Here is a 72089-nt window from a genome sequence, read left to right as displayed (position 1 = left end):
CGGACATGTATTCTGCTATCTAAAGCGGAATTTTGCCAGATGCAAAGTTTGTCTCCCAGGTGGCTCCACCCACCCCTTGGGAACCACCATCATGGCCTTTGGGTCCTGGCAGAGCCCATGGGAGAGTCCGTGCATGGGCAAGTAATTTACCATGCATCTATAAAGACATATAAGTTTTCAGACTTCCCTGGTTGCAGTCTTTGCACGTGTGCAGATAGCCAGGCGGACCTTGTACGTGCCCAAATGTGCCACTGGGTTCTCTCGGTAGCTGACCCCTGCTGCACATCTGTGCATGCAGGGGGGGTGGGGAACAATTCTCGGCTAATGAGAATTACCAAAGTGCTTCTTTGCAGCACAAATAACACTGATTTAAAAAAAAATACCTCCATTTGTAGAAGAGGGAGGGGGGAGGAGACAGCACAGCCCAACATGCCTCTAAAGCCAGCCATTGATGGTTTGAATCTCGGCCGGTTCAGCAGGAACCGACCGAGATCCGAACCATGTATGGGCAGGCTAAATGTACCCAAGTTGATTGATTAATCAACTTGGGTACAACCAGCCTGCTACATTTTACATGCTATTATTGCTAGCAGCTGTTATAGCCGCTAGGAATAATCATTGTGTTCTCTCGATGGGGACGGCTTCCCCACCCCCCCCCCCCATTGGGAGAACGCAACAGCTCCACAGAATGGACCCCCCCACCGACACTGACTGTGCTGATGAGGGAATCAGGTGATTTTCTATGGCCGGCCCAAGGGTGAAGATCCACTTTAACTGCTCACCACCCACCCACCGCAGATATACTGCGGCAGCCTGATTCAGCTGTGCGAACTTCCGTACCTGTACGGCGGTTCCCGGAAGCGCTCCTAGGGGCACACGTGTGCCGCCAGAGGCGCATGCCCGTCCCCATTAGGAAGCGGGGAGGCCAATCCACGGGACCGGCAGCAGCGAGTGCAGCTAGGCACCCGCGATCGCTCCTCCCTGAGAGAGAACAACGGTCTGCTGTTGTAAACAAAGCAGACCGTTGTTCTCTCTGGAATGAACACAGAGAGCCTGTGATCCTCCTATTTAGGATCACAGGTCTCTGTGTTGATTCCAGAAGTACCTCCCCCATACAGTTAGAAAACATTCTCCTAGGCTCACACTTAACCTTTTGATCACCACTGGGTTAACCCCTTCCCTGCCAATGTCATTATTACAGTAACAGTGCATATTTTTGGCACTGATTACTGTAGTAATGTCACTGGTCCCCCCAAAAGTGTAAAAAATGGCAGTTAGGGGTTGCAGTCCCGCTATAAATCGCAGATCGCCGCCATTACTATTAAAAAAATAAATACATAAATAAAAATGACATAAATTTTTCCCCTAGTTTGTAAGCATGCTAACTTTTGCGCAAACCATTAAAATACGCATATTTCGATTTTTTTTACCAAACATACAGTACGTAGCAGAATACAAATTGGCCTAAAAGGATGAAAACATTTGATTTTGAAATTTTTTGGGGGGAATTTTATATAGCAGAAAGTGAAAAATATATATATATATTTTCAGAATTGTCACTCTTTTTTTGTTTATAGCGCAAAAAAATAAAAATCGCACAGGTGATCAATTACCACCAAAAGAAAGCTCTATTTGTGGGAACAAAAGGACATCAATTTTATTAGGCTACAGCGTCGCACAGCCGCGCAATTGTCAGTTAAAGTAATGCAGTGCCGAATCGCAAAAAATTGCCCGGTCATTAGGGGGCAAATCCTTCCTGTCCAGAAGTGGTTAACAGATTAATTACACATAGCACAAACAATAGTGTAACTGGTGATACTATAATACAGACTGTACGTTCGCCCTTGTACAACGTTTTGCTGCTTTCTAAAATGTGTAAAACAATCTTTACTATCCCACAGGTTTTCATGCTGTCTGTAAATTTCCTGTAGGCTGCAAACCCTACTGTGACCGTATGTAGAGAAGTGATTACTACTGAGCCAGTAGCTAACAATCAGCTCTCTATCCTATATTTCTACATGTACCCCTACAGTGGTCAGTGTTGGGTGATTCATCCCATGATATTTAAATTGATGTCATGCTCCCTGATGCTTACTGTAATTATTTCTCAATGAACTCCAATCATCAGAATGAGAGGCCACCAAATCTATGGAAAATGAATAAACGAAAGCCATGGTAACCAGTAAAACAGGAACTATGGTAACTAGTAAAACAGAAGTCATGATGATGATATGACATACTATAACCATGCTGCAAAGTTCAAAATAGTTTTTTTTTTTTTAAAGTCCTAAAATAATATCATCTAAAAATAGATAAATCTATAGTAAATAAAATACAACAATCAAAAAAAAAAAAAAAGGAAAAAATAAGCAATGTTATAAGTTGCCGCTATATATAAAAGACATGCAGATAGAAAAGACACAAATTAAAGTAGAACTATAGGCAAAACCTTTTATTTTCAATTTGAATCGAGCAAGCGAGGGTTATAACTTCTGTCAAATTTTTTTTTTTTTTTCCATCTGTGTCCATTGCCAGGATTTTTCTTAATTTCCTGTCCCATAGATAAAAAGGAAGTGAGGGGAAATCCCTGCAAACTAAAGGAATTTTTTGGGGACCCCTAGGTCTCCAGAATTAGTGTCCCCATTGGAAGATTTCCCTGCTATTACTTTTCTGGGGACAACCTAAAATTTGGGATTTTCTTTTACTTTCAATTTTAATTATAATGGTAAACAGGACAAATAGAGAGGGTGGATCTCCTAATGGGGACACAAGCAGCAATAACAACTTACAGATGTTCTAATCCCTCTCCACTCTATCCAAAACAAAAACAAAAAAAGTTTTGCCTTTAGCTATACTTCAACCACTTGTCGACCGCCCCAGGCAGATTTACTGCAGCAGGGCCGCTCGGCTGCGCATAATCACAATCACGTAGATCTAAGTAATTATGTACACATGTCTCGGCAGCGCGCGTGCGCCGCCGGAGCCGTGCTCCCGCTGTGATTAGACACAGCGGGAGCCAGATTGTGGGAGGGGTGGGCTCGATTGTCGCCGGCCTCCCGCGATCTTCACAGAAACTGACAGGAGAGCCGCCTGCCTATGTAAACAAAGCAGGCGGCTCTTCTGTCAGAGAGGCACAATGAGATTGTGTGTCTCAGCTAAACTGAAACACCAATTTCTCTTTGCCTGTCACAGAGCCCCCCCAGTTAGTAAGCACAATTAGGCATACATTTAACCCTTTGATCGCCCCCAGTATTAACTCCTTCCCTGCCAGTGTAATTTATACAGTAACAGTGCATATTATTTATCACTGATTACTGTAATAATGTCACTGGTCCCCAAAAAGTGTCAAAAATGTCAGTTAGGTGTTCGATCTGTCCGCCGCAATGTCTCAGTCCCGATAAAAATCGCTGATCACTGACATTACTAATAAAAACAAAAAATAAAAAGTCCAAAAATCTATTCCGTTGTTTGTAATTGCACAAACCAATTAAAATACGCTTTTGGGGATTTTTTTTTACCAAATATATGTAGCAGAATACAAACTGGCCTAAACTGATAAAAAAAAAATAGATTTTTTAACTTTTTTCATTGGAAATGTTTTATAGCAGAAATGAAAAAATATTCAGTTTTTTTCAAAATTGTCGCTCTTTTTTTGTTTATAGCGCAAAATCTAAAAACCGCAGAGGTGATCAAATACCACCAAAAGAACGCTCTATGATCCATTCCCCTTCTGTCTAGTGGATTGGATGGCAGCTGGGTGTAAATCGACAGGCGGTCTGTTTACATCTGACCACCCACAGAGGAGAGCTGGCTGTTTCTGTGTCCACTCTGCATAAGCGGAGGGAACACGGACCGTTCATCCGCCTGCTCAGCTAGGGTCAGCAGACAGAAGGGGGCCTTAAAGTGCCACTAACTACCAATGATTGTGGGATTTTTTTTGGGGGGGAAGGGGGGAGGGGGGAAGTAAAGTGCCATTGACCGCCAATAACTGTGGTGTTTTTTTTAATTGAGGGGGGTGTTAGAGTGCCACCGACCACCAGTGTTTGTGAGATTGGAGTGCTGGGGTTAATATGTAACTGACCAGTGATTGCGAAATTCCTTTTTTTTAAGGGTATTTTGTAGAGTTGAAGTGCCACTGACCACCAATGATTGTGGCATTGTTTCCGAAGAGTGGGGGGGGGGGGGGGAGTGTAACTAACGCACAGAGATTGTGGGATTATTTTTGGTGTGCGCCACTCGCAACGGAGCCGGTTCACACAGGTCTGGGACGGCCGTGGCTCGCATTCCAAAAGGCTCCTGTGCATCTTTGGGTCCGGTTCAAGTGCAAATTCAGGCAAGAATTTGGACCCAATTTGCATCTGAACTGGTGAACAGGGCCACACCGGACCCAATGCTGGGAATCACGGCCGCACATATTTGAACCCGTCCTAAAATTGAATTAACCACCAATGATTGTGGGATTCTTTTTGGTGAGGGTGGGCTTAAAATACCAATAATTGTGGGGTTTGTTTTATAAGGGTGCCAGTAATAAGGGATTGAAGTGCCACCAGCCACCAATGACTGTGGGCCTAATTTTGGGGGTGAGTTTCAAGCTGGGTTCACATATGTGCGAATTCAATGGGGGCTTCCCCGCATCCAATTTACATGACATGCGAGTGTGCGCCGCTCACAATGGAGTCGGTTCACACAGGTCCGAGATGGCTGCGGCTCGCATTCCAAAAGGCTCCTGTGTGTCTTTGGGTCCGGTTCAAGTGCAAATTCAGGTAAAAATTTGGACCTGTTTTGCATCTGAACTGGTGAACAGGGCCGCACCAGTCTCCATACTGTGAACCGCGGCCGCACATATGTGAACCCGGCCTAAAATTTAGTTAACCACCAATGATTGTGGGATCGTTTTTTAAGGGTGGGTGGGGAGGCACAAAATGCCACTAACCACTAATGATCATAGGATTATTTTTAAAGGTTGGGTTCAGCTGAACTCGCACGATTTGTAACCGGCATTTTCAGTCCGACTTCAGGGGCGATTTCAAAGATATCTGTGCGAGTTCATGCACAGATGTCTATTGAAATCGCCCCCCAAGTCGCCAAAAGTAGTGCAGAAACTAATTTTAGGAATCATTGCGGTGCCGCAAAAGCAGGCGTCACACCAATTTGGTCAGTGCCATTGCTGGCAATTAACTCCACTTTGACATGTCAAATCGGACCAATGTGAATGTGGACTGATTGTGGGATTGTTTCTTTAAACAGGTGTATGTGTGTAACATTCCACTGACCACCAATGATTGTGGGATTGTTTTTTTTTTTTTTTTTTTTTATATAAAGCTAAAGAAATAAATGTAAGCAAACGCACATTTTTGTTTATCAATGCTGTTTATTAAGATTTTTCAAAAAACAAGCAATAAAATACAATTAACATTGCATGGTGGCAACATATAAATTCTAAGCCACTTCTCCCACATAAAACAATATATAAAAAAACATAGCCAAACGGTTAGCAAAAGGTTACTACTGACATATTATTGCAATATAATGAAACCAGGAGCGAAGATACTCGCAAATTGCTAATTTTTACGATTAACGCCATACCTAACCGTCATCCCATTGGGGAATTCTGATAATCTGGCAAAAACATGAGGAATTGTGCCACGGGATAGATTCAAGACAAGTATCCTGGCTCTCCTAGTATATGCTTCAACATATATAACGGCCTAAATGAGGGAGAGTATTCCCATATTTCAAATCGAAAAATCTAGCGTCCACCTAAAACTAGCATGGACGTTCTGCAAAATGGAGAATAAACAGAAAGGAATGTAGCGGGGTTAAACATGCCTAAAGACACTGTTTGATATGTGGGAAGGAACTAGGCTCCCTCTAGTGGTAGCTGCATGGAATTTCCCGGGCTGTGACTTCCTTTTCACAAGATGAAGAAACTACATCTCCCAGGCTGCTTTGCAAGATCCAGGAACTAGGCTCCCTCTAGTGGTAGCTGCATGGAATTTCCCGGGCTGTGACTTCCTTTTCACAAGATGAAGAAACTACATCTCCCAGGCTGCTTTGCAAGATCCAGGGTGCACGGCTGCACCGCACGGCACTATGGGGGAGGTTATTTAAAGGAAGAGAGAAGCGCGCGAAGGGGGGGGGCCTTTCTGCGCTGGACTCTGAGGAACCAGCGAGCGAGAGTGAAGGACTGACACTGGATATTGGGCCAGAGCCTTTTAGCCTGGAGGGACGACGTGGAACCGTCCCATCTCAAGCACGAGGCACATTCCTGGAGGTCATACTGCTGTTTGCCGAGACCGGAAGTCATCCGCCAGAAGGACCCCGCGCGGCTGGCATATAGCCAAAGGACTGAGACCGCAGTGGAAGCGCGCGAAGGAGAAACTTCTGTTGGTGAGAGGGCACATGCCCAATAACTGACTTTATCTGCTGAAGAGACAGTTTTATCTACAGATAGCGGTAGCGCAGCAGGAGGTGATAAAACCCCGGGGTTTATCACCATACTCTCTCAGGAGACTCATAGACAAACAATAAGGTCTGTAAAGGAGTCGCCAGAGGCTTATCTCTCTCGCAGAAGTTATTGCTCAGTTACGCAGACACCCTGCGGTGACAACTAACAGCTCGTTGTTTTTTCTTTCTTGATCTTTATTCCTAATCTGGATTACAAATGAGCTCTATTCAATAACCTTGCTAGCGAAGATCAACAAGAAAGAAGAGAACTCTGGGGGAGGGACTCAGATAGGCCCACCTACCTGGTACTGTGTCTAGCCTTAATGCAGGAGGAGTGTGGGGGTATTCTTTTACCTTTTTAAAGCTGTTTTAAATAACCTTTTATGGACTTGTATTGTATTGTATTGTATCTCCCCTATTCAATTTGATACATAGTAAACTAAGTTTGGTTAATTACAATCTTGTGCGTTGTTCCATTGTGTCACCCAGAAGGACTACTATTCAAGAAGGTAACAAGGTATTGTTGCATAGTGAAGTATTGTATTCCAACCTGTGTATCTATTTGATAGTCCAGTCCTATTCTGGGTCAGTTGTGCCTGAGGAGGGATCGAGCCAATTTGATTGGGTTGTTAGGCAGGGTGTAGACCCAAGAATATAATCAGCAGCTCCTGCGGGGGTGGTGCTACACGTGGGGGCTCGTCCGGGATTTCTACAGTCCTGCAATACAACCCTCTCAGCCATAGAATTCCCTCCCACGCAGAAATGGATCCTGTCGCTGCTGCTGAGTGGTGCAAGGAAGAGAATGTCATAGTGGAAAATGGCCTGGTGGTTGAAATCAAGGGAGAAGCCTGGACTGAAGAAAAGCTCCTCCCTGTTTTGAGGGCACTATCCACAGACAGGAAATTTTGGGTGATTGACATGAAAACTGACACCACTGTCCCACACACGTATGCACTGTGTGAGTGGAGGAAGGGGGTCCCTGATTATTTCAACGGAAACAGTGTAAAAACTACTGACCAAACAGAACTTTTCCTGATACATCCAGGAGTTCCTATTGCGGGTCCCTCATCCACCACCCCTGGGGTATCCAGCCAAGAAAAAGGTGTCCAAGAAGGGCATCCTGAGTCATCACCTTTGTCGACTTTTAGCTCAGAACTGTGTGCTGTTCTTGGGGAGATTGTGGCAAAATGTAGTAGGGACTCCTCGAGCTATTTGATGACTGGATATAGGAAGCTCCGGACATTCTCTGGGAAACAGCCTGTGCCTTCAGCAGAAGATGGGTTCGAAGAGTGGTTAGATACCGCCACTCAGGCTTTGGAGGAATGGGAGGTACCAGAACAGCACAAGAAGCAGAGAATCACAGAGAGTTTAAGGGGACCTGCATTAGAGGCTGTACGTAATCTAAAGCTTAGCAAGAAGAACTGCACTGCACAGGATTATTTGGACATTCTGCAAGATGTGTTTGGTCGGACGGAGAATGCGGCTGAACTTCTCTACCAGTTGGACCACTGTTATCAAGAAGAGGGGGAGAAGTTGTCCGAATTCATTAAACGTCTGGATAGGATTATCCACCAGATTCTGTTAAAGAAAGGAATAGACCACCGGAAAATAGATGAGACTCGTGCACGACAGGTTCTGAAAGGGGCTCAACCTTTAGATCCCATTGCCATACTGTTACGAACTCGTCGAGATGGCGGCATTCTAGAATACCCCGATCTGATTCGAATGGTCAGAGAGGAAGAGGTTATGTTGGACAACAAGAAGAAAAGTCGGCAGTTTGACTCAACTGCCCGGGTTGGAGTGATAAGTGTGGAAGAGGGTGACTCTCAAGTTGAACTCCTAAAGACCCAAGTGTCTCAGTTGATAGAAATGGTGTCCATCCTGACTGGTCAGGTATCCACTCTACCCAAGGGGAGTATATCGGAGAGGCCAGATGAACCTGTTAGTCTCAGCACAGATCCAGAGCCACGGCCTGCAAGATTGTTAACTTGTTTCAACTGTGGTGGAGTTGGGCATGTTAGAAGGGTATGTCCCAGCTCAGGAAATGCTGCCGCGAAACCTCGCGAGCCAGCGGGAAACTTCAGAGGACACCGGTGAAGGAGTCAACCGGGTGTCCGCCAGTCTTAAGGGACTCCAGAAGTGGTGCAGGATCAGGGAAACTGAGTCAGGGGGTCAGACCCAAATATAATACCCCCAGTTCTAGACTCCGGGTTACTGAGGGAAGGAAAGTCAATGCACACCGGGTTCAGCGGGGGCCCAGATCAAGGAAGAAAAAGGAGAAGAGGGCCAGGGTACAGAGAACTGAATCAGACAACCAGGCTACATCAAGAGAATTCCCAACTAACTTGGTCGGGCCCTCCCCAGTGGTCTCGGTTCAGGTGGAAGGAATTTACACAAGAGCCCTCCTTGACACAGGGGCCCAGGTGACTCTTTTGTATAGAGACTTCTATGATAAATATCTTACCCATCTACCTTTGCAGAAGTTGGAAGATCTGGAGATATGGGGTATTGGGACCCAAAGTTTTCCCTATGACGGGTATCTGCCAATCAAGTTGACCTTTGATCCATCAGTGGCTGGTGAAGCGGAAACCTTCGACACCTTAGCGGTGGTCTGTCCTCGTCCACCAGGGGCCAACAAAAGCTCTCTCATCGTAGGAACAAACACTGACCTGGTAAGGCGCCTTCTGATACAACTGGTCCAGGGACAAGATGCTCAGGCGCCAAGGATCCATCCCATGCTACGGCAGGCCTACCAACGATTAGTGTTGGAGCAAGAGACCCCCGCAGAAGGAGTTGGACGACTCTGGAAGCTGGATAGAGCAGAAAAGGTCTTACAGCCAGGAGAGGTGGCCTGTTTTAAGGCTTCTGTTAAACTCACATGGCAACAGCCGGGTCCCTTCATTATCTTTGAATCAGGTCAAAAGGAGAGACAGAGAGGGATAGAAGTGATCCCTGAGGTGATCCCTTTGAAGGTGTTACAGGAAAACCGTGGAAGGGTTTTAGTGAGTGTCAGAAACACCTCTATTACACCAGTGAAGGTACCGGCCAGAGTGCTCCTGGGCCAAGTCAACCCGGCTACCCCAGTTGCCCCCATTGATTTCAAAGAAAAGGAACAGGGTGAAGCGGTTATAGAGGAGCTTTGCTCTGGAAACGCTGCCCTCCCGCCGGAATGGGTGAAGAGGGCCAAGGCACAACTTGCTCGATGTAGGGAAATATTCTCTAAGGACGAGTTTGACGTGGGATGTGCCAGGAGCGCCACTCATAAGATCCGCCTGAGTGAGGACAAGCCTTTCAGGGAGAGAGTCCGGCGAGTCCCCTTAGGTGACTTAGAAGATCTACGTCAACAGCTGGCAGAGCTCAAAAAGATCGGGATTATCCGAGAATCCAGGAGCCCGTATGCTTCCCCGATAGTGGTAGTCCGGAAGAAAAATGGATCTTTGAGGCTTTGTATCGACTACCGAACGCTGAACAGAAGAACCATCCCAGACCAGTATACCACTCCTCGAATCGAAGATGCCCTACAGAGTCTGTCAGGGGCGAAGTGGTTCAGTGTGATGGACTTAAAGAGTGGGTATTATCAGATCCCCATGCACCCTGAAGATCGGGAGAAAACAGCCTTCATCACCCCTGTGGGGTTCTTTGAGTTCAATCGCATGCCTCAGGGGTTGTCCGGGGCCCCTGCTACCTTCCAAAGGCTGATGGAGAGGACCGTTGGAGATATGAATTTGATAGAGGTACTGGTATACTTGGATGATGTTATCGTGTTTGGCAGAACTTTAGAAGAACATGAGGAGAGGTTGGAAAAGGTCTTGAAGAGGCTACATGAAGAAGGTCTGAAACTTTCCCCTGAGAAGTGCCAATTCTATCAGTCCTCGGTCCATTACCTGGGCCATATCGTGTCTGAAGAAGGGGTGGCCACTGACCCGGACAAGCTGGATGCTGTTGCTTCCTGGCCGAGACCCACAAATGTGACCGAACTCCGGTCATTCTTGGGCTTTTGCTCCTATTACAGGAGGTTTGTGGAGGGGTTCGCCCAGATTGCCCGACCCCTAAATGAGCTCCTGAAGAATGAAGAAGATGATGTCCCTGAGTTGGTAAAGCCGGCGAAGTCCACCATAGGCCCCCGGAAGGCTAAGGAATCCATCCAGGATCAGTGGACCCCGGAATGCGAAGGGGCCTTTGTCCAGCTGAAGGAAACCCTAACCACTGCCCCTGTGTTGGCCTATGCGGACCCCACAAAACCATATGAACTGCATGTTGATGCCAGCCGAGATGGGTTGGGGGGGGTACTTTATCAGGAGCATGAGGGTCATCTGCGACCTGTTGCCTATGTGAGCAGAAGCCTACTGCCTGCTGAAAGGAATTATCCTACTCACAAACTTGAATTCTTGGCCTTGAAGTGGGCAGTGGTTGACAAATTGAAAGACTACCTGTACGGAGCTGAATTCATTGTCAAGACAGATAATAATCCCCTCACCTATCTGTTGACTACGGCCAAGCTGGATGCAACAGGACATCGATGGTTGGCTGCCCTCTCTAGCTTCAATTTTAGCCTGAAGTATCGGCCAGGAATCGGAAATAGGGATGCAGATGCCCTATCCAGAAGGTTGCATGTTCCACAGGAACCTGCGGAAGAATGGACTCATTTGGCTCCAGAAGGGGTGCGTGCCCTATATCAGGGAACTGAATTTCGATCCCGAGGAGGGTCAAGAGCAGAAGAGATTGGGGTTTCGGCTATCGGAGTACCCAAATGCTACTGCCAGGTGACCCAAGTTGAAGGGGAGGGTTTGCCCCGGCTGTCCAAAAGGGACTTGCGGAAGGAGCAGTTGGAAGACCCTTTGGGAAAACTTCTCTTGGAAGCCCTGGAGATCCAGAGCCCTGAGTTGCTTCTAACTGACTCCCCTCAGGGGGCCCGTCTGTTGCATAGAGAGTGGACCCGGTTACAGATCAGAGAAGGAGTGGCCTACCGGAGAGGTCCATCTGAAGATCTGGAGGAGAAGTGGCAACTGTTCTTACCAGCTAAGTACAGAGAGGGAGTTCTGGCCGCTCTTCATGATAATCATGGCCATCTGGGGCCCGAAAGAACCTTTCAGCTTGTCAGGGACAGGTTCTACTGGCCTTGTATGAGGGCCGAAGTTGAAGGATACTGTCATTCTTGTGTCCGGTGTATACAGAGGAAGACTCTGCCACGTCAAGCAGCCCCAATGGGCCATCTACAAAGTCAGGGACCCATGGAGCTGGTGTGCATTGATTTCCTTTGCTTAGAGCCTGATCTGAGTGGCCAGGGGAATGTCCTTGTGGTAACAGACCATTTTACCAGATATGCTCAAGCATTCCCAACAAGGGATCAGAAGGCCTCAACGGTAGCCAAAGTTCTTGTAGAGAAGTTCTTTGTACATTATGGGTTACCACAACGCCTCCATTCTGATCAGGGAAGGGACTTTGAAAGCAGACTGATCAAGAGACTGTTAGATATGTTAGGCATTCAAAAGACTAGAACCACTCCCTACCATCCACAGGGGGATGCCCAGCCTGAACGATTTAACAGGACTCTTTTGGATATGTTGGGGACTTTGAGCTCAGAGAAGAAACAGCATTGGGGCAAGCACGTAGCTGCCATTGTGCATGCCTACAACAGCACTGTCAGTGATGCTACTGGATATTCCCCTTATCGGCTGATGTTTGGAAGGGAGGCTCGGTTGCCAGTGGATTTGGCCTTTGGCATTTCGCCTGATCATACCTCTTCAGCATCGCATAGAGGATATGTGGACCGACTGCGGAAGAGTCTGAAAGCGGCCTATGACAAGGCTCAGGCCACATCTGATCAACGTGGACTGCGGAATAAAAAAAATTTCGACCTAAAAGTTCGGATCCATGACCTGCAACCAGGGGACAGGGTTTTGTTGAGAAACTTGGGTGTCCCGGGAAAACACAAGTTGGCAGACCGCTGGAAGTCCCAACCTTATGTTATCTGCAAGCAACTGCCAAACCTTCCTGTGTACCAAATTCGGCCTGAAGGAAGTGTGGGTCCATTGAAGGCTTGGCATCGGAACCATTTGCTGCCTCTCTCTGAAGCGGTTCGTATGCCCCCTGTGGAAGACTTGTCAGAGGCCCCTTCGACTTCTCGCCGGTCCAGACCAGTTACCAGACCTCAGACGACGCTCCCAGATGAGGGAGAGGGAAGTTCTCCATCTGAAGATTTGGAAGATGAAGAGGAGGTACCCGACTGGTTGTGGTCATCTCAGTTGCCAGAACCCACACCTGCCTCCCTGTCTTCATCTGACTTGGCTGATAGAGGAGCCCTTCGGGCAGAAGCCCCTGAATTCATACCCTTTCATATGCTTCCAGAAGAAGCAGCTGAGGATGAAGGTTCTGAGGAGGAGGTTGCACCCTTCTCTGAAGAAGAACTGACCTCTCTTGAACCATCAGGTTCCTCTGTGTTGGAACATGAGGAGGGGGACATTGAAGAATCCTCAGAAGTGCCTGATCCTAGCACCTCTGAGAGCATGCCTCCACGGGAACAGAGGGAAAGGAGAGTCATTCACCCACCTAAGAGACTGACCTATGATCAATTGGGTGAATGTTCGGAAGAAGCTGTTTTTACCTCCAAAAGATCTCCTGACCAGCCTAGTTCCTCCACTGTAGATTTGGTGGGGGACAACCCTAGCTCACCCCCAGGCACAACTGTGCAAGCCACCCAAGTTTTGGGGGGTCTGTGAGAGATCATGAGAACAAAGTATTGAAGTAGAAAACGTTTGCATTTAAGTTTGTACATAAGGATATTGGGTTTGGCCATTATAATAAGCACAGTTTTTGATGTTCACAATTTGGTTTACTTTGTGAGTTAATGTTTGCGCACATTTTGTTGCTCTGACCTCACTATATGTTTTTTTCTCTTTCTCACCTTTTGATGTTTTTTTTTCAACACAAACTTTAAGATGTAAGTGTTTAAGAAATTGCAAAGGCACATGTGCTTTTTAAAGGAGCACTATATAAAAGCACTAGAAATCAGCACTATATTAACACTGTAGAAATCACTTATTTGTTTATTAATTGCACTTTATCGTTTTACTGTTGCACTGCTATTAGAATACAAAATTGGATGTATTCAGATTGACTTATTTCAGCAAAATGTTAATGTTTTTGTTGTATAATGCCAACCTATGCACTAGGGTACATACTGTTGACCTCTTTGGGGACCAAAGTTTCTCAAGTGGGGGGAGTGTGTAGCGGGGTTAAACATGCCTAAAGACACTGTTTGATATGTGGGAAGGAACTAGGCTCCCTCTAGTGGTAGCTGCATGGAATTTCCCGGGCTGTGACTTCCTTTTCACAAGATGAAGAAACTACATCTCCCAGGCTGCTTTGCAAGATCCAGGAACTAGGCTCCCTCTAGTGGTAGCTGCATGGAATTTCCCGGGCTGTGACTTCCTTTTCACAAGATGAAGAAACTACATCTCCCAGGCTGCTTTGCAAGATCCAGGGTGCACGGCTGCACCGCACGGCACTATGGGGGAGGTTATTTAAAGGAAGAGAGAAGCGCGCGAAGGGGGGGGCCTTTCTGCGCTGGACTCTGAGGAACCAGCGAGCGAGAGTGAAGGACTGACACTGGATATTGGGCCAGAGCCTTTTAGCCTGGAGGGACGACGTGGAACCGTCCCATCTCAAGCACGAGGCACATTCCTGGAGGTCATACTGCTGTTTGCCGAGACCGGAAGTCATCCGCCAGAAGGACCCCGCGCGGCTGGCATATAGCCAAAGGACTGAGACCGCAGTGGAAGCGCGCGAAGGAGAAACTTCTGTTGGTGAGAGGGCACATGCCCAATAACTGACTTTATCTGCTGAAGAGACAGTTTTATCTACAGATAGCGGTAGCGCAGCAGGAGGTGATAAAACCCCGGGGTTTATCACCATACTCTCTCAGGAGACTCATAGACAAACAATAAGGTCTGTAAAGGAGTCGCCAGAGGCTTATCTCTCTCGCAGAAGTTATTGCTCAGTTACGCAGACACCCTGCGGTGACAACTAACAGCTCGTTGTTTTTTCTTTCTTGATCTTTATTCCTAATCTGGATTACAAATGAGCTCTATTCAATAACCTTGCTAGCGAAGATCAACAAGAAAGAAGAGAACTCTGGGGGAGGGACTCAGATAGGCCCACCTACCTGGTACTGTGTCTAGCCTTAATGCAGGAGGAGTGTGGGGGTATTCTTTTACCTTTTTAAAGCTGTTTTAAATAACCTTTTATGGACTTGTATTGTATTGTATTGTATCTCCCCTATTCAATTTGATACATAGTAAACTAAGTTTGGTTAATTACAATCTTGTGCGTTGTTCCATTGTGTCACCCAGAAGGACTACTATTCAAGAAGGTAACAAGGTATTGTTGCATAGTGAAGTATTGTATTCCAACCTGTGTATCTATTTGATAGTCCAGTCCTATTCTGGGTCAGTTGTGCCTGAGGAGGGATCGAGCCAATTTGATTGGGTTGTTAGGCAGGGTGTAGACCCAAGAATATAATCAGCAGCTCCTGCGGGGGTGGTGCTACAGGAAGAATAGAAATAAGAAGTAAGTAGGATATATTACCTGCGTGCTCACACTCATCTCCTGGAAACAGCCTAAGCCGGAAAACTCACATTTTTGGTGTTTTTTCTTTGTATAGTGAAAAGAATTATTATTTTGGGTAAAGTGTGGCATGATGGAGAAGTCAGTAAAAATATTGCAGCACCGAAATATGAAAAATGGTCTGGGAATGAAGGGGGTTACAGAATATACAGGCTGATACCCCCAGTGATTAACCACTTGCCGACCGCCCACCGCAGATGTACTGCGGCAGGTTGGCTCGGCTGCGGGAAGCGCCGTACCTGTACCGCGGTTCGCAGGAGCGCTCCTGTTGTAAACACAGCAGACCGTTGTCCTCTCTGGAATGATCATTTATTTAGGATCACAGGTCTCTGTATTTATTTCACAAGCCCACCCCCCTCACAGTTAGAAAGTAACCCCTAGGCTCACACTTAACCCTTTGATTACCCCTGCGTTAACCCCCTTCCCTGCAAATGTCATTATTAGAGTAACAGTGCATATTTTGTAGCACTGATTACTATAGTAATGTCACTAGTCCCTCCCCAAAATGTCAATTAGGAGTCTGATCTGTCCGCCACAATGTCACTAAAACTCGCAGATCACCAACATTACTAGTAAAAAAAAATAAAAAATAATAAAAATGACATAAATCTTTCCCCTAGTTTGTAGACACGATAACTTTTGCGCAAACCAATCAAAATATGCTTATTGGTATTTTTTTTTACCAAAAATATGTAGCAGAATACAAATTGGCCTAAAAGGATGAAATATTAGATTTTTAAATATTTTTTTTGGGAATGTTATATAGCAGAAAGTGAAAAATATTGTTTCTCTATCATTCATTGACAGACGCAGCTTCATATCTTCTTTACCATTGGGTTATGCTCCTCCCTTCAGAAATAGGACACTAGGCAGGTCAAAAGCTTTCACCACGCCTATGGGGCTGTCCCTGCAGGCATAACCCCACACACTCTGCTACAGCCCTCAGTTTGTTTCTGCCTAGTTTAGGAGTAGGACCTAGTTCCCTGCTGTGACTTCGGTGTTAGCTGTTATTTTTTTGGGAACTTTTTTTGTAATTTATTCTACTAGAGCACTGAGTGCTTCTTGGGCTTTTCGCCATTAGGCGTCAGTGATGCAAGTTTGCAAGGCGGCAACTTGGTCATCAGTGCACAAGTTCACAAAATTCTACAAAGAGGGTGTGTTGGCATCTTCAGATGCCTCTTTTGGCCGCAAGGTTTGTTTAAAAGAGAACTTTTTTTCTCTTTGAGGGTGTATGTTCTTTTCTTCTGGGTGAGCTCCAGTTGTTCCTGGTTGAGCTCCTTTTGACCTGGTTGGCTACGTTTAGCCTTGGGGAATTATGTTTTTTTTTGCGTTGTTCTTCCCACCCCTCATGCTAATACTGCTTTGGGAGGTCCCAATGGTAAAGAAGATATGACGCTGCATCTGTCATTGAACAATAGAGAAAACTGGATTTTTTACTTACCATAAAATCCTTTTCTCTGAAGTTCATTGACAGACGCAGCACCCGCCCCTCTAATTGTGAGTGGAATAGGGTTGTTGTCTTCTAAACACCGCTTGCAACAAAACTGAGGGCTGTAGCAGAGTGTGTGGGGTTATGCCTGCAGGGACAACCCCATAGGCACGGTGAAAGTTTTTTCCTGCCTAGTGTCCTATTCCTGAAGGGAGGAGCATAACCCAATGGTAAAGAAGATATGAAGCTGCGTCTGTCAATGGACTTCAGAGAAAAGGATTTTATAATATGTAAAAAATCATTTTTTTTCACAATTGTTGCTCTTTTTTTGTTTATAGTGCAATAAATAAAAATCGCACAGGTGATTAAATATCACCAAAAGAAAGCTCTATTTGTGGGGAAAAAAAGGACATCAATTTTATTAAGGTACAGCGTCACACGACTGCGCAATTGTCCGTTAAAGTAACGCAGTGAAGAATCGCAAAAAATGGCCTGGTCAATAAGGGGGTAAAATCTTCCAAGTCCAGAAGTGGTTAAATTGTATGTTTACTTCTAGACATGTCCATCAGATCTGACATAGGGACATGAGGAGTGGAACAGAAGGATTGGGCTGCATAAGTAGAACAGTTGGGTGTGTGTAATGACATCCCTGTATATACTTCCATGCTAGGAAGAAAGTAGAAGGTATACAGGGCAGGCTCCGGTATTTATGGAGCACATAAACCTTCCCAGAGAAGAATGAACAGAGGGATCCAGCAGAGAGGACAGGCTGTACAGTCCAGCAGTGACACTCCATTCTCTGAGGATGAGTAATAAGACGTTTGTGTCACCGCCCCGCCCCTCTCATCAGTAGTGTGCACGGGCCGCTCCTAGCCGGACTACACAACTCCGCCGTCCTTCTGCCGTCCCTCTGCTGGACCCTCTTCAGTCCCGGGCTGGACTAGACATGACAGCGAGACAGGTAAAGCCGGCGCTCCATAGATTCCTATGACACCGCTGTACAGGAGGGACCTCCGCTGACTTGCAGGGACTTTCCTCCCACTTTCTATGTAGTCCCCTGTAGTTGATGTGTATGGCGGAGATGAATGATCCGGGTGGTGTCATGCTGTCTTGTCTCCCCAGGGACACCCCCTGTACCAGAGTCAGACCTCCAGCTCTCAACACCTCCGGGACCGCCAGAGGTTCTTCGAAGATGTCCTGGAGCATGAAGTGGACCTGTACTACCCTCACCTGCACCTCATCCCTGAGCGCTGGAGACGTGAGTGCACCATAGGGAGCATGGAGGGGGCACAGGCTCTCATATATAGAGAGTGCTGTATGTACAAGTTGGGGGGGTTATGGAATTTATGTTTGTGGGTCCTCCTGGTACAAGGCTGTATGGGTCACTCTTTCTTCTATCTGCAGTGTCTACCAAGGAATAGCACATTTGGAATATTCACATTGGGGGGGGCAGTGTTTGATTATTGGCATTAATATCACCCCCCATACACCCATTTTTTTTAACAATACGCCCAACCCTTACAATCTCATGGGGATAACTGCCCCTTACAATGGTAGTCAGAACACCCCCACCACCACCATACAGTGGTAGTTAAAATGCCCCAATACAGTGGTAGGCAGGGAATAATGCCCCCCCCTGCAGTGGTATTCAGGGAATAATGCCCCCCATACAATATTAGTCAGGGAATAATGCCCCCCATACAATAGTAGTCAGGGAATAATGCCCCCCATACAATAGTAGTCCGGTAATAATGCCCCCCGTACAATAGTAGTCAGGGAAGAACGACCCCCTTACAAAAGTAGTCGGGGAAGAATGACCCCCTTACAATAGTGGTCAGAGAAGAATGACCCCCATACAATAGTAGTCAGGGAAGAATGACCCCCATACAATAGTAGTCAGGGAAGAATGACCCCCATACAATAGTAGTTAAGTAATAATGACCCCCATACAATAGTTGTCAGGGAAGAATGCCCCCCATACAATAGTAGTCAGGGAAAATGCCCCCTATACAATAGTTGTCAGAGAAGAATGCACCCCATACAATAGTAGTCAGGGAAGAATGCCCCCCATCCAATAGTAGTCAGGAAAGAATGTCCCCCATGCAGTGGTAATAAGGGAAGAATGCCCCCCATACAATAGTAGTCAGGGAAGAATGACCCCATGCAATAGTAGTCAGGGAAGAATGACCCTATACAATAGTAGTCAGGGAAAATGCCCCCCATACAATAGTAGTCAGGAAAGAATGTCCCCCATGCAGTGGTAATAAGGGAAGAATGCCCCCCATACACTAGTTGTCAGGGAAAATGCCCCCCATACAATAGTAGTCAGGAAAGAATGCCCACCATGCAGTGGTAATCAGGGAAGAATGCCCCCCATACAATAGTTGTCAGGGAAGAATGCCCCCCATACAATAGTTGTCAGGGAAGAATGCCCCCCATACAATAGTTGTCAGGGAAGAATGCCCCCCATACAATAGTTGTCAGGGAAGAATGCCCCCCATACAATAGTTGTCAGGGAAGAATGCCCCCCATACAATAGTTGTCAGGGAAGAATGCCCCATACAATAGTAGTCAGGGAAAAATGCCCCCCATACAATAGTAGTCAGGGAAAATGCCTCCCATACAATAATAGTCAGGAAAAATGCCCCCCATGCAGTGGTAATCAGGGAAGAATGCCCCCATACAATAGTTGTCAGGGAAGAATGCCCCCATACAATAGTTGTCAGGGAAGAATGCCCCCATACAATAGTTGTCAGGGAAGAATGCCCCCCATACAATAGTTGTCAGGGAAGAATGTCCCCCATACAATAGTTGTCAGGGAAGAATGCCCCCATACAATAGTTGTCAGGGAAGAATGCCCCCCATACAATAGTTGTCAGGGAAGAATGTCCCCCATACAATAGTTGTCAGGAAAGAATGTCCCCCATACAATAGTTGTCAGGAAAGAATGCCCCCCATGCAGTGGTAATCAGGGAAGAATGCCCCCCATACAATAGTTGTCAGGGAAGAATGCCCCCCATACAATAGTTGTCAGGGAAGAATGTCCCCCCCCCCCATACAGTCGTAGTCAGAGTGCCCCCCCCCCCCCCCCAAACAGGGTTCATTTACAGTATTGTAAGCAGCCGTTATAATTCATCTCAAGAATATTACTGAAAATATATTTCTACGGAGGTTTGTAACCAAATGACATGCCCTGGGTGTCAAATCCATGCCCCTTTTTTACCTTTCTGTCCTTCCGCAGAGCTGCATATTAGTCAATGGACAGACTCATCCACATAGTAGACACGTTTTACCAGGTATGCAGGGATGGGTACAGGGACCTGGATGCAGAGATTCTGTATCAGTGTCCATGCACCCGCCCCTGTGTAGCTGTAAAACTCGGGTGTAATATGGGCTGCACACGGTCAGAAAAGTAAAGAAAGGTCTCTGCATCCTGCACAGATCGGAGTGCCTGTGAATCCGCCCTATACTGCCATTCTCTCCCTACTTCTCCTGTGTCACTATTGTGCACACTTGTTTAATAATAAAAGGCTACTTTGAGTTACAAATGTAAATTATTTGTCAACAAGTCTTTAAAAATACATTTGTTTCCATTTTGGAGATTAGGAGTAGCTTTTCCCATGGAAAAATAAAATAAAGACATGATAAAACACAATGTAATATTGCAGCTACACACCAGACCGGGATTGTGCTGATCCCTGGTTACACGCCACTGTTTTTGAGAAAAGAAGATAGAAAGAAGTAAAACACCTTCCTGGTAGCACTGAATAAATAAGCACATGGCACAGCTGTCAGGAAAAAAACCTCCACAAGTACAGGGACATGCCAGTACATTGTAAATGAAACACAGGATATAGAGCCATATCCTCCTTCCAGCCACAGGCCGGCAAATGATAAGAAGGTTTATGGTGGATCTGTCATATGTGAAGAAATCACATTGTTTCACAAGTAAATTGTCTTAAAGGGTAACTCCACTTTCGTGGGGAAAAAGATCAGTAAATAAAGAAAAACAATATAGCGTATACAATTGCGACACAAATCATATTGTAATTGAATATTATTAAAAATGACCTTTCCTTTTTTAATCTGCAGCTGTTGTAATTTTCTGAAAATGCAATGCAATATGGCTACCTGGAGCTGTTCTATACACAGAATGTGTACTGACCACCAGTGGCGACTGGTCCATATGGGGCGCAGGGGCGCTGCCCCCCTATCCATGTGTCCAGCCCCCTAATTTACATGCGGGGCGCCGGACGCATGGACTTCAATGGGGCTTTTTTTTTTTTTTTTTTTTTTTTTTAGCCATGTGATTAGAGCCAGAGGCCCTAATAGGCTAAAAAAAAGGGTGGGCAATGCCTCCCGAGCCCACCCAGTTGTGTGACAATAGCGAATGAAAATTCGCTATTGTCAGACGAATCCCCATCCTGGCCAATCAGGAAGCGGGTTTTGAGACCCGTTTTCCGATTGGCCGAAAGGAGAAGCCATGCCATTGGGCACGGAGGAGATGCAGAAGACGGGGAAGAAGCTGCCACCGTTCGCCTGCTGCAGATGGGTTAGTGATCTGGGGGGGGAGGGGGTCCTGTACTGTCATGTCATGCTATGCTGTGGGGTCATGCTATGCTGTGGGTCCTGTACTGTAATGCTGTGTGTGGCCTGGTGTGGTCCAAGGGGGGGGGGTGTATAGTGCGGTCCGTCTGATGCCCCCCCCCCGGCACATGGAGCACCAGCCTCCACTGCTGACCACACCCCAGAAACATCATTTCCTGCTTGTGCGATTGGCTAACCAATTTTCCCAGAAGTCTGCCTAAGATACAAGTCAGATTTCTGACATCCCCTACAACAAAAAAATGTCATTTTTGGTGAGATACTCCCAATTGGAACACGTCTAAAGGAATGCAGGCCCAGCAGCTTTCCTCATTAGAGTCCTGCAGCTGCCACAGCTGATAGATAATTATGAAACCACTCCCATTAAACCCATTCAGCACAGAGGAACAAACAATGATTTCTTCAGAATAACAAAAGGTAGGAATCAGCATCAAAGTTTGTTAAAATCCTTGTAATGTACAGAGATCATGGGAATGTTTTTTTCTCAACAAAAGGTGGAGTTACACGTTAAAGTGTTACTAAACCCAGGACCCTGCATTCTCTATATCTGGTCTCCCACAAAAATGAATACATTTTTAAAAAAAACTGACCTAACTTTGACTTTAAGGACTTATTCACATTTGCATTTTCATGTAGCAAAACTCATGTATTTAGCTAGATGAGCATGCATTACAAGTAAAAACGGTATTCTTTCACATCTTTATGCTGCAGGTAATGTAAAAGGGAGACAATATGGGCCCATTCACACCTATTCATGTGCGTATCCACACATTATGCAACACAATTGGAAGAGTGAGAATCTAGTAAACCTGTTAGTTGGCTGTTATTTCTCAAAAGTGTGGGGAATGCAACAGGGAAAAACCCCAGGGTGAGATAGAGAGGTTAAAAAAAAGCCAGTATGTGATTGACTCATCTCATCAGATTCCACATATAACCAAAATTTCCCTTCTAAGTAGAATTGATCCTTGAAATGTCTGACTTTAGAGCAGATAGCTGCAGGGAGTTTGGAGCCATTGCTGCTTCTCTACGTAAGGACGCTGCAAATGATTGTACAAATGTCTGAGCAAATGATACTGCGCGCATGTGGTATTCTGAATGCTGACAGACTTAGGCTCTGTTCACATATTGGTTCCTCAGGACGTGGTCAGGATCGCCGTGATCCTGAATTATTGCAAATCGCGGGACACCCCTGAGATTCCAGTGACTTGCAACGGCACCCAAAACACGCGATGTCGCGTTAAAATTACGCAAACAGAATAGTAGGGTGCCTGTCGCCCAAAAGAAGTTCTTGTACAGGGCGCCCCGCGATTGTGTTTGCGGGATTTTATCGCAAATCATTTGGCGATAATTGCAGCAAATCTCCCCGCGTTTGAGGTGCCATTGCAAGTCACAGGAATCACACGAGCCGAGACACCAATATGTGAACGGAGCCTAAAGCCTCGTACAAAACTATGAGAAAATCTAGTGAATCATCGTCCATTTTTTTTTTTTTTTTTTTGCATGTTAGCTTCATATGGAAAAATTTACGAAAATTCCCATATGACAGTAAAACATAGGAAGTAATGTATTGTATTGTAGTGAATTCTTTCATTTTCAAGCATGTGTGGTCTTGGTCTTCTGTTCTTTTTTTTTTTTTTTTTTTGGACAAGCAGTCGAATACTGTACTGATTAAATGAAAATTGTTTGTTCTGGTATCGTACAAGAACAATTTTTGTGTTTGTCCTTTCGGGATAATGTACTATCGTGATTGGCTCTCGAAAGCTGTGTACTAACGATCAGATTATCGACGATCGCTTCAAAAGCGGTATTTTGTGGCTGATTTTCTCATTGTGTTTACTAGGCATTAACAAAAACGATTTAAGTAACATTAAACCTTGTTTTTTTTTTTAAATGAAAATAACAAACATGATATAATTGTGTGCTCTATGCAGTAGTTTTGCACAGAGCAGCCCCGATCCTCCTTTTCTGGGGTCCCCCTGCCGGCGCACTTGGCCCCTCCTCTTCGGCGAGTGCCCCCATAGAAAGCTGCTTTCAAGGGGGCACCTGTGCAGGCTTGCTCCTGAGCCACCCTGTCTGTGTCCATTGACACTCATTCCCGCCCCCTGCTCCCTTGTCACAGCATTTGATTGACAGCGGCAAGAGCCTCTGCTCTCATGTACGTCACTGGGTCAGATCGGGCTCAGGTAAGAATATGGGGTGACTAGGGGGGTCCTGCAGCAGAGAAGGTTTTGCAAAACCTGCATTAAATGCATTAAGGTAAACAACCTTGAGGCTTTAGAACCACTTTACCACTTGCCAACCGCGGACCATCGGCCGCAGTTTTACTGCGACAGGCTGGCTCGGCTGCGCGAAATGACGTAGGGGTATGTCGGTCGCGCGAGTGGTGCTAGGGGGCAAGTGCCCACCACCGGCGGTGCGCTCCCGCCCCCACTAGGCACCGGGGATGCTGATCCACGGGAACAGCAGCCGCGATTGCCACCGGGCACCCTTGTTCGCTCCCCGCTGAGAGAGAAGGACGGTTGGCTGTTGTAAACACTGCCCGTTGTTCTCTCTGAAATTATCACAGAGCGCCTGTAAACCTTCTATATAGGTTCAAAGGTCTCTGTGGTCATTTCACAAGCCCATCCCCCATACAGCTAGAAAACACTCCCCTAGGCTCACAATTAACCCTTTGATCACCACTGTGTTAACCCCTTCCCTGCCAGCGTAATTATTACAGTAACAGCGCATTTTTTTTAGCACTGATTACTGTAATAATGGCACTGGTCCCCCCAAAAGTGTCAAAAATGTCTGTTAGGGGTCTGATCTGTTCGCCGCAATGTCGCAGTCCCGCTAAAAATCGCAGATCGCTGCCATTACTAGTAAAAAAAAAAAAAAAATAAAAATGACATAAATCTTTCCCCTAGTTTGTAGACACGATAACGTTTGCGCAAACCAATCAAAATACGCTTTTTGGGAATTTTTTTTTACCAAAAATATGTAGCAGAATACAAATTGGCCTAAAAGGATTAAACATTTTGATTTTACATTTTTTATTTTTGGGGATGTTATATAGCAGAAAGTGAAAAATATTGCTTTTTTTCCCCAGAATTGTCACTCTTTTTTTGTTTATAGCGCAAAAAATAAAAATTGCAGAGCTGATCAAATACCACCAAAAAAAAGCTCTATTTGTGGGAAAAAAAGGACATCGATTTTATTCGGGTACAGTATTGCATGACCGTGCAATTTACCGTTAAAGTAACGCAGTGCCGAATCGCAAAAAAATGGCCTGGTCATTAAGGGGACAAATCCTTCCGGTCCGGAACTGGTTAATAAAACCGATGTATATCTGAGTACTCTTTTCCTGCAGATATCAGATATCTTTTAAGTGTTTGAGATTAAAAAGCATTGAAAAGGCCATGCTCCTCACTTACAATTGAGCTGATAATGGCCAGGGATTTTAATACACAGGTGCAACGCTGTAAACTGAGTAGATGTGGGGCTGGCTGTTGTTGTGTAGCTCAGTAAGGTGGACTATTGGGTACGTAGCACAGGACTCATGCTGGCAGGAACAGGTTGTTGTTCTATAAAATGCAGGAGTAGGCAGCCAAGTCGGCTGAGTGCCTAGGTTGGTTTCTTTCTTAGCTTTCACTTCTGTAAATCCTTTGTACAGTCATTGGATCCTGTGGTCCCCCGTTTTGTTGGTGAGTCACATATGAACTACAGTCTTTGACGTTGTCTATGACAGCTTCGTAGTAGATGTTGAGTACCTTTCTAATGTATACCAGAACATGTGAAAAAGGTTTGTAAATCAGCGCAAACTATTAAATAATATTATGTGCAACATAGCAGCTATACCAACTATGCTTACCACCGCAAAGTCAGAAAATTATAATAAAAAATAAGGTACAGCGCTATTGAAAGATGAGCATCAAATGCCAGTATGTACTAGCTCGCTATGGTGCTTAAAAATATGAAAAAGTGAACAAAGGTGCAAAAACTGGTGCAAGGTAACCAAGTAAAGTGCTAGAGACAAATTGTAAAGTGACAATGTGCCAAAATAAATCACATGGTGCATTTACGCATTCATAAGGTGCAAGACAATATCCAAACATTCATAGTCCATATAAAGCTTCTTTTGCCCCTGTGCAAGTGACCAGTGCTTGAAAAGTGATAGTGCTTCTGCCACCACCACCCAAAAGATGGCCCCTCACCTCAAACTCTGACCTGTGTATTACCACTAGGTCAAACGAGCAGTTCCTCTAAGGGTTAATAATCTCTCTTCTCAAGCCCGTTTCAATAGGGATTGCTCAATGGATCGGATGTATTATTGGCTTGGGTCACCAGGGCAGCCGTCAGAAATGTTGGGGCCCCTTACACAGCTGTAGGCCTGGGCCCCCAGGCCTGTGACTACCAAGTTACATCCTCCTCCTCTGCCCGGGCCTGTGAACGCATATAATTGAATGCTAGGATGCCAGGCGGTTCTAGCAACCAATAATTTCGACAGTGGAAGCCAGCGGGAGGCTGGGAGTCAGGAGCCACTGCAGCATTGCCAGTGTAGGGGAGGAAAGGAAAAAAGGGGAGGTGTCACCTTGGAGTCCAGGCATCCCTCAAGACTGGGCCCCTCGGGACGCCCGGGCCCCCTACATCTGTATGGGCTGTACCCCCCTGATGGCGGCCCTGTGGGTCACTCTCAACGTTACTCTCAGCGTATATGCAGTGTGACATAAAAAAGAGAGGCAAAGGGATCTAATGCTCTCCGTTTAAAATAATTGTATTGGGGATTAGCATGTATGAACTTACATGGGATGGCACTAAAGCAGTGCAAACTCTAGACGCTTGTCACTGCTCACACGGAGCTGGCTGCCAGCTTAATGGTTGCTCTGGAAGTCTCCGCCCCACTATACGCGTTGCGTCATAGGTTGTATACCAGAACATCTCACTGTAAAGTGGCCATCTCAACCTAGCAGTGGCAATCATCATTGTGTGTAGAATGATTTAGTTCAAGAAGCAATTAACTTTTGCCTCGCTTTATTGAGGATAGACATGTCAGTGGAAGAAGTACTAACTCTTTCTGACATAAGACATAACTGGTATGCTACAGTATGTGAAGAGAACTTGTCACAATCAGGCTTTTTCAGGAATCTGAATATTTACTCTTCCATAGTAAATAGGTAGGCTCAGTGCTGTATTTTGGCCTAGGCCAACAAGGCCCAGGCCTAGGGCGGCACTTTGCAGGGGGGCAGCAAAAAAGCAGCCCCCCTCCACCTGAGACCCTTTTGACCACTGGTTGCTAGAGCCACCTCTCCCACCTCTCTCTCACCCCCTCTCTCTCACTCACCCCCCTCTCTCTCTCCTCCCTCTCTTTCTCTCTCACCCCCTCTCTCCTAACCCTCCTCTCTCATCCCCCTCTCTTTTTCTCTCTCTCTCTCACCCCCTCTCTTTTCCCCCTTCCCCCTCTCTCTTACCCCCCCTCTCTCTCTCTCTCACACCCCCTCTCTTTCTCTCTCTCACCCCCCCTTCTCTCATCATCTCTCTCTCTCATCATCTCTCTGCCTTTCATCCCCCCCTTCTCTCTCTCATCTCCCCTCTCTCCCTCCCCCACTCACCAACCCCCCTCTCTCTCTCCCTCCCTCCCTCACCCACCCCCCCTCTCTCTCTCCCTCCCTCCCTCCCCCACCCCCCTCTCTCTCTCTCTCTCCCTACCTCCCTCACCCACCCCCCTCTCTCTCTTCCACCCCCTCTCACCCCCCCCTCTCATGAGATCTCAGGGGTTCATGCTGGGACTTGGAGTCCTCCAATTTTGGAGGGAGTCACATCCGTTAAAAAGGAAGGAGTGGGGCAAATTTACATAGGAGGGGAAGGGGGGGCGCCCAATTTTAGTCTTGCCTGGGGCAGCACAAAACCAAAATACACCTCTGGATAGGCTTATTTATAATTAGTTTATATTTCATCCTTTTTTTGCCTGGTTTCCTTTGAGTCTGACCATTCAGTCGAAGTGTCAGTGATCACACTTTTTCAAGAGTTTAGAGCAGCATTTTTCAACCTTCTTACCCTTAGAGGAGCCTTTGAAATGATCTTCAGGTCTCAGGGAACTCTTAAGAAAACCATTCATTGGTGGTCAGTGGGAGCAGGGCTGCTGATAAGGCAGTACAGCCAGCCCAGCTGTACTGGGCCCAGGTCTCATCAGTTCAAAAGGGGGCCCAGGCACCTGCCAAGCAGGGGGGGCCAGCAGTACTGCCTTTTTGCTGACACTTGTGACTCTTGTGCAGTGCTGCTGGCTTCTACTTTTCTTTTCTTTCTCCTGCTGCACTGCAGGAGGATCCGTTCTAGTATCTGTGCCCCCTTCTCCCTACTGTCTGGGAACCCTGTGTGCCCCTTTCTGCCACAGTGCTCCTGTTTTCCCTCCTCTTCTCTCCCTCCGGCAGCTGCTGAGGGCACACAGGCCGGGTTATTTCAGGATAGTGAGCAGGGGATCTCACTATCCTGAATGAACACACCACCCTGAATGATCACAGTGAGGGATCAGTACTGATCGCTCACTGTGGAGGTGCAGATATTGCCTCTGTGCTGCAATTCACTTGAATAAGTCTTGTTCGAGGGGGGTATAATTTCTGCCATGGCTGCAAAGCATAGCATCGCGGGCGTTGCATTTTAGCAAAAATATAAGTTGATGTTTTTAAAGGAGGGGGGCCCCGTCAGGTAGGCTGTTCGGGGCCCCATGATTTCTATCAGCAGCCCTGAATGGGAGGAATGCCCCTTTAACAGTAATGATCAGAATGCCACCCTTATTGACAGCTAAAAAGATCATTGGTGTCATTCTGCTGGTGGCTCTGCCAAATGCCGGTAAACCTGGAACTTTGCAGGTACCATCAAATGGCTATTTAATCAACCATCCCTCAAGGAATCCCTTAGGATCTCTGAAGGAACCATGGTTGAGAATAACTGGTTTAGAGGATTACAACAATACCCACCTCAAACCACATCCAACCTCTTTAGTTTGGTTGGATTCAGTGGGGTTAAATCATATTGAATGTCTTCCTGTTCCTCCTGGAGAGAATAGTGGAGAGGTTGTCCTGCAGAAATATAACTGCCCCTACCCTCTAGGCCAGGGCTTCTCAACCAGGGTTCCTCCTGAGGGGTTCCTTGAGCAATGGGCAATTTCTGGTTCTCAGATAAGTTTCCAATGACACCATTGTTCCTTTTAGCTATCTGTAAGGGGGTAATTCTTCCCAATGATGACAAGAGTAAGGAGCATTCTTCCCACTGACTGTCACACTAACCAGAAATGTATTTCAAGGGTTCCTCTGTGTTGAAAAGGTTGAGAAAGGCTGCTCTAGGTCATTATGAAAGTGATGCTCCTTTCCAGCCTTGCACACCAGTAATTCTTTTATTCTACATTATGGAAAATCCATCAGAGAAGACTGACACCATCATTTAGCTTCATAAAGACTTTAGCAGTTTAACTTTACTAGGAAAGCTGATCAGTATATCTCTTCATCACAATCTCTGAGGGATGTAGCAAGTCAGTATGTAATTCAGCTTTCAGGCAAGCACTATTTTTGCTACAGGTGGCCATTACTGCTCCAGGGAAATGTGGAAAGATTTTAACAAAGGATTACGTGTAAGTCATATTTAAGAAGTGCTTTTGCATACATTTTTTCTCATAGTTTCCGTGATCTTGCTAATTGCCAAAATATTACACATTATATGTGGGAGCCTATGACAGTGCCCATTTGGATGACAGCGTTGATCTCCAGAGTAATCTCAGTGGTTGAATCAGGGCTCGAGTCCTGTGGGAACGCATTGGAAACGGCGCTCCTGTACTTTTTCTACAGCAGGAACGACATTCCCGTTCCCCCCCCCCCCCCCCCCCGAGGCACGACACGATCCCAGCGCCACCTCCTGCTCTGGGATGGCGGGTCGGTAAGCCCAGGATGCGGGTTCCCAACCAGCCATCCCCAAGCATCACTATAAACTGAGCCGGCACTACAGGAAGCAGAGCCGATGCTTACTGTATAGCACCGGCTCCTGTCACAAGCGGAGTGATACCAAATGTACTCCGCCTGTGACAGGAGGCGGTGCTATACAGGAAGCATCGGCCCTGCAGAGAGGGAGCCATGGAGGTAAGAGAGAGAGAAAGAGAGAGAGGAGGGAAGGAGAGGTAGAGAGAGAGAGAGGAAGGAAAGCGAGGTAGGAAGAGAGAGAGAGATGAGAAAGAAACAGAGAGATGGAAATAGCGCGATATAGAGAGACAATGTAAAGTGTAAATGTGCTAGTGCGCTTTAAACAATATTTAAAAATGAAAAAACATTTGATATTTGTGCAATCATAAATGAATAATAGTTATAAAACGTCAATTAGACCTTGTGCAATTAGCAAAGGAGAAAGAAAAAAGTGCATAGTGCTAAAGTGCTAAACAGTAGTATCTGTGTGACAGTGATAAGAGTGGCATAAATTAGCATATATCTTACAACACAACAGAGTTTATTGCACCTAATAAATGAAGGTGCATGGTATTAAAGATGTGTTCAAAACAACAGTCTTTGAGTCCTTAACATGTTGAATCATGCAGCAACACAAATACAGTGCCTTGCGAAAGTATTCGGCCCCCTTGAACTTTGCAACCTTTAGCCACATTTCAGGCTTCAAACAAAGATTTAAAACTGTAATTTTTTGTGAAGAATCAACAACAAGTGGGACACAATCATGAAGTCGAACGAAATTTATTGGATATTTCAAACTTTGTTAAGAAATAAAAAACTGAAAAATTGGGCATTCAAAATTATTCAGCCCCTTTACTTTCAGTGCAGCGAACTCTCTCCAGAAGTTCAGTGAGGATCTCTGGATGATCCAATGTTGACCTAAATGACTAATGATGATAAATAGAATCCACCTGTGTGTAATCAGTCTCCGTATAAATGCACCTGCACTGTGATAGTCTCAGAGGTCCGTTTAAAGCGCAGAGAGCATCATGAAGAACAAGGAACACACCAGGCAGGTCCGAGATACTGTTGTGGAGAAATTTAAAGCCGGATTTGGATACAAAAAGATTTCCCAAGCTTTAAACATCCCAAGGAGCACTGTGCAAGCGATAATATTGAAATGGAAGGAGTATCAGGCCACTGCAAATCTACGAAGACCTGGCTGTCCCTCTAAACTTTCAGCTCATACAAGGAGAAGACTGATCAGAGATGCAGCCAAGAGGCCCATGATCACTCTGGATGAACTGCAGAGATCTACAGCTGAGGTGGGAGACACAATTCACATAGGTTCCAAACCAATCATTTATTTAGAACACGGTGCTAGTGCATAGACATCCGGATGGAGGTAACTCAAAAGGCATGTAACCCCCTATCTCGCATGGATCCTCAGTGTGCTCAGTAATGGTTCGATTTGCATGTGGATAAAATGAAGAGCTGGGTAGTGCATTACCTTCCAATTACTTTATTAAAGATAAAAAATTTGCATTTACAGTATAAAGAAAAAAAATTCCAGCCTGTACAATCATACACGGCTGCCTGCAGCGCGGAACATGCGGAGTGACGATGCAGCTACTCCACCCAAATATAGAGACAGATGGAAAGAGAGAGAGGAATGGGGGAGAAAAAAAGAACAAGTGAGACAGAGAAGAAAGAATGAAATAAAGAAAGAATAGGGAGCGATGAGAGATAGAGAGAGGGAGAACGAGGGAGGAAATAAAAAGAAAGACCAAGGAGAAAGAGAGAGAAAGTAACAGGGGGACCAAAAGAGCTATGCCTTTAGGTCCCTTTAACACGGGTTTTCCGATCCAGTCCGCTTGTCAGTTTTTCAGGACCGGATTGGATGCTCCATCCAGCCCTAAGGAGCAGCAGATGTCAGCGGTGACATATCCGCTGACACCTGCTGCTATCCGTTTCAATCCTGTCCGTGAAATCCGGGCGAATGGAAACCCTATTTTCCATCCGTCTGGAGGTTCGGATTGGATAAGATCGGATAAAAACGGAAAGGCGACCCATTATCATCCGATCTCCCATAGAGGAGAGTGGGGCTCTGACAACTCCGTCTCTGCACACAGAGCGGAGCCGGAGCTGTCATCCGCCTGCTCGGCAGGGATCGGCGGATTGACCCCTGGTGAGCAAAACGGACTCTGTCGGGCGTGTGAAAGGAGCCTTAGTGCTACTGAGCAAAATCCATGTAGATATAAATCAAGTTTATTTTGCAAAGAAATATGTGACAGATCAAGGTTTTTAATGATGTGTCCAACTGATATAAATCATGCCCGTACTGTAAATTTGCAACTCAATGTATACGTAACCCATCATAGTACCCACCAGCAGTACCCTCCAGCAGTAGCCAACACCAGTACCTGCCAGCAGTGCCATCCAGCAGTACCCACCAGCCGTACCAGTCAGCAGTAGCCACCAGCAGTAGCCGCCAGCAGTACCAGTCAGCAGTAGCCACCACCAGTACCAGCCAGCAGTACCCACCAGTAGTACAAGCCAGCAGTACTCAATAGCAGTACCCACCAGCAGTACCCACCAGCAGTACCAGCCAGCAGTATCCACCAGCAGTACCTGCCAGTAGTACCAGCCAGCAGTACCAGCCCTGGAGGACAGCCAGTTAGCAGCCACCAGCCATACCCGCCTGGGGGACAACAGCAGCCAGCGATACCTGCAGAAACCCAATTTGATCCACTTAAAAAAACAGAAGGGGATCCCTCTCCTTCTGCCTGGGCAGATCAGATTGGAGGGCCCATAGAGTAGAGCGGGCTGTGTCCGTGTCTACTCTGCATATACTCACATGGACCTGTCATCTGATCTGCCCGCTCAGCTCATTGGCCATGGCCCCTGACCGGTTACCAAGTAACTAAAGTGGCCCTCGCTACTCAAGAGGTATATATACATGAACACACACTTTTTTTTATTTTTGAGGTTGGGGGTGGTAATCTTGAGTTCCCACACTTTTTTTCCCCAGGACTTGACCCCTGGGTAGAATACTAACACAGTTCCTTGTACAGTAAAACTGTGCTAAGAGCTCAGTAGTAGCCTATACCATCGAATCCAATTTCAGATCATTTTTGGGTTAAAGTATTTATTAATGCACTCTGCACTGCTTTATAATATTGAAATCATTATTGTGTGGATTTTTTTATAAATATCAACTGCAAATAATTATGGTGCGTGTTTCATTGAGCTGCTAAAAGCAAATAAAAGCAAGAAATCAAGTTCAACCAGTTTAGAGTAGAAGAAGCTTATTCCACCTGACATTTCAGTTTTTGGTATATGTGGAGCAATAACCAACTATTGCAGGGTTTCTCAGCTAGGGTTCTGTGGAACCCTAAGTTTCCTCCTGAGATTGCTAGGGGTCACTTGAGAAATGGGCAATTTCTGCCTCTCACATAAGTTCCCAATGACACCATTGTTCCTTTTAGCTATCTGTAAGGGGGCACTTCTTCCCAATGATGACAAAAGTAAGGAGCATTCTTCCCACTGACTGTCACACTAATGTGTCATGAGTTGTAGATTTTTAATTTTTAGCAGGGGTTCCCCGAGACCAGAAATTTATTTCAAGGGTTCTTCTGTGTTGAAAAGGTTGAGAAAGGCTGATCTATTGCCAATATCTCTTGGGGCCGAGATTTCTGCACCTGGGTTCTTGAGTCTAAACACTTGCTATAGCCATTATTAGGGGTTCCCTCCCTGTTGTATTATTTATTTATTTAACATTTTAGAGAATTTTAACAGTTGCTTGAAAATGCAAAGCTGGGCTTAAAACCCTAAACTAGCAGAAGGAGTGGAGCAGAGTCTGAAAATGGCACTAATGTCTTGCTGTATAAGAAGCAAGGGTCTGAGTAAGGGTGAAGTGGCCCTTTAAATCTAGCCAGATACATTAGTGGCTCATAATACATGTGAACACTGTGCCTGCTATGGTGTTATAGTTAATTCACAGTTAGTACGATGGTGAGAATGTATAAATGTGATCAATGTGCACTCTCTGGAACAACCCAGATGTACGATATACATATTTACCTGCTCAGCACAATTACATAATACATAAATACATAAATGTGTACAGAGAATGCCAGGGGTGAGCATTCCACTTCTGCATATCTATCATTGCTTATATTTTTTGTAGGGTGTCAGTAATGTTTTACAGAAGGTGGACAAGAGCTGTTGCCTGTCTCAGCCTTTTCAACCAGGGTGCCTTGAGGTTTCTTCATTGGTGCCTTGGCAAAATGCCTAAAAAATAATCAATAATTGTATACAAGCCAGCAAGTGGATGAAGCTGTCTTTTAGTTACACAAAGTCACAGGTTTTCATTGTGCACCATTACAACTTTCTAGATGCTGGCATCCTAACAACCAATGATGTCATCAGTTGATAAGGAGGATGTCTGTTGCCTCCACGGCATCCTTGTTTGACCCTCCTGCGCCCCTCTTCCTCAGCACTGGTGTCACATTAGCTGACTGATGGAGAGAAATTAAGGGAGCAGAGAAACATTGGAATACTGGTCAGTACAAGTGTGCAAAAGTGCATCTGTTTTGGAAGAATAAACCATCTCAAATGTTGGGTGTCCGACATGTGTGGATGTTGGTGTATTGTGTAAAGCTATTAGAATTATTTTTTACATTTTAGAATGGGGTGCTTTGAGACTGTCTATAATTTTAAAGGGTGCCTCCAGAGTGTCCATAATTTTAAAGGGTGCCTCGAGACTGTCCATAATTTTAAAGGGTGCCTCGAGATTGTCCATAATTTTAACCACTTTACCGCTGCTCACTGGAGCTCTACTGCGGCAAAGTGGCTCGATAACGTCTGGCGACGTAGACATTCCCCTCTCGCTCCCACTGTATTCAGTCACAGCGGGAGTCGGGCCAGGGGAGGAGAGGCGGTGACCACCGCCGCTCTTCCCCGATCGTCAGGGAATCGAGTGTGGAGATCCGCCTGCTTGTGTAAACAAAGCGGGCGGATCTCCTAAGTGACAGGCAGGGTCAGATTGCAGGGTTCAGCATAGCAGAACCTGCGATCTGTCCCTGTGTCACTCAGTCCCCTCCCCCCACACACGTTAGTAAGCACCAGGCATACAATAACCCCTTGATCACCAATAAAAATTAACCCTTTTCCTGCCAGTGTCATTTTTACAGTAACAGTGCATATTTATAGCACTGATTACTGTAGTAATGTCACTGGTACCCCCAAAAGTGTAAAAAATGTCAGTCAAGGGTCCGATCTGTCCGCCGCAATATCGCAGTCCTGCAAAAAAAATCGCAGATCGCCGCCATTACTCGTTAAAAAAAAAAAACACCAAAAACGACAGAAATCTTTCCCTTAGTTAGGAAACGCAAAAACTTTTGCGCAAACCAATCAAAATACGCTTATTGCGATTTTTTTTTACCAAAAATAAGTAGCAGAAAACAAATTGGCCTGAAATTATAAAAAAATTTGATTTTTACATTTTTTTTTGGGGGGGGGGGGGGGATTTCATATAAAAAAATGTGAAAAATATTGTTATTTTTTTTGTTTATAGCGCAAAAAGTAAAAATCGCACAGGTGATCAAATACCATCAAAATAAAGCTCTGTTTGTGGGAAAAAAAGGACGTAAATTTCATTTGGGTATGGCGTTGCACGACCGTGCAATTGTCAGTTAAAGTTGCACAGTGCCGAATTGCAAAAAGGGCCTAGACGTAAGACAGCAAAATCCTCCGGTGGTAAAGTGGTTTAAGGGTGCCTCAAGATTGTCCATAATTTTAAAGGGTGCTTTGAGATTGTCCATAATTTTAAAGAGTGCTTTGAGATTGTCCATAATTTTAAAGGGTGTCTTGACTGAAAAAAAGGTTGAGATACACTGGCCTGTCTGAACGAGGCTTTAAGGTTTGTTCACATTGTCTGCACTCTGTTCAAAATGCACTGGGGGGTGCGATCAGCTGCAGGTGTCAATGTATTCCTAACAATACCTCACATGCAGATGCGTTTGCCTGCACCAACAACGTACCACACAATCTGGTTGCAGTGCATTTCTAAAAGTAGCACCTGCCCTACTTTAAGTGTGATCCAGTGCAATTGCACTGAAAATCGCACCTCATTGATTCTGATGAACCCTGATTGGTCCTGTGCAGTTCAGGTGTTAACTGGTCCATAGAGCGTAACCAAACGCTGCTTTTTTTCACTTTCAATAGATTTTTTATTGAAAAATTTTAAAGCGTAACTCCACTTTTGTTGCGAAAAAAAACATTCCCCTCTGGGTGATCTTTGTACATTACAGGATTATAACAACCTTTGATGTAGATTCCTACCTTTTGTTATTATGAAGAAATCCCTGTTTGTGCCTCTGTGCTGAGTGGGTCTAATAGGAATGGTTTTATAATTATCAATCAGCTGTGCAGATGCAGAGCACTAATGAGGAAATCTGCTGGGCCTGCATCCCTTTAGATGTGTTCCTATTGGAAGTATCTCACCAAAAATGAAATTTTTGTTCCAGGGGATGCCTGAAATCTGACTTGTATCTTAGTGCAGACTTCTGGGAAAATCAGTGAGCCAATCACACAAGCAGGAAATTATGTTTCTGGGGTGTGGTCACTGGTCAGTATCAGTGGCGGCTGGTGCTCAAAATTTTTGGGGGGGCGCAAAAACAAAAATGTAATAGGTATTGCTTCGCGGCAAAAAACGAGGTAAAAAAATTGCATGACTTTGAGGTCATGGTACAGGCATGGCACATGTGATGGTATAGGCATGGCACAGATGGTACAGGCATGGCACAGGTGATGGAATAGGCATGGCACAGATGGTATAGGCATGGAACAGGTGGTAGAATAGGCATGGCACAGGTGATGGTATAGGCATGGCACAGGTGATGGTATAGGCATGGCGCAGGTGATGGTATAGGCATGGCGCAGGTGATGGAATAGGCATTGCACAGGTGATGGTACAGGCATGGCACAGGTGATGGAATAGGCATGGCACAGATGGTATAGGCATGGCACAGGTGATGGAATAGGCATGGCACAGATGGTACAGGCATGGCACAGGTGATGGTACAGGCATGGCACAGGTGATGAAATAGGCATTGCACAGGTGATGGTACAGGCATTGCACAGGTGATGGTACAGGCATGGCACAGGTGATGGAATAGGCATGGCACAGATGGTATAGGCATGGCACAGGTGATGGAATAGGCATGGCACAGATGGTACAGGCATGGCACAGGTGATGGTACAGGCATGGCACAGGTGATGGTACAGGCAGGGCACAGATGGTACAGGCATGGCACAGGTGATGGAATAGGCATGGCACAGATGGTATAGGCATGGCACAGGTGATGGAATAGGCATGGCACAGATGGTACAGGCATGGCACAGGTGGTGGAATAGGCATGGCACAGATGGTACAGGCATGGCGCAGGTGGTGGAATAGGCATGGCACAGGCATGGCGCAGGTGGTGGAATAGGCATGGCACAGATGGTATAGGCATGGCACAGGTGATGGAATAGGCATGGCACAGATGGTACAGGCATGGCACAGGTGGTGGAATAGGCATGGCACAGATGGTACAGGCATGGCGCAGGTGATGGAATAGGCATGGAACAGATGGTACAGGCATGGCACAGGTGATGGAATAGGCATGGCACAGGTGATGGTAAGGTCATGGCACAGGTGGTGGAATAGGCATGGCACAGATGGTACAGGCATGGCGCAGGTGATGGAATAGGCATGGAACAGATGGTACAGGCATGGCACAGGTGATGGAATAGGCATGGCACAGGTGATGGTAAGGTCATGGCACAGGTGGTGGAATTGGCATGGCACAGATGGTACAGGCATGGCGCAGGTGATGGAATAGGCATGGCACAGGTGATGGAATAGGCATGGCACAGGTGATGGTAAGGTCATGGCACAGGTGGTGGAATAGGCATGGCACAGGTGATGGAATAGGCATGGCACAGGTGATGGTAAGGTCATGGCACAGGTGGTGGAATAGGCATGGCACAGATGGTACAGGCATGGCGCAGGTGATGGAATAGGCATGGCACAGGTGATGGTAAGGTCATGGCACAGGTGGTGGAATAGGCATGGCGCAGGTGGTGGAATAGGCATGGCACAGATGGTACAGGCATGGCACAGGTGATGGTAAGGTCATGGCACAGGTGGTGGAATAGGCATGGCACAGATGGTACAGGCATGGGGCAGGTGATGGAATAGGCATGGCACAGGTGATGGTAAGGCCATGGCACAGGTGGTGGAATAGGCATGGCGCAGGTGGTGGAATAGGCATGGCACAGATGGTACAGGCATGGCACAGGTGATGGTAAGGTCATGGCACAGGTGGTGGAATAGGCATGGCACAGATGGTACAGGCATGGCGCAGGTGGTGGAATAGGCATGGCACAGGTGATGGAATAGGCATGGCACAGATGGTACAGGCATGGCGCAGGTGGTGGAATAGGCATGGCACAGGTGATGGAATAGGCATGGCACAGATGGTACAGGCATGGCGCAGGTGGTGGAATAGGCATGGCACAGGCATGGCGCAGGTGGTGGAATAGGCATGGCACAGATGGTACAGGCATGGCACAGGTGGTGGAATAGGCATGCCGTAGATGGTACAGGCATGGCGCAGGTGATGGAATAGGCATGGCACAGATGTTACAGGCATGGCACAGGTGATGGAATAGGCATGGCACAGGTGATGGTAAGGTCATGGCACAGGTGGTGGAATAGGCATGGCACAGATGGTACAGGCATGGCGCAGGTGATTGAATAGGCATGGCACAGGTGATGGAATAGGCATGGCACAGGTGATGGAATAGGCATGCCGCAGATGGTACAGGCATGGCGCAGGTGATGGAATAGGCATGGCACAGATGGTACAGGCATGGCACAGGTGATGGTAAGGTCATGGCACAGGTGATGGTAAGGTCATGGCACAGGTGGTGGAATAGGCATGGCACAGATGGTACAGGCATGGCGCAGGTGGTGGAATAGGCATGGCACAGGCATGGCACAGGTGATGTAATAGGCATGGCACAGATGGTACAGGCATGGCGCAGGTGGTGGAATAGGCATGGCGCAGGTGGTGGAATAGGCATGGCACAGATGGTACAGGCATGGCACAGGTGGTGGAATAGGCATGGCACAGGCTTGGCACAGGTGATGGAATAGGCATGGCACAGATGGTACAGGCATGGCGCAGGTGGTGGAATAGGCATGGCACAGGCATGGCGCAGGTGGTGGAATAGGCATGGCACAGATGGTACAGGCATGGCACAGGTGGTGGAATAGGCATGGCGCAGATGGTACAGGCATGGCGCAGGTGATGGAATAGGCATGGCACAGATGGTACAGGCATGGCACAGGTGATGGAATAGGCATGGCACAGGTGATGGTAAGGTCATGGCACAGGTGGTGGAATAGGCATGGCACAGGCATGGCGCAGGTGGTGGAATGGGCATGGCACAGGCATGGCGCAGGTGGTGGAATAGGCATGGCACAGATGGTACAGGCATGGCACAGGTGGTGGAATAGGCATGGCACAGATGGTACAGGCATGGCACAGGTGATGGTAAGGTCATGGCACAGGTGATGGTAAGGTCATGGCACAGGTGGTGGTAAGGTCACGGCACAGGTGGTGGAATAGGCATGGCACAGATGGTACAGGCATGGCGCAGGTGGTGGAATAGGCATGGCACAGGCATGGCGCAGGTGGTGGAATAGGCATGGCACAGGCATGGCGTAGGTGGTGGAATAGGCATGGCACAGATGGTACAGGCATGGCACAGGTGATGGTAAGGTCATGGCACAGGTGATGGTAAGGTCATGGCACAGGTGGTGGAATAGGCATGGCACAGATGGTACAGGCATGGCGCAGGTGGTGGAATAGGCATGGCACAGGCATGGCGCAGGTGGTGGAATAGGCATGGCACAGGCATGGCGCTGGTGGTGGAATGGGCATGGCACAGGCATGGCACAGGTGGTGGAATAGGCATGGCACAGATGGTACAGGCATGGCACAGGTGGTGAAATAGGCATGGCACAGATGGTACAGGCATGGCACAGGTGATGGTAAGGTCATGGCACAGGTGATGGTAAGGTCATGGCACAGGTGGTGGTAAGGTCATAGCACAGGTGGTGGAATAGGCATGGCACAGATGGTACAGGCATGGCGCAGGTGGTGGAATAGGCATGGCACAGGCATGGCGCAGGTGGTGGAATAGGCATGGCACAGGCATGGCGCAGGTGGTGGAATAGGCATGGCACAGGCATGGCGCAGGTGGTGGAATAGGCATGGCACAGATGGTACAGGCATGGCACAGGTGATGGTAAGGTCATGGCACAGGTGATGGTAAGGTCATGGCACAGGTGGTGGAATAGGCATGGCACAGATGGTACAGGCATGGCGCAGGTGGTGGAATAGGCATGGCACAGGCATGGCGCAGGTGGTGGAATAGGCATGGCACAGGCATGGCGCTGGTGGTTGAATGGGCATGGCACAGGCATGGCGCAGGTGGTGGAATAGGCATGGCACAGATGGTACAGGCATGGCACAGGTGGTGAAATAGGCATGGCACAGATGGTACAGGCATGGCACAGGTGATGGTAAGGTCATGGCACAGGTGATGGTAAGGTCATGGCACAGGTGGTGGTAAGGTCATGGCACAGGTGGTGGAATAGGCATGGCACAGATGGTACAGGCATGGCGCAGGTGGTGGAATAGGCATGGCACAGGCATGGCGCAGGTGGTGGAATAGGCATGGCACAGGCATGGCGCAGGTGGTGGAATAGGCATGGCACAGGCATGGCGCAGGTGGTGGAATAGGCATGGCACAGATGGTACAGGCATGGCACAGGTGATGGTAAGGTCATGGCACAGGTGATGGTAAGGTCATGGCACAGGTGGTGGAATAGGCATGGCACAGATGGTACAGGCATGGCGCAGGTGGTGGAATAGGCATGGCACAAGCATGGCGCAGGTGGTGGAATAGGCATGGCACAGGCATGGCGCAGGTGGTGGAATAGGCATGGCACAGGCATGGCGCAGGTGGTGGAATAGGCATGGCACAGATGGTACAGGCATGGCACAGGTGATGGTAAGGTCTGGCACAGGTGATGGTAAGGTCATGGCACAGGTGGTGGAATAGGCATGGCACAGATGGTACAGGCATGGCGCAGGTGGTGGAATAGGCATGGCACAGGCATGGCGCAGGTGGTGGAATAGGCATGGCACAGGCATGGCGCTGGTGGTGGAATGGGCATGGCACAGGCATGGCGCAGGTGGTGGAATAGGCATGGCACAGATGGTACAGGCATGGCACAGGTGGTGGAATAGGCATGGCACAGATGGTACAGGCATGGCACAGGTGATGGTAAGGTCATGGCACAGGTGATGGTAAGGTCATGGCACAGGTGGTGGTAAGGTCATGGCACAGGTGGTGGAATAGGCATGGCACAGATGGTACAGGCATGGCGCAGGTGGTGGAATAGGCATGGCACAGGCATGGCGCAGGTGGTGGAATAGGCATGGCACAGGCATGGCGCAGGTGGTGGAATAGGCATGGCACAGGCATGGCGCAGGTGGTGGAATAGGCATGGCACAGATGGTACAGGCATGGCACAGGTGATGGTAAGGTCATGGCACAGGTGATGGTAAGGTCATGGCACAGGTGGTGGAATAGGCATGGCACAGATGGTACAGGCATGGCGCAGGTGGTGGAATAGGCATGGCGCAGGTGGTGGAATAGGCATGGCACAGGCATGGCGCTGGTGGTGGAATGGGCATGGCACAGGCATGGCGCAGGTGGTGGAATAGGCATGGCACAGATGGTACAGGCATGGCACAGGTGGTGAAATAGGCATGGCACAGATGGTACAGGCATGGCACAGGTGATGGTAAGGTCATGGCACAGGTGGTGGTAAGGTCATGGCACAGGTGGTGGAATAGGCATGGCACAGATGGTACAGGCATGGCGCAGGTGGTGGAATAGGCATGGCACAGGCATGGCGCAGGTGGTGGAATAGGCATGGCACAGGCATGGCGCAGGTGGTGGAATAGGCATGGCACAGGCATGGCGCAGGTGGTGGAATAGGCATGGCACAGATGGTACAGGCATGGCACAGGTGATGGTAAGGTCATGGCACAGGTGATGGTAAGGTCATGGCACAGGTGGTGGAATAGGCATAGCACAGATGGTACAGGCATGGCGCAGGTGGTGGAATAGGCATGGCACAGGCATGGCGCAGGTGGTGGAATAGGCATGGCACAGGCATGGCGCAGGTGGTGGAATAGGCATGGCACAGATGGTACAGGCATGGCACAGGTGGTGGAATAGGCATGGCACAGATGGTACAGGCATGGCACAGGTGGTGGAATAGGCATGGCACAGATGGTACAGGCATGGCACAGGTGATGGTAAGGTCATGGCACAGGTGGTGGCAAGGTCATGGCACAGGTGGTGGTAAGGTCATGGCACAGGTGGTGGAATAGGCATGGCACAGATGGCACAGGCATGGCGCAGGTGGTGGAATAGGCATGGCACAGGCATGGCGCAGGTGGTGGAATAGGCATGGCACAGGCATGGCGCAGGTGGTGGAATAGGCATGGCACAGGCATGGCGCAGGTGGTGGAATAGGCATGGCACAGGCATGGCGCAGGTGGTGGAATAGGCACTTACCTGGCGACGGCTCGGCTCCCGGCGGCGGCTTCTCCCCTCCTCGCGACTCTGATGTCCGTCCTCTTCTGCTCGGCTCCGGGCGGCGGCTTCTCCCCTCCTCGCGACTCCTCTTCTTCGCGGGCTGCGGCGGGAAAGTGACCGGGCGGTGACGGTGAGTGACTGATGCACGCACCGGCACCGCCCCCAACGAGGTCACCATGGATGTCCTGAATCATGATTGGTCCAGGCTGGAGTCTGGACCAATCATGATCCAAGACATCACAAAAGGGGGTGGTGTAGCGCATTTTTCTGCGCTACAGTTACGCCCCAGAAGGCCGCCAATTGGCGCCTCTGCTGGTGGAAAACCCCACCCCCCATCGGCACCAATGCGGCGGACGCCGAAAGAGGGGTGGTGGAGCGCAGAGCTCTGCGCTACAGTTACGCCCCAGAAGGCCGTCTATCGGCGCCTCTGCGGGTGGAAAACCCCACCCCCATAGGCACCAATGAGACGGGCGCCCCTTGTGGGCAAAAATTTTTTTTTTTTTTTTTTTTAAATCTTTTTTTTTTTTTTTTCTTTTTTTTGGGGGGGGGGGGGGGGGGGCGGCGCCCCTGCGCCCCCTATGGGCCGGCCGCCACTGGTCAGTATACATTCTGTGTATAGAACAGCTCCAGGTAGCCATATTGCATTGCATTTTCTGAAAATAACAGCAGCTGTAGATTGAAAAGGAAAGTAATTTTTAATAACATTCAATTACACAATGACTCTTGTCGCAATTGTTTTCGCTATATTATATTTTCTTTATTTGCTGTTTTTTTTTTCTCCCACGAAAGTAGATATCCTTTAATCACTTAAGCCCCAGGCCTATTTCTGACACTTGTTTACAAGTTAAAATCAGTATTTTTTGATAGAAAATTACTTAGAACCCCCAAACATTATATATTTTTTTTTTTTAGCAGAGACCCTAGAGAATAAAATGGAGATTGTTGCAATACTTTATGTCAAACCGTATTTGTGCAGCGGTCTTACAAACGAATTTTTTTTGGGAAAAATACACTTTTTTGAAAAATAGCACAAAATAAAGTTAGCCCAATTGTTTTCTATAAAGTAATGTGAAAGAGAATGTTATGCTGAGTAAATTGATACCTAACATGTCATGCTTCAAAATTACGCACGCTCGTGGAATGGCGACAAACATTGGTACATAAAAATCTCCATAGGTGACGCTTTCAAAATTTCTACAGGTTACCAGTTTAGAGTTACAGAGAAGGCCTAGAGCTAGAATTATTGCTCTCGCTCTAACGATTGCATGGCGATACCTCACACCGTTTACATATGCGTTCGCTTCTGCGTGCAAGCTCGGAAGGGTCAGGGCGCTTTATTTTTTTATTTTTTTTCTTATTTATTTTATTTTTTATTTTTACACTGTCCCCTTATAAAAAACATTTTTTTGATCACTTTTATCTCTATGTAATCTAATCTAATGTAAACATCCCTTGTAATAGAAATAACAAGAACAGGTCCTCTTTAATGTGAGATCTGGGGTCAAAAAGACCTCAGATCTCACATCTACCCTTAAAAGCGCAAAAAAAAGGCATTTTTTTCAGCAAGAAAAAAAATGGGCCCTTTAAGGCCATTGGGCGGAAGCAACGTATGACGTCGCTCCGGTCCACCAAGACCATAGAGTTGAGTGGGGACCATCTTGCCCTCACTTGACTTCCTGTCTAAGACTCTCAAGGACAGAATCGTTCTCCCCGCTACCAACGGCTCCAGTAAGCAGGGAAAAACCACCGGGAGGGGGGGGGCACCTTTCCCGCCGCCTAAAAAAGTGATCCTGCGGCGACTCCGCCGCTGGAACCACTTTTATGTGAAAGAGGACCGCTGGCCTCGTATAAAAATACCAGGGTTATGGCAGCTATCTGCTGCCATAACCCCGGTATTTAACGTCAAAATACCAACGTAAATACGCGGCAGGCGATCTAGGAAGTGGTTAAAGAACAAAACATAGCAGAAAAGGACTTTTTGCATTGCGAAGAAGATGTTAGACAGCTGGAAGGTAGCTGCTGAGAATAAACTCCCATAATGTGATAGCACACACTACAAATAAGCACATTATAGCAGACTTACCTGTCAGATGATGCCCCCCAGGACTGCACTGTTAGCACTTTAGCTGGGCAGGGACACCTCCATCTTTTCCTAGTCTTTATTCCACTCTGTTCAGCTGCTTAAATGACCAGGGAGTCGCATAGAAGTCACAGCATCAAGGCACAGAGTGGTGCCATAAATGCATGCTAAGTAGTGCATGCGCGACTCCTTGTACTGCTGTTGGGGGAAGCAGTTATGACAACACATTCTCTTCTGTCATAAAAACCCTACCTGTCAGCGGTTTTTATAAATTTGAGTTGAATTGTGCTTTGAAGCTGATCCCCGGGCAAATATCTGAATACACAGATAAAATACATAAAGCAGAACAGTTTTCCCTTCCATATGATTTGTATTTCTGTCCATCCAGTTCTGAAAGAGGAGGAGGCCTGAGTATTTTCTGCTGTAGTTTAGTAACACTTACACCGATCAGCCATAACATTATGACCACTGACAGGTAAAGGGACTATCTCGTTACAATGGCATCTGAAAATTGGTGGGATTTATTAGGCAGCAAGTGAGCATGTTGTCCATGAAGTTGATGTGGTGAAAGCTGTAAAAAATGGGCATCGCAGTATGTTGTATATTGGACTGTAAAGCCCATGGTGACCCATGTCCACTGCCAAAATCTTTCACAATGGTCACATGAACATCAGTACTAGACTACGGCGCAATGGAAGAAGAAGGTCTGGTCTAATGAATCATGTTTTCTTTTACATTATGTGAATGGCCGGGTGCGTGTGTGTCACTTACCTGGGGAAGAGATGGCACCAGGATGCTGTATAAGAAGGCAAGTCGGCAAGTGTGATGTTCTGCTGGGAAACTTTGGGTCTTGTGAATGTTATTTTGGTGCCCATGCCTCAATGAGTCAGGATTGTTTTAGCAAAAGGGGGCCATACTCAATATTAGGTGGGTGGTCATAATGTTATGGCTGATCGTTGTATACAGGTAAAGCAGCAGACAGAAGAGTTCAACTCTCTGTCACCCTGTTCTCTCCTCCTATCAGCATGCTCCTTGTACTGCAGTATAACTGATTTGCTGCTTGTGCTGGCTCTCCTTTCCCTAGGCTTAACTCTGCTGTCTAGGGACTGTGTCTTTTATATCTGCCTCAGCTTTAAAATTCACTCTTTGCATGATTTGGCAGTGTATGTGTCAGCATTACCATCTGTCCATGATGGTGTTATCTGTTTGACTATGCTCGCCTTTTCTGCCCAGCTTCTTCATTGATAGAAGCCGTTACTACAGCTTCCATGAATAAAACACGATCTATGAATAGAGGATGGGTGGGTGGTTGATGGGCCATCCTCCTCCATTCATAGATCCCTGTAGAAATGGCTTCTATGAATAGAGGAGCTAGGCAGAAAGGGCAGGCATAGTCAGGCGCTTGTGATGAGAGCCTGGCACAGCCACTTAAAGGAGTTGTAAAGTTATCTTATTGCATTCTGTGGCCATTCGTTGCATTAAGATAAAAAGCCTTCTGTGTGTAGCATCCTCCCCGCCCCCCGTAATACTTACCTGTGCCCCATCTCTGTCCAGCGATGTGCACGAGTCCCTTGGCCGTCCAGGACTCTCCCTCCTGATAGGCTGAGATACAGCAGGGGCACTATTGGCTCTTGCGGCTGTCAATCAATGCCAGTTAGTCAATCAGGAGAGAGAGGGGCGGGTCCAAGCGGCAGCTCCGTGTCTTAATGGACACACGGAGCTGCAGCTCGACTTGGGTGCCCCCACAGCAAGCTGTTTGCTGTGGGGGCCAGGGCCGGCGCTAGCAATAGGCAGGTTAGGCAGCTGCCTAGAGCGCCAGGGTAGGGGGGGCGGCAAAATATTTTTTATTTTGGATTCCAGCGTGGCATGGTGTGGCGGGATGTAGCGTCGGGGGGGGGTCACCTGGGACTATGGCCGTGTGTGCAAAGTTTAGAAGGGCCCCTTCACTGTGTGTGTGGGATGCAGCGGGATGCAGGAAGGACAAGGTGAGTGACGACGGGAGCAGACAAGTGAGCGGCAGCGGCAGCGGCACATAAGACGATTGCAGACAGTATTGTGCGGCTTGCAGCAGCTGCTCCTGCTTGTCGGGTGGCTGGCGCTGTCCTCGGGGTGCGGGCATCTTTCCCCTCACGAAGATTGTGCGGTCCAGCAGAAGGAGGCTGCGCCTGTGTGGAAGGTGAACTTCGGGGGCAGTTGGGAGCCCAGGAGAGAGAAGAGCTTCAGTCCCGAAGAGGCGCGCAGAGTCCTAATGCCTGCACTCCGTCTCCTCCAACCTCCTCTCTGCTCCAGCAATGCAGCATCAGCAGTAACGCCCGGAAGTACAAGGACGAACGGGAGGCACGAGCTGCTGGAAGGAGCAGCAGAGCACTGAGCACCTCCAGTATCAAGAAGGTATTGGGCATCATAGGCTGACACAGACCTTGCTGCAGATACAGACTGGGATGGGGGGGATGGGGGGGGCAGAGGAGGGACTGTGGTTAGGGACAGGGCTTGAGGGCTCTCTCATCTTCCCATCTCTGTCAGCATCCTTTCTCTCTCTCCCTCAGCCCCTCTCTCTATCCGCCACCCTCTATCTGAGCCCCCCCAGTGTCTCTCTCAGCCCCTCTCTCTATCCGCCACCCTCTATCTGAGCCCCACAGTGTCTCTCTCAGCCCCTCTCTCTATCCGCCACCCTCTGAGCCCCCCCCCGTGTCTCTCTCAGCCCCTCTCTTTATCCGCCACCCTCTATCTGAGCCCCCCAGTGTCTCTCAGTCCCTCTCTCTATCGCCACCCTCTATCTGAGCCCCCCAGTGTCTCTCTCAGCCCCTCTCTCTATCCGCCACCCTCTATCTGAGCCCCCCAGTGTCTCTCTCAGCCACCCTCTCTGTCATCCACCCTCTCTCTCAGTCCCACCCTCTGTCCACCACCCTCTCTCTAAGCCCCTCTCTCTCTCTCTCTCTCTCTCTAGGCCTCCCCTCTGTCCACCACTCTTTCTCTGATCCCCCCTGTCTCTCTCTCTTAGCCCCCCTCTGTGTCCGCCACCCTCTCTCTGAGGCACCTCGCTCTCAACCCCCCTTTCTGTCCGCCACCCTCTCTCTGAGCCCCCTGCGTTTCTCTCAGCCCCCTCTGTGTCTGCCACCCTCTCTCTGAGGCCCTCTGTGTATCTCTTAGTCCCCCTCTCTGTCTGCCACCCTCTCTCTGAGGCCCCCTGTGTATCTCTTAGTCCCCCTCTCTGTCTGCCACCCTCTCTCTGAGGCCCCCTGTATCTAGAGGTGTAATCAGGGTAGGGGTATCTAGGGAGATGTGATCAGGGTGGGGTGGGTTATCTAGGGGTGTGAGGTGGAGTCAGGGGCGGAGTCAAGGGGGCGGTGCCAATGGGGCGGCAAAATGAGGTTTCGCCTAGGGTGTCAAAAATCCTTGCACCGGCCCTGGTGGGGGCACTCCACATGAGGAAGAAGCTAGGATCACAGAAGAGGGACCTGAGAAGAGGAGGATCGGGGATGCTCTGTGCAAAACCAACTGCACAGAGGAGGTAACTATAACATATTTGTTATTTAAAAATCACTTTAAGCTGGCCATACATTATTCACTTTTCTTATTGATATTCCCATAGATTTACCTTCAAATATGTAGTGCATACAATATGCAAATGTTTAGGTTTGATCTCATTATATATGGTTTTGGTAAAATTGTACAATGTATTGCCAACCTTAGTTCTATTAACCCCCAATGCACTGAAGGGTGATGGCAGTGGGGTGGGTGTGGGGGCATCAGAAGAGGAAGATCTAATTGAATAGAGGACATGGGAGCACAAGGGACACATGTCACTAAGTAATGTGCCTTGTGCAGTTTTTATTAGTTTTGTTTTAGGTACACTTAGGCTGTACTACCTGAACACAATCACAAATTCTTAAATATCCTAGACTGCTTTCTGGCACAATGGTTGTTCTTTCTTTCTTTTTTTATTCAGTTAAATATAAAAGACAGTTTCAGAAAACTCCTCAGTAATAAATAACACCAGTGGCAGCAGTCTTTAGAAACCAAAAAAGGGAAGAGGATGTTGGGGGCCCAGTCTGTTCTCAGAGCCAGCAGCTGAAATCCCCATGTGGAATCTAAAATGAGTAATTCAGAAATGAAAGCAAGAGAAATAGTCATATTCAGATATTAGTAAAGATGGTGTGACTTGAGAAGGTGCAGGAAAATATTGCACATATTTCATCAGTGTATTTCTCTGTGTTTTGCAGCTCCTCTGGACAGTGTGTCATCAATGGAGGTGAATATTGATTCTCTGGAGTTGTCAGAACCACTGGACATTTCTGAGCTGGAACCCAGTGATGCTTTTCAGCAGTGTGAGGATCCACTAAGCCCTCTGGTCACTCCTGGTTAGTAGAGATTGGAATGTGCTGTGAAGTCATGTTAGGGGTGATGGAAAACATCACTGTCTTATAATTAATAATTAAAGGCATGTGGGGGGGGGGGGGGGGAATCTTGATTCTTAAAGCTGAAGTTTAGATATGAATTTTACTGCATAGTTACACAGGACCAATGTAAATATATGCTGAACCCAGAATATTGTGGCTATCTTTGTAGTAGCGGTGACTACTACAGTGATTTGCAGCTTCCACAACGATCTCTCAGGTATGAGATATGCATACTTACATTGTTTTATTGCAGTGATGGTGAACCTTGGTACTCCAGATGTGTTGGAACTGCATTTCCCATAATGCTCAACCACAGTGCAGAGTGCATGAGCATCAATGGAAATGTAGTTCCAAAACATCTAGGGTGCCAAGGCTCACCATCACTGGTCTATTGTAATACAATAAATGGATATATAAATTGAAGCTTTAAAGCAGAACTTGAGTCTAAGAAGTAATGCTTTTGAATGTGACCCTCCTCCCACTTGTGGAAATGCTAAAAAAAAATCATAGAATAAGCCCTGTGGGCAGTGCTGTATCTTGGCCTAGGCCAACAAGGCCCAGGCCTAGGGCAGCACTTTACTGGGGGGCAGCAAAAAAGCTGATGGGGCTGCACTGATATGCTGCTCTGATGGGCACTAATAGACTGCACTGATGGCCACTGATGAGGCAGGACTGATAAGCTGCACTGATAGGGCTGCGCTAATAAGGCAGCACTGATGGGCACTGATATGTTGCACTGGTGGCCACTGATGGGGCTACACTGATGGCCACTAATGAGGCTGCACTGATATGCTGCACTGATGAGACTGCACTGATGGGCAGTAATGAGGCTGCACTGATGAGCACTGATAAAGCTGCACTGATGGGCACTGATGTAGCTGAACATATGGGAACTGATGAGGCTTCACTGATGGGCACTGATAGACTGTGGTTGTGGTCTGTGGTTTACAGATGACAGGGTGGGTCATAAACAGGAAAGGGTGTGGCCTTTACAGGACGGGGTGGGTCATATTTAAATTAGGGGTGCCCAAGTTTAGTCAGGCCTAGGGCAGCACAAAACCTAAATACACCACTGCCTGTGGGGGTATTATTTTCTTTCCCCCAACTTCTGCCTGTGGTGCCTACGTGACAGTGAAGTCATCTTCCTTCTGGTGTGTCCCTGGGGAATATTGAGTAGTCCTTATAAAACAATCCTGCACTGTGCTGCATCTTCTCATGATATCCGTGTTCAACATTCTCCAGGAACTCTTCAGCAGGATAATGACATTACCGCCTGAATTTTTTTGTATATTTTTTAGTGCTTTAGCGAGAGAGGGGTGACATTTAAAAAGCAGACCTTGTGCATGGTCCACTTTTTAAGCTAATGTTTAATAAAAAAAACAAGGATGGCACTTGAATGAAGAGTGTCCCGAGTGCTTATGGATGCTGTGTTCAGATGAAATCCTCTGTCCCCCGAAACCCCCTCAATGGTAATATTGCAATGCTGTATATAGTTTTGACAGGCCCTTCAAACCGTACAATTAGTTCCCACAATTAAAACGCTCTATAAATGGAGGGCAGGTAGATGAATAATGCCTCGTTTCCACTGAGCGGTCGGTTCGGGTCAGTTCGGTACGGTACGCTAATTTGAGTGTTTCCATTATGAAAGTGGCCCGTACAACCGAACAAACCCACACCATTCCTGGTCCTGCTTCAGATGTAGGGCCATAGGAAATGGTACGGTACGGTTAGGGCGGAGCTACTGGCGTCACACGATACATTCCACTGATTGGCGGACAGGAAAACTTCAATGCTCACGTCATACGAAAGCGCAAAACAAACACCTCATTTGGTGTAAACCCCGCATGGCCCCTGGTGGCCTGACTTGCAGTGTAAACGCTCACCTGAATAGACCGGACCATTCTAACCCTTCCAAACTGTACCGACCCGAACCGTTCCGCTCAGTGGAAATGAGGCATAAGTGGTCCAATCACGGGATCATTTTTATTCTGACCTCCCTTATCAACAAGAATTGAGGTGCAGGACCAGAGAAAGCAACCTTGAGAGGCAGTCGCTGTTGTACATGAGAGCTCATGGTGTTTGTAGGTTCCTGGGGTGCTTTAATAGAAGTCCAAAAACACATGTTCTTGGATCTGGAACCTATGCTGTGTGTTTATTTTCTACAATATGGTTGTAAAAGAGGTCCCTTGGTGTGTTCACAGCCCACATAACTGCTGATTGTCACCCAGTTAAAATGTGAGCTAAAGGCCCCTTTCACACATACAGACTGTTCATTTCATCAGTTCCGTCACGTCAAAATGGATGAAGTATCATCAGTTTTTCATCCATTTTTCATTCATTTTTGATCCGTTTTTAATCCGTTTTTCATCCGTTTTTTCATCCTTTTTTTTTTACATCCACTACCAATGCAAAAACGGATGAAAAACTGACCGTTTGTCCGATTACATTCGTTTTTCGTACGATCTGTTTTTTTAACGGAAGAAAAATAGAGCTTTTATCCGTTCAAAAAAAATGGATATTGACGGAAGCAGATGAAAACGGATGTAAACTGATGATCATCTGTTTACATCAGTTTTTTCATAGGAATGCATTGATGTCCATTTTTCATCCGTCAACGGATAGATGAAAAACAGACAAACGGTCCGTATGTATGAAAGGGGCCAAAGGAGGATAAACAGGGAGATTTAATATGTAAAATGTAGTAGTTCTGTTTGCACAGGAGGCATGGAGAGTGTAGAATGTAGACCTCAGTGGCCTATCTGTCCTCATACACATAGAATGTAGACCTCAGTGGCCTATCTGTCCTCGTACACATAGAATGTAGACCTCAGTGGCCTATCTGTCCTCGTACACATAGAATGTAGACCTCAGTGGCCTATCTGTCCTCATACACATAGAATGTAGACCTCAGTGGCCTATCTGCCCTCATACACATAGAATGTAGACCTCAGTGGCCTATCTGTCATACACATAGAATGTAGACCTCAGTGGCCTATCTGCCCTCATACACATAGAATGTAGACCTCAGTGGCCTATCTGTCCTCATACACATAGAATGTAGACCTCAGTGGCCTATCTGCCCTCATACACATAGAATGTAAACCTCAGTGGCCTATCTGTCCTCATACACATAGAATGTAGACCTCAGTGGCCTATCTGCCCTCATACACATAGAATGTAGACCTCAGTGGCCTATCTGTCCTCATACACATAGAATGTAGACCTCAGTGGCCTATCTGTCCTTGTACACATAGAATGTAGACCTCAGTGGCCTATCTGCCCTCATACACATAGAATGTAGACCTCAGTGGCCTATCTGTCCTTGTACACATAGAATGTAGACCTCAGTGGCCTATCTGTCCTTGTACACATAGAATGTAGACCTCAGTGGCCTATCTGTCCTCATACAAATAGAATGTAGACCTCAGTGGCCTATCTGTCCTCGTACACATAGAATGTAGACCTCAGTGGCCTATCTGTCCTCATACACATAGAATGTAGACCTCAGTGGCCTATCTGTCCTCATACACAAGTGACGAGAAAAATCTCTGGGAAAATAGGGAGCACAAATCTAACACATTATTGTACAATGCAAGGTTCACTTTGTGATACAGGACAGGACGTGTCTAGGTACACTCACACATCCTCATATTTCTTTATTTCTTTCAGCTGACCTCCAGGGAATTGACTACTTCAGGCTTCGCTTCCCCTTCTCCACGGCGCCTGGCCAGGAGCATCCAGCACATGATGGTGACACAACAGACAGACAGGAGGAAGCCGCAGATGTCCAGGCTAAAGAAAACAATTCTTCTGCAGATTCTGCACACCATGATCCCAACAAGACCTCCTTATCTGAAACACAATGACCTACCAGTTTTCTTTGAAAAGACTATGGTACTAGCCAGTGTCTTGTGGGACGCCATTCACTGGTCCCTTTACTATACAAAATACGGCTCATGTGGGCATACCAAGCTGTCAGCAGTATCCGATTTGTAATACAGTTTACATTGCACCATTATTGTCATTTGAATGGGGTCTGCCACACAAAACTGGGCATTCAGTAGAAAATGCTTTTTGTGTATGGGGAGAATTTTAATGCATTCCAGTGTTTTTATAAAGCACATTTGTGGGTTAAAGCTTTGTTGATGAGTAAGGTCAGTCTGCCCTTTTCAGAGGCCTCTGTACTATTAATAATCATTTTCTAGGAAGAGCATGTTGGTTGGAACAAAAGTGTAACTTCCTTCTATTTCCGTCTGCACCACATGAAATCAGACGAGGGAGTAATATGATGATAATCCCATAGAAATTACATCATGAATAAAAATGTATTCATGGCTCCCTCTAGTGGATTGCTGATGGAATATAGTAATGTAGCACATGACAGTGAAGCTAGTATATGCACTGTTCAATAGGATTTTTTGCTTTGTAATAGTTCTTGTGTGTATGATTCATTGTGATATTCTGAATCAATGAATGACTGTTTGGAAAAATACAGTGCGGGTGAGTCAGTAAAGTTATTGCAACACTTCTCTGGTGGTATGGTCCCTTTAAAATGTCCTGCTTTTAATTTTTGAAGTTCAGATTCAAGTAGTTCTTATTTTTGCCATATTTAAAAATCTGATGAAAGCTGTGGACCCCGTCCCAAAAATATTCACATAAACACAACTTTACATGCAATGTGTACTTCCCTCCCTCATTGAGGGAACCATGAATGCCAACATGTACTGTGACATACCGAAGCAGAGCATTATCTCCTCCCTTCAGAGACTGGGCGGCAGGGCAGTATTCCAACATAACGACCCCAAACACACCTCCAAGACGACCACTGCCTTGCTAAATAAGCTGAGGGTAAAGGTGATGGGCTGGCCAAGCATGTCTCCAGACCTAAACCCTATTGAGCATCTGTGGGGCATCCTCAAACGAAAGGCGGAGGAGCGCAAGGTCTTCAACATCCACCAGCTCCATGATGTCGTCATGGAGGAGTGGAAGAGGACTCCAGTGGCAACCTGTGAAGCTCTGGTGAACTCCAAGCCCAAGAGGGTTAAGGCAGTGCTGGAAAATAATGGTGGCCACACAAAATATTGACACATTGGGCCCAATTTGGACATTTTCACTTAGGGGTGTACTCACTTTTGTTGCCAGCAATTTAGACATGAATGTCTGTGTGTTGTATAATTTTGAGGGGACAGCAAATTTACACTGTTATACAAGCTGTACACTTACTACTTTACATTGTAGCAAATTGTAATTTCTTCAATGTTGTCACATGAAAAGATATAATAAAATATTTACAAATATGTGAGGGGTGTACTCACTTTTGTGAGATACTGTGTGTATATATATATGTATATATATATATATATATATATATATATATATATATATATATACACGGATGCAATGCCTGGATCCTGCAGGCAGTCAATACAGCTGAGAAAAGATATACCTGTGCTCAGATCCCTATAACTTGTACATGCATTTAAACTATCAGGTGCTAAACGGGTGTGACCGCATATTAACACTACAAATTTGGATGGACCCTCTGCACACTATTATATACCCAATCCAGCAAACTATGCAATGAAAAACAGGGATATTTAATTCACTTATATTGCAATACATGCTTAAGCCAGCCAACTGTGTCAAAGTAATCCCTCTTCTGGCCAGTCCTACACTGCTTTGCCACTACAAATGCTACGGGGGACACCATGCCACCCTGGGGCATAGAGACACAAGGTGGGGGAGAACAACTAATTTCATATCTGGTCACTGACCTGCGTTACAACAGAGAAAATATATTTTCATCCATTCCCAATAGCACATGCTTTCAAACTATCAGGTGCTAAAGAGGTGTGACCACATAATATCGCTACAAATTCTGGATGGACCCTCTGCTCACTACTACAGTACAGTATAGCTGTCTACCTGTACCTCGTTGGGGCAGATAGTTATTGAATGGCAGGAAGAATCAATGAACTATGAGGATGCTCACCAGCAGCCTCGTAGTTCATTAAGAACTACAAGCCGTTGGCTGTGGCAGATGATGGTACTTGTAGTTCATTCATTCACAGAACTCTGTGAATGATTGACACGGTTATGTTGGCGGAGCCCAGTACAGCTGCGCTGTTTTTAAATTGTGACAGCAGGCGGGGAGAAGATCCCCTGCCTGCTGTCACAGGTAAGGGGGGAGTGGGAGGAGAGGAGGCAGGAGCTGAAACGTTACATGTTTGACCCTAAATACGGGTGGAACATGTAACATGTTCCAAAGATGAGCTTATCCTTTAACAAAAAACTCTTTCCAAAAATGAAATGCAATCATCGTGTGCAAGTTAAACAAAATATTTTTAATTCTGCTCAAATCTACTACTACTAGAAAATGGGAAATAGCACTTGCTTTCATGGAGTGGCACAAGATGGCAGTTGTGCAGAGAACAATGATACAGATTCTAATGGTAAACATAGGCCAACGAAGAGTCAAGAGATGCTTACCGGTTGGCGCTGTAAGCAGTGGCAGTGTGCGCTTTATTTAATTTCTTTCAATGTGAAACCATTGGTTGAGACAGGAGGGGGTTATAGTGGTATTTTTTTCTACCCCTCACGGACATCCTGAAATCCATCCATAGACAACTTTGGGGTCCATGGACCCCAGATTGAGAACCCCTGATCTAGCATCTAGTGTAAAATCAATATAAATTTATACTTTTGAGGAATTAATCTATTAAATTTAAATTAAGATACCTTCACAAGTAATTTGTAATCCACTATCTGTGCATCCTTGGGCTCATTCAAGTTATTGGCATCTTTCCTCGTGAAAAAACACAGACAACTGGAATGACACACTGAAAACAATTGTTTTCTATGTGTTATGTACACACCAGAACGCAGTGGTAGATTGCATTCTAGAGCTGTGTTATATACATGCTTGCATTATATCGCACTGGCTCTGCGTGATCCTGCATGACACCACACGTTGGGAACAGTGCATCACACTGCTATACAGTGACATGAATGAAGTGTCTGTACATTTCATATAAACTTCTATGACAATAAATGAAAAAAAGGACTCCATGTGATGTGATAAAATGCCTATTACACCACCCCCTGCCACACGGCTCTGCAGCCCAAAACACTGTGTGAACAGGCCCTTAAACTGTCCTCTGACTAAAGCCGCAGCTTGAATGGTGTGTATTATTTAGAAACACAGTTCAGCACCAGCAGGAGTTGACTAGTCAGGACGGAAATCAGCAGGAGTGAGGAGCCGGAATTGAATTTCCTCTACATGTGCCAGATATTATCTAGGGAATATTGTGCTGGATATTTTTACATCTACAGTTAGATGTTTTTTACGAAGGCAATGTTGCCTTGGAAAATATTGTTCACTACGGCCGAGTTCCTTTATTTTCAACTCAGAATAATACCATTCACTTTGGATGTAAGTTTCCCCTAAATTTTGTAAAGAAAAGGTCTCAGTAAAAGCACAATGTTTTTTTTTTTTTTGTTTTTGTTTTTGTTTTTTACGAAAAAATCCCTACAGGAATGTGAATGTACAAATACATGTGAATTAATAGCTTCAGTAGCAGTATTAAACGTGTCCTCAATAATTACCGGTATATTAAAAATCATCTACAGCCAATAAATGTAGTTTACCCCTGGGCTCAAAATTTAAAGTCCTGAGCTACTAGCCAGGCCTTAAGAGTAGGCTGGCCATACATGTTCAACTTTTGTTGTACAATTTTCTGTTAGATTTACCTCAAACCACATAATATGAGGTCAAAGCTAAACAACACTTTCACTTGTATCTAATTAGGCAGGCCTTTTTACTACATAGTTGAAGGTAAATTTCAAGAACACTGATCAGAAAATTGTAAGAAAATTGTATTGTGTATGGCCAGCCTTACCAAAACCATATAATATGAGGTCAAACCTAAACACTTTCAATCTGTATGCAATCTGGCAGGCCCTTGCACTACATAGAAAAGGTAAATCTGAAGGAAATCTAACCACAAAAGTTGGATAGTGTGTATCCAGCTTAACACAGCCTCATCAGTGCCTATCAATGCTGCCTCACCAGTGACCATCAATGCAGCCTATCAGTGCCCATCAATGCAGCCTATCAGTGCCCATCAATGCAGCCTATCAGTGCCCATTAATGTATCCTATCAGTGCCCATTAATGCAGCCTATCAGTGTCCATCAATGCAGCCTCATCAGTGTCCATTAATGCAGCCTATCATTGCCCATCAATGCAGCCTCATCAGTGTCCATCAATGCAGCCTATCAGTGCCCATCAATGTAGAAGATCACTGCTGGATCACACAGAGGTCAGATCTCCGTTGTCAAAGTCACGCCTCCTATGATAGACATCACACTACTTCAATTTCCCGGCATTGGACCAGTGTGCTGTCTATCATAGGAGCCGGTCCAGGAGGCAGGACTTTGTCTGACAGCGGAGATGTGTGTGATCTGGCACGCTCTCCTCTCTGCATGATTCGGCAGCGCTCCTCTTTCTCTCCTCTCCCGACCCCACAGTTTCCTGGCAACTTGCAGAATCGGCTCCCATTTAACCCCAACTGCTGGCAGCACCCGCCATCCCGCCCTTCGATAAAGCTGCTCACTCGCTCTCAATTCATTTCCACTCGCCAAATGTGAGCAGGCCAGTGGTGGTTTAACCATATTGAAAAGTGTATCTAAACCCAAAACCAAAAAAAAGAATACATTACATATTACTAGTTCTGGTTATGTGGCGCATTTTTTCAAGCTTCTTTTGCTTTATTTTCTCCTGGTAAACCTGGCAAAAAAACACACACTTCCCATTCTTTGGTGGCTGCGCCACTTCTCCATTGTGTCTATGAACACATGGTTGCCACCCTTGGCTACACTCCTGATATGGACTCCAAAGATTTGTGTATTTCTTCATCTCCATTACATGGAAATTGCTAGTTTACAGAAGATAGCTAAGAAGGAAGATATTTTTTGGCGCAGATAACAGGTAGTGACAAGGTCACTGCCTTTCTGGCAATATCAACATGTTTTTTTACTGTACTTGCTTAAAGTGTAACTCCACTGTTGTTGAGAAAAAAAACGTTCCCCTCTGAGTGATCTCTGTACATTACAATGATTATAAAAACCTTTGTTGCAGATTCCTACCTTTTGTTATTCTGAATAAATCATTGCTTATTTCTCTGTGCTGAGTCGGTCTAATGGGAGTGGTTTCATAATTACCAACCAGCTGTGCAGCTGCAGAGCACTAATGAGGAAATCTGCTAGGCCTGCATCCCTTTAGCCCCGGTTCACACTTCTGCGTGTGCGGGGTTCGCATGTAATGTCGGAGCGCACTGCTCCGACATTACATGCGATCAGCTGTGCGGTGCGAGTTTAGCCATACAGTTTGTATGGCTAAATTCGCATCGCACCCGCAGCAAACACGCCGCATCAGGGTCGGATCGCACAGCGGTTCACACTTGTGCGATCCGATCCTGTGCGAACTGCACGATCGCACTGCGATATGCGATCAAACTGGGGGTGTCGTTAAGATTACATTGACACCCCCAGCGTATCGCATATGGCAGTGTGAACTGACGGGGGTGCGTGTGCGATGCGGGAACAGGCTGCGAATTCGCAGCCTTCCCGCATCGCATATATGTGAACCGAGCCTCAGACGTGTTCCTATTGGGAGTATCTCACCAAAAATTACATTTCTGTTGCAGGGGATGCCAGAAATCTGACTTGTATCTTAGTGCAGACTTCTGGGGAAATTGGTGAGCCAATCACACAAGCAGGAAATGATGTTTCTGGGGTGTGGTCAGTACAAATTTTGTGTACAGAACAGCTCCAGGTAGCCATATTGCATTGCATACTTAGAAAATTACAGTGGCTACAGATTGGAAAGGAAAGGTAATTTTTAATAACATTCAATTACAATATGACTTGTGCCGCAATTGTACACGCTATATTGTTTTTTCTTTATTTACTATTTTTTTTCCCCCACGAAAGTGGAGATACCCTTTAAAGTGGTTCTAAAGGTAAAAGGTTTTTTACCCTAATGCATTCCATGCATTAGGAAAAAAAACCTTTTCTGTGCAGCTTCCCCTCCAGCCCCTCCTTATACTTATCTGAGCCCAATCTCTATCCAGCACTGCAGAAGAGAACAGCAGCTCTCTAAGGTCTCTTACACAGCACTGGACAGAGAGGTAGCAGTGGGAATCGCCACAGTCAATCACAGCCAGTGAGCAGACAGCGAGGGGGAGGGGCCAGGCTGCGCTCTGTGTGTCAATTTACACAGAGCGCAGCTCAGGATCAAGCCCACAAGAGTGACCTGATAGCAAGCGGCTTGCTATGACAGCAGGAGTAGAGAGTACCGGCAGGGGACCCCAGAAGAGGAGGATCAGTGCAGGTAATGTTTTTTGTTTTTCTATCCTTTAGAATTACTTTAAACGCTTTATCACTATATAACAGAAAATGATTCCATATATTTTCCTTTCATGGCAACTCTGCATATGGACATGCAATGGGTCAGACAGCGATAGTCTTGTATTGTAAGTGCAACATTTCACACCTTTTCCAGGACTTAAAATAGTAGTAAAGCCTGCTTTGTGATTTTTACCTACAGGTAAGGCTATAATAAGGCTTACTTGTAGGTAAAATGAATATCTCTGTGCCGTTTAGGAGATTGTCACCCTGGATGCAGACCGTGACATCACAGAACCTTCAGAGCTTCGTGCTGGAACCGAGGGCTCCAGCATGACGTAATCAAAGCTCTGGCCAATCACATAGCGGGAGCACACAAACCCTGAAGAAAGGCAGAGGAAGAGGCCAGTGCCCCGCTGGAAGGCTTAGTTCTAAGGTAAGTATTTTATAATGTGCTAGTATGCGATGCATACTACCACATTATGCAACTGCCTTACAGATGTTTTTTTTTTAAACCAGCCACGATTTACTACCGCTTTAACCAATGTTCCTGAAAGTTACAGGGAAAAAGCCTTGTGGATAGAAATCCTGCGTATACCATATTTACCCCCATGATGCAGTGGAACCCAGTTCAGTTAAAGAGGAAGTAAACCCTCCTCTGCAACTTTTACCTATAGGTAAGCCTATGATAGGGCTTACCTATAGGTACTGTAAATATCTCCTAAACATGTACTGTTTAGGAGATATTTACATTGCATGCAGCCAGTGACATCACTGGCGCATGCGCTCTGAAGGATCGGCCGCTCGTGCCGTTCCTTCAGAGCCCCGTGCCATTACCGTCGGCTCCCGCGCTCATGTGCGGGAGTGACGTCATCACGGCTCCAGCCAATCAGATGGCCAGATGCCGCAAACCCGGAAGAAGGGCGACACAACATGTCACCCATAAGAGATGTGAGCGGTCAGCACTTCGTTCTTAGGTAAGTATTTCCTAAGTGTTTTTCTTTCAGGTATTTGTTTTTAAAAAAAAATAATTCGGAGGTTTACAACCTCTTTAACCACTTTAGCTCTGGCCACTGTGCTGCTACTGCGGCACAGTGGCTCGTTATCGTCCAGTGACGTAGACCTACGTCGCTGAACTCCTCCCCCTGTAGGCGGTGCTCGCGTGCCGCCGGAGGCTCGCTCCCGCTGTATTCATTCACAGCGGGAGTCGGGCCAGGGGAGGAGAGGCGGCGATCGCCGCCGCTCTTCCCCGATCGTTGGGGAATCTAGTTTGGAGATCCGCCCGCTTGTGTAAACTGAGCGGGCAGATCTCCTAAGTGACAGGGAGTGACAGATCGGAGTGTTCAGCATAGCTGAACATCCGATCTGTCCCTGTGTCACTCAGTCACCTCCCCCCCCCACACGTTAGTAAGCACCAGGCATACATTAACCCCTCCCTCTCCAATAAAATTAACCCCTTCCCTGCCAGTGTCATTTTTACAGTAACAGTGCATATATATAGCACTGATTACTGCAGTAATATCACTGGTACCCCCAAAAGTGTCAAAAATGTCAGTAAAGGGTCCGATCTGTCCGCCGCAATGTCGCAGTCCCGCAAAAAAAATCGCAGATCGCCGCCATTACTCGTTAAAAAAAAAAAACACCAAAAATTACAGAAATCTTTCCCTTAGATAGTAAACGCAATAACTTTTGCGCAAACCAATCAAAATACGCTTATTGTGATTTTTTTTACCAAACATATGTAGCAGAAAACAAATTGGCCAAAAATTTAAAAAAAATTTGATTTTTACATATTTTTTGGGAGGAACATATAAAAAAAATGTTAAAAATATTGTTATTTTTTCAAAATAAACGCTCTTTTTTTGTTTATAGCGCAAAAAGTAAAAATCGCACAGGTGATCAAATACCACCAAAAGAAAGCTCTATTTGTGGGAAAAAAATACGTAAATTTTGTTTGGGTACGGCGTCGCACGAGCGCGCAATTGTCAGTTAAATTCGCACAGCGCCGAATCGCAAAAAGTGGCCTGGACGTAAGACAGCAAAATCCTCCGGTGGTAAAGTGGTTAAAAGCTGGTGCCAGATTAATGCCACAATCCAGAAAAAAAATATCTATTTTTGCATAGAATTCATTGCTAACAAAAAGCAGAGTGGCTGGTCTATACTGTATAATTAATTAGTCCAGTCCAGCAGAAACATTTTCTACTCAGCAGACTATCTGTATCCTCAGGTTTGTTGTCATGAAATGATTTAAAATGCTGCAGCTATTCCTTGTGAAACTTTTGGTGATAGGAGGCTGCATAAATGTTTAAATAACACCGATCCTTCCGACCATTTAAGGAAATGTAGTTCAAGTCCCCGACCCTTCACTTCTTCTTTCTTGGTATAAATCACCATCCTTTATGTGCGTCCTTTTGGAGAAAAGCCTGTGACTGGAATTTGCTGACTATTTTTTTTTAACCACTTTACCACCGGATGATTTTGCTGTCTTACGTCCAGGCCACTTTTTGCGATTCGGCGCTGTGCGACTTTAACTGACAATTGCGCGGTCGTGCGACGCCGTACCCAAACGAAATTTACGTCCTTTTTTTCCCACAAACAGAGCTTTCTTTTGGTGGTATTTGATCACCTGTGCGATTTTTACTTTTTGCGCTATAAACAAAAAAAGAGCGTTTATTTTGAAAAAATAACAATATTTTTAAAATTGTTTTATATGAAATTCCCCCCAAAAAAGATGTAAAAAACAATTTTTTTTTAAATTTTTGGCCAATTTGTTTTCTGCTACCCATGTTTGGTAAAAAAAAATCACAATAAGCGTATTTTGATTGGTTTGCGCAAAAGTTATTGCGTTTACTAAGGGAAAGATTTCTGTCATTTTTGGTGTTTTTTTTTTTAACGCGGAATGGCGGCGATCTGCGATTTTTTTGCGGTACTGTGACATTGCGGTGGACAGATCGGACCCTTGACTGACATTTTTGACACTTTTGGGGGTACCAGTGACATTACTGCAGTAATCAGTGCTATAAATATGCACTGTTACTGTAAAAATGACACTGGCAGGGAAGGGGTTAATTTTATTGGAGAGGGAGGGGTTAATGTATGCCTGGTGCTTACTGACGTGTGGGGGGGGGGGTGACTGAGTGAGCCAGGGACAGATCGGATGTCCAGCTATGCTGAACACTCCGATCTGTCACTCCCTGTCACTTGGGAGATCCGCCCGCTTGTGTTTACACAGGCGGGCGGATCTCCACACTAGATCCCCGATGATCGGGGAAGAGCGGCGGCGATCACCGCTGCTCCTCCCCTGGCCCGACTCCCGCTGTGACCGAAAACAGCGCGAGCGAGCCTCCGGCGGCGCGCAAGCGCCGCCCAGAAGGGGGGAGTGTCTGACGACGTAGTACTACGTCGTCAGACGATAACGAGCCACTCTGCCGCAGTAATATTACTGTGGGCGGTGGTAAAGTGGTTAAACATTTAACATTTTCCAAGGAAGAATAACGTAAATAGGGGAATAGCTACCCATTTATTATAATGAAATATTTCTACTGCTTATTACCTTTTCAGTACAACTGTCATTTTTTGACTTGTAAACAAGATATTTAATAACAAACAGCTGCAGTGTGAAATAAAAACCTCTTCCAAGTAAACTGTGTATAAGAGTGGATATACAGTGCCTTGCGAAAGTATTCGGCCCCCTTGAACTTTGCGACCTTTTGCCACATTTCAGGCTTCAAACATAAAGATATAAAACTGTAATTTTTTGTGAAGAATCAACAACAAGTGGGACACAATCAGGAAGGGAACGAAATTTATTGGATATTTCAAACTTTAACAAATAAAAAACTGAAAAATTGGGCGTGCAAAATTATTCAGCCCCTTTACTTTCAGTGCAGCAAACTCTCTCCAGAAGTTCAGTGAGGATCTCTGAATGCTTCAATCAGGGCCGGTGCTAGACTATTCTGCACCCTAGGCAAGACCAGCTACTTGCGCCCCCCCCCCCCCATAAATAAATTTAAAAAAAACGTCAAAATGTCCCTATTTTCCTATATTCGCAGCACTTGCATCAATGCATTCTCCATACTCCCCCCTATACTTGCATTACTCATAGTGTCACGGAGGGGAGGAGAACAGTGTGTCAGGGTGGGGGGGGATAGAAAAGTATGTCAGGGTGGGGGGACAGCAGTGTGTCAGGTGAGGGGGGGGTAGCAGGGTGTCAGGTTAGGGGGAGTAGCAGTGTGTCAGGTGGGGGTGTAGCAGGGTGTCAGGTGGGGGGACAGTGTGTCAGGTTGGGGGTAGCAGGGTGTCAGGTGAGGGGGGATAGCAGGGTGTCAGGTGGGGGGATAGCAGGGTGTCAGGTGGGGGGACAGTGTGTCAGGTGGGGGGGGGGGGTAGCAGGGTGTCAGGTGGGGGGGGGTAGCAAGGTGTCAGGTGAGGGGGGTAGCAGGGTGTCAGGTGAGGGGGGGTAGCAGGGTGTCAGGTGGGGGGACAGTGTGTCAGGTGGGGGGGGGTAGCAGGGTGTCAGGTGAGGGGGGTAGCAGGGTGTCAGGTGAGAGGGGATAGCAGGGGGTCAGGGGGTGTCAGGTGAGAGGGGGTAGCAGGGTGTCAGGTGAGGAGGGTAGCAGGGTGTCAGGGGGTGTCAGGTGAGGGGGTAGAAGGGTGTCAGGTGGGGGACAGTGTGTCAGGTGGGGGGGTAGCAGGGTGTCAGGTGAGGGGGGTAGCAGAGTGTCAGGGGGTGTCAGGTGGGAGGGGGTAGCAGGGTGTCAGGTGGGGGACAGTGTGTCAGGTGGGGGGGGGGTAGCAGGGTGTCAGGGGGTGTCAGGTGAGAGGGGGTAGAAGGGTGTCAGGTGGGGGGACAATGTGTCAGGTGGGGGGGTAGCAGGGTGTCAGGGGGTGTCAGGTGAGAGGGGGTAGCAGCGTGTCAGGTGGGGGGTAGCAGGGTGTCAGGAGAGGGGGTAGCAGGGTGTCATGTGAGAGGGGGTAGCAGGGTGTCAGGTGGGGGGACAGTGTGTCAGGTGGGGGGGTAGCAGGGTGTCAGGTGAGGGGGGTAGCAGGGTGTCAGGTGAGAGGGGATAGCAGGGTGTCAGGTGAGCGGGGGTAGCAGGGTGTCAGGTGGGGGTGTAGCAGGGTGTCAGGTGGGGGGGACAGTGTGTCAGGTGGGGGGGGTAGCAGGGTGTCAGGTGGGGGACAGTGTGTCAGGTGGGGGGGGGGGTAGCAGGGTGTCAGGTGGGGGGACAGTGTGTCAGGTGGGGGGTTAGCAGGGTGTCAGGTGAGAGGGGGTAGCAGGGTGTCAGGTGAGAGGGGGTAGCAGGGTGTCAGGTGAGAGGGGGTAGCAGGGTGTCAGGTGGGGGGTAGCAGGGTGTCAGGAGAGGGGGTAGCAGGGTGTCAGGTGAGGGGGTAGCAGGGTGTCAGGTGAGAGGGGGTAGCAGGGTGTCAGGTGCGGGGACAGTGTGTCAGGTGAGGGGGGTAGCAGGGTGTCAGGTGAGGGGGGTAGCAGGGTGTCAGGGGGTGTCAGGTGAGAGGGGGGTAGCAGGGTGTCAAGTGAGAGGGGGTAGCAGGGTGTCAGGTGGGGATTAGCAGGGTGTCAGGTGGGGGGTAGCAGGGTGTCAGGTGGGGGGTAGCAGGGTGTCAGGTGGGGGGTAGCAGGGTGTCAGGCGAGGGGGGTAGCAGGGTGTCAGGTGAGAGGGGGTAGCAGGGTGTCAGGTGAGAGGGGGTAGCAGGGTGTCAGGTGAGGGGGGGTAGCAGGGTGTCAGATGAGAGGGGGTAGCAGGGTATCAGGTGGGGGGACAGTGTGTCAGGTGGGGGGTAGCAGGGTGTCAGGTGAGGGGGGGTAGCAGGGTGTCAGGTGAGGGGTAGCAGGGTGTCAGGTGGGGGGACAGTGTGTCAGGTGGGGGGGGTAGCAGGGTGTCAGGTGAGGGGGGTAGCAGGGTGTCAGGTGAGAGGGGATAGCAGGGGGTCAGGGGGTGTCAGGTGAGAGGGGGTAGCAGGGTGTCAGGTGGGGGTGTAGCAGGGTGTCAGGTGAGGGGGGTAGCAGGGTGTCAGGGGGTGTCAGGTGAGGGGGTAGCAGGGTGTCAGGTGGGGGGACAGTGTGTCAGGTGGGGGGGTAGCAGGGTGTCAGGTGAGGGGGGTAGCAGAGTGTCAGGGGGTGTCAGGTGGGAGGGGGTAGCAGGGTGTCAGGTGGGGGGACAGTGTGTCAGGTGGGGCGGGGGTAGCAGGGTGTCAGGTGAGGGGGGTAGCAGGGTGTCAGGGGGTGTCAGGTGAGAGGGGGTAGAAGGGTGTCAGGTGGGGGGGACAATGTGCCAGGTGGGGGGGTAGCAGGGTGTCAGGTGAGGGGGGAGCAGGGTGTCAGGGGGTGTCAGGTGAGAGGGGGTAGCAGGGTGTCAGGTGAGAGGGAGTAGCAGCGTGTCAGGTGGGGGGTAGCAGGGTGTCAGGAGAGTGGGTAGCAGGGTGTCATGGGAGAGGGGGTAGCAGGGTGTCAGGTGGGGGGACAGTGTGTCAGGTGGGGGGTAGCAGGGTGTCAGGTGAGGGGGGTAGCAGGGTGTCAGGTGAGAGGGGATAGCAGGGTGTCAGGTGAGAGGGGATAGCAGGGTGTCAGGTGAGAGGGGGTAGCAGGGTTTCAGGTGAGGAGGGTAGCAGGGTGTCAGGGGGTGTCAGGTGAGAGGGGGTAGCAGGGTGTCAGGTGGGGGGACAGTGTGTCAGGTGAGGGGGGTAGCAGGGTGTCAGGTGAGAGGGGGTAGCAGGGTGTCAGGTGAGAGGGGGTAGCAGGGTGTCAGGTAAGAGGGGGGAGCAAGGGTGTCAGGAGAGGGGGTAGCAGGGTGTAAGGTGAGAGGGGGTAGCAGGGTGTCAGGTGGGGGGACAGTGTGTCAGGTGAGGGGGGTAGCAGGGAGTCAGGTGAGGGGGGTAGCAGGGTGTCAGGGGGTGTCAGGTGAGAGGGGGGTAGCAGGGTGTCAAGTGAGGGGGTAGCAGGGTGTCAGGGGGTGTCAGGTGAGAGGGGGGTAGCAGGGTGTCAAGTGAGAGGGGGTAGCAGGGTGTCAGGTGGGGATTAGCAGGGTGTCAGGTGGGGGGTAGCAGGGTGTCAGGTGGGGGACAGGGTGTCAGGTGGGGGGTAGCAGGGTGTCAGGTGAGGGGGGTAGCAGGGTGTCAGGTGAGAGGGGGTAGCAGGGTGTCAGGTGAGGGGGGTAGCAGGGTGTCAGATGAGAGGGGGTAGCAGGGTGTCAGATGAGAGGGGGTAGCAGGGTATCAGGTGGGGGGACAGTGTGTCAGGTGGGGGGTAGCAGGGTGTCAGGTGAGGGGGGGTAGCAGGGTGTCAGGTGAGAGGGGGTAGCAGGGTGTCAGGTGGGGGGGACAGTGTGTCAGGTGGGGGGGTAGCAGGGTGTCAGGTGAGGGGGGTAGCAGGGTGTCAGGTGAGAGGGGATAGCAGGGGGTCAGGGGGTGTCAGGTGAGAGGGGGTAGCTGGGTGTCAGGTGGGGGTGTAGCAGGGTGTCAGGTGAGGGGGGTAGCAGGGTGTCAGGGGTTGTCAGGTGAGGGGATAGCATGGTGTCAGGTATGGGGACAGTGTGTCAGGTGGGGGGTAGCAGAGTGTCAGGGGGTGTCAGGTGGGAGGGGGTAGCAGGGTGTCAGGTGGGGGGACAGTGTGTCAGGTGGGGGGGGGGGTAGCAGGGTGTCAGGTGAGGGGGGTAGCAGGGTGTCAGGGGGTGTTAGGTGAGAGGGGGTAGAAGGGTGTCAGGTGGGGGGACAATGTGCCAGGTGGGGGGGTAGCAGGGTGTCAGGTGAGGGGGGTAGCAGGGTGTCAGGGGGTGTCAGGTGAGAGGGGGTAGCAGGGTGTCAGGTGAGAGGGGGTAGCAGCGTGTCAGGTGGGGGGTAGCAGGGTGTCAGGAGAGGGGATAGCAGGGTGTCATGTGAGAGGGGGTAGCAGGGTGTCAGGTGGGGGGACAGTGTGTCAGGTGGGGGGGTAGCAGGGTGTCAGGTGAGGAGGGTAGCAGGGTGTCAGGGGGTGTCAGGTGAGAGGGGGTAGCAGGGTGTCTTCCGAAGACGTCACACTCTGACGAAACGCGTCAAGTTGGCACGCACGTTGCCTCGCTTTGAGCTAGGAGCTGGACCGCACGCCGAGACTCTTACTTCCGGGTTCGGCGAGGAGAGCGGAGAGAACCAGCGCCTATGGTTACCCAGCCGTAAGGCGGAACTAGGAGCTCAATAGCGATCTATCCTTTTGCACTTTACCCCGGTACACTTGTTGGGGATCATTGGTGCTGTTTTTTTGCTGTGTCACCTACGTTTTATTTGGAGTGTTTTATTTGGAGTGTTTTTTACCATTTGGGAGTTTTAGCATCAGCTGCAGCTTTTGATCGGGGGACTTTTTATGGTGTTTTTACATGGACAGTGTTTGTGAAGATTGATGTGAGATTTTTATGCAAGTTCAATTAAAGGAAAACCTTTTTGCACTATGAGAAGCATATCTTTCTTTCTTCCATGCTGAGTGTCCATCCTTCATCCATAAAGAGAACGTCCACCTTGGTATCCATATAGAGGAGCAGCAGCAATAAGCGCTTTAGATTCCATTAGGCGTACGCCATTGGAATCCACACCGTCCGGTAAGTGTGATACCTTACTTCACCCGGCACAGAGTGGTAGAACCTGTAACAATCACCGGCACGCACGATCCCATCCAGCACAATAGAGACTGTTTTTGAGCACGTTTATTGCACTTTAAAGAACTTTCCACGGACTATCCTCTGATGTATATTGAAAATTTTATGGAATTTTTTATGTCTATTTTCATTCATTTTTAAGTCATATGTTTGCACTATTTCTCAAGTTTGCACTTGTAATTTAGTGGAAGACACATCACATTTGGAGTCTTATGTTTATACCTTACAATTTATTTAATATTTAATATTTATTTATCACTGAAGGTTAATCACATTTTAGCACGTGCACTTTCTGGGTTTAATTTCATAAGGTTAGCGCAGTATATACACCCATTCACCTGTCAGGTGGGGGGACAGTGTGTCAGGTGGGGGGTAGCAGGGTGTCAGGTGAGGGGGTAGCAGGGTGTCAGGTGAGAGGGGGTAGCAGGGTGTCAGGTGAGAGGGGGTAGCAGGGTGTCAGGAGAGGGGGTAGCAGGGTGTCAGGTGAGGGGGTAGCAGGGTGTCAGGTGAGAGGGGGTAGCAGGGTGTCAGGTGGGGGGACAGTGTGTCAGGTGAGGGGGGTAGCAGGGAGTCAGGTGAGGGGGGTAGCAGGGTGTCAGGGGGTGTCAGGTGAGAGGGGGGTAGCAGGGTGTCAAGTGAGGGGGGTAGCAGGGTGTCAGGGGGTGTCAGGTGAGAGGGGGGTATCAGGGTGTCAAGTGAGAGGGGGTAGCAGGGTGTCAGGTGGGGATTAGCAGGGTGTCAGGTGGGGGGTAGCAGGGTGTCAGGTGGGGGGGTAGCAGGGTGTCAGGTGGGGGGTAGCAGGGTGTCAGGTGAGGGGGGTAGCAGGGTGTCAGGGGGTGTCAGGTGAGAGGGGGTAGCAGGGTGTCAGGTGAGGGGGGTAGCAGGGTGTCAGATGAGAGGGGGTAGCAGGGTATCAGGTGGGGGGACAGTGTGTCAGGTGGGGGTAGCAGGGTGTCAGGTGAGGGGGGTAGCAGGGTGTCAGGGGGTGTCAGGTAAGAGGGAGTAGCAGGGTGTCAGGTGAGGAGGGTAGCAGGGTGTCAGGGGGTGTCAGGTGAGAGGGGATAGCAGGGTGTCAGGTGGGGGGTAGCAGAGTGTCAGGTGGGGGGGAAAGGTGTCAGGTGAGGGGGGTAGCAGGCTGTCAGGTGAGGGGGGTAGCAGGGTGTCAGGTGAGGGGGGTAGCAGGGTGTCAGGTGAGAGGGGGTAGCAGGGTGTCAGGTGAGAGGGGGTAGCAGGGTGTCAGGTGAGAGGGGGTAGCAGGGTGTCAGGTGAGGGGGGTAGCAGGGTGTCAGGTAACATAAGGCACAGCAGCAGCACACACAAGTCTCCATGCACTTACCTTCCTCCCCGAGCAGCCACAGCACCGCCTCCTCCTGGCTCAGCATCGTGTGTTCTCTGGTCTATGGGGCAGCCAGATCCCGCCGCAAGCACTTCCCTTCCTGCCGCCCATGGCTCCATGTGACGAAACCCTGAAGTAGCGATGGGCGGAGCTGCACATCACGGGTGCTGAGAGAGGAGTGAAGCGCTAGGGGGCCAGCATTCATGAGGTGGCGCAGCGCGAGGGGGGACAGCATCCACGGGGGGCGCGCAGCGTGAGGGGGCCAGCATCCGTGGTGGAAGCAGAAAGGAGAACTGCATCCGTGACTGCGCCCCTAGGCAGCAATGCGCCCTAGGCGACCGCCTAGCTCGCCTAGCGGGAGCGCTGGCCCTGGATTCAATGTTGACCTAAATGACTAATGATGATAAATAGAATCCACCTGTGTGTAATCAAGTCTCCGTATAAATGCACCTGCACTGTGATAGTCTCAGAGGTCCGTTTAAAGCGCAGAGAGCATCATGTAGAACAAGGAACACACCAGGCAGGTCGAGATACTGTTGTGGAGAAGTTTAAAGCCGGATTTGGATACAAAAAGATTTCCCAAGCTTTAAACATCCCAAGGAGCACTGTGCAAGCGATAATATTGAAATGGAAGAAGTATCAGACCACTGCAAATCTACGAAGACATGGCCATCCCTCTAAACTTTCAGCTCATACAAGGAGAAGACTGATCAGAGATGCAGCCAAGAGGCCCATGATCACTCTGGATGAACTGCAGAGATCTACAGCTGAGGTGGGAGATTCTGTCCATAGGACAACAATCAGTCGTATACTGCACAAATCTGGCCTTTATGGAAGAGTGGCAAGAAGAAAGCCATTTCTTAAAGATATCCATAAAAAGTGTCATTTAAAGTTTGCCACAAGCCACCTGGGAGACACACCAAACATGTGGAAGAAGGTGCTCTGGTCAGATGAAACCAAAATCGAACTTTTTGGCAACAATGCAAAACGTTGTTTGGCGTAAAAGCAACACAGCTCATCACCCTGAACACACCATCCCCACTGTCAAACATGGTGGTGGCAGCATCATGGTTTGGGCCTGCTTTTCTTCAGCAGGGACAGGGAAGATGGTTAAAATTGATAAGAAGATGGATGGAGCCAAATACAGGACCATTCTGGAAGAAAACCTGATGGAGTCTGCAAAAGACCTGAGACTGGGACAGAGATTTGTCTTCCAACAAGACAATGATCCAAAACATAAAGCAAAATCTACAATGGAATGGTTCACAAATAAACATATCCAGGTGTTAGAATGGCCAAGTCAAAGTCCAGACCTGAATCCAATCGAGAATCTGTGGAAAGAACTGAAAACTGCTGTTCACAAACGCTCTCCATCCAACCTCACTGAGCTCGAGCTGTTTTGCAAGGAGGAATGGGCAAAAATTTCAGTCTCTCGATGTGCAAAACTGATAGAGACATACCCCAAGCGACTTACAGCTGTAATCGCAGCAAAAGGTGGCGCTACAAAGTATTAACTTAAGGGGGCTATATAATTTTTGCACGTCCAATTTTTCAGTTTTTTATTTGTTAAAAAAGTTTGAAATATCCAATACATTTTGTTCCACTTCATGATTGTGTCCCACTTGTTGTTGATTCTTCATAAAAAATTACAGTTTTATATCTTTATGTTTGAAGCCTGAAATGTGGCAAAAGGTTGAAAAGTTCAAGGGGGCCGAATACTTTCGCAATGCACTAGATAAAAGAATTGTTAAGAATCAACAGTAGAACAGTAGTATACTCCTCCACGTATACTCCTCCACGTAACCTCAGGCTATGTGCTTTAACTACTTGTCTAGCCAGGCAATTATTTCATTTTTTTGCACACTTTAGGCCCCTTTCACACATACGGTCCGTTCAGTTCATCAGTTCAGTCACGTCAAAATGTATCAGTTTTCCATCCGTGATCATCCGTTTTTCATCCGTTTTTCGTCAGTTGTCATCCATTTTTCGTCAGTTGTTATCTGTTTTTCATCTGTTGTCATCCGTTTTTCATCCGTTGTCATCCGTTTTTCATCCGTTGTCATCCGTTTTTCGTCCGATCTGTTTTTTTGACGGATGAAAATAGGGCATTCATCCGTTCAAAAAAACGGACATTGACGGAAGCAGATGAAAATGGATGTTAACTGATGATCTTCCGTTGTCATCCGTTTTTACATAGAGATACATTGATGTCCATTTTTCATCCGTCAACGGATGGATGAAAAACGGACAGCATGTGTGAAATTAAAATCTGCATTTTTTTTTAGCCAGAAATTGCTGTAAACCCCAAAAAAGTATATCTTTTCTGAAAGCAGAGACCCTCGATGACAAAATGGTGGTAATTGCAATTTTTTATGTTACATGATATTTGCGCAGTTATTTTTCACATGGAAATACAATAAAATGAATTTTAATGCAAACACAATATAGTATTAAGAGTTGCTTTGAGAAAATCGATACCAAACATGTTAAGTTGTGTACACCTGTGAAATCACCAAAAAACTATGGCACCCAAAATTCTCCATAGGTGACACTTTAAAAGCCTTTACAGGTCATCAGTTTAGAGTTAAAGTGAATGTATACCAAGTGAAGTGAACAGACTCAAATGATACACAGAGATAAAACAAATCCTCCTACAGAGGTTTTACTTGTATATCTGCTGTCATCAGCTTTCTTCACTATTTGGAACGTGAACATAGTGTTAGAAATCTTTTTCCTCTTCCAGCAGTGGGTGTAGAGTCTGGGCATACACTGTGTGAGAGCTGATTGGAGGAAAGGCACAAACCCCTCCTACACATAAGCAGAGGAATGAAGAAACTCGCAGAGCTGTATTGTGAGTAGACCAGCTCTCTGCTTATCTATCTCTAAGCTACCTTGTCAACACAAATTTCTAGCTGCTTTTATCTCTTGTGGAGAACTTGTCAAGTTATCATGCTGATAACAGAGTAACAGAGCAGCAGAAAAACATGTCACTCTGGGCTTTGGAGAGAGAGAAGTAAACACTAATATATATATATATATATATATATATATATATATATATATATATATATATATATATATATATATATATAAAATTAGTCAGATTTCCTGAATGGCGTTTACAACCACTTTAAGCTTGAACTATGGCCTTAGAAATATTGCTTCCAGTCCGACGTTCACAATTAAATCTCACATGTATGGCGCAAATTGTTTACATACATGTGCTTGCTTTTTATATGGGGTTTGTGTAGTTGTGCTTTAAATGTTTATTGATTTTATATATTTTTCTTTTTTACTTTATTGCTATCAGAAGGCGGCTAACAAGCCCGGAAAAAACAGTAGGTACCGACCGCCTCCTGTACATTTACTGCGGCACGCAGCCGCTTACAGGCAAAGCGACGTAGTACTACGCTTGTTCCCTGCCTAGCCAGCGCGAGTGACCGATGGCCGCCGGCCACTTGCAATCTCCCGCAGGAGAGG

At 47.4% G+C, this 72089-nt stretch overlaps 1 protein-coding gene across 1 annotated transcript; it reads left to right on the top strand.

Moving 5' to 3' along the window:
• The first annotated feature begins 17312 nt into the window (after positions 1-17312).
• LOC309551028 (dysbindin-like) lies at positions 17313-52697 on the top strand. The gene is made up of 4 exons (XM_082251469.1): positions 17313-17462; positions 17624-17759; positions 48049-48186; positions 51895-52697. The coding sequence occupies exons 1-4, from the start codon at positions 17448-17450 to the stop codon at positions 52089-52091; spliced, it is 486 nt and encodes a 161-aa protein (XP_082107595.1). The 5' UTR covers positions 17313-17447; the 3' UTR covers positions 52092-52697.
• The last annotated feature ends 19392 nt before the right edge of the window (positions 52698-72089 follow it).

The sequence above is a fragment of the Pelophylax lessonae genome, assembly GCF_965119305.1.
Source record: "Pelophylax lessonae genome assembly, chromosome: 3".
Taxonomy (NCBI): Eukaryota; Metazoa; Chordata; class Amphibia; order Anura; family Ranidae; genus Pelophylax; species Pelophylax lessonae.
This window is presented reverse-complemented; position numbering and strand designations above follow the sequence as displayed.

What these genes read in the sequence shown, in the direction of transcription:
- LOC309551028 (XM_082251469.1), top strand. An exon ending in CATCCCTGAGCGCTGGAGAC is followed by an intron (nt 17,760 to 48,048) that starts GTGAGTGCACCA and finishes TGTGTTTTGCAG; the next exon opens with CTCCTCTGGACAGTGTGTCA. An exon ending in AAGCCCTCTGGTCACTCCTG is followed by an intron (nt 48,187 to 51,894) that starts GTTAGTAGAGAT and finishes TATTTCTTTCAG; the next exon opens with CTGACCTCCAGGGAATTGAC.